The 60,948-nt window shown below is 45.4% G+C and overlaps 1 protein-coding gene across 2 annotated transcripts; it reads left to right on the top strand.

The window, feature by feature from the left end:
• The first annotated feature begins 357 nt into the window (after window positions 1-357).
• Window positions 358-24,679, top strand: FAS (Fas cell surface death receptor). Of its 2 annotated transcripts, none has more exons than XM_046027857.1 (9): window positions 358-893; window positions 12,420-12,585; window positions 17,067-17,204; window positions 18,247-18,355; window positions 21,599-21,657; window positions 21,811-21,879; window positions 23,068-23,129; window positions 23,554-23,578; window positions 24,379-24,679. In XM_046027857.1, exons 1-9 carry the CDS (start codon window positions 864-866, stop codon window positions 24,663-24,665), a joined length of 945 nt encoding a protein of 314 aa, XP_045883813.1. In that variant the 5' UTR covers window positions 358-863; the 3' UTR covers window positions 24,666-24,679. The 2 variants fall into 2 exon arrangements, with proteins under 2 accessions (XP_045883813.1, XP_045883811.1); XM_046027855.1 differs by lacking the exon at window positions 358-893 and adding an exon at window positions 9,352-9,561.
• Window positions 24,680-60,948: the final 36,269 nt, after the last annotated feature.

The following is a 60,948-nucleotide window of genomic DNA, read 5'->3' as shown; positions in this document are numbered from 1 at the left end:
CCATCTGAACCGATAGGTCTATTTTTCCAAAACAACGGCGGCGTAGAGCTGCCTTAACCCAAGTACTAAAGAATTACTTTTTTTTTAATGCGAAAATTGGCCAGGAAATAATGAGTAACAAAGGAGGAGGAGTCATCGTGAACATTTCATGCGGCTGGAGCTGCGGGATGGGTCCTAACTCGTCAGTTAGCTTTGTCCCCCTCTTGAGTGATACAGGTGAAGGGATCCCCCTCTTCAGAATCCCCTGAGTGCCGTATCTGAACCTTTCCCGGGATGAATGTCACTTGGTACAGGGGTTCGGGGCTCCCGCGAGCCTCTGGGTGCAGCCACAGCTCGCGAGCTGAGAGAGGCCGGTCTTCCCGGGACGCTCCCAGCGGGCCCAGGCTCCGGCGGGAGGGGCGTCCCGCAACTGTTCCCAGGGTGTCCGAAGGTCAGCCAGCTGCTCCCGGGGTCCTCACCTGAACCCCGCCCGCCAGCCGCCCGCGGAAACGCCTCCGTACGGGGAATGCCCGTTTGTGCAACGAAGCCTGGCCGCCCCCCCCCCCCCCCGCGCCCCGGTTGCCCGGCTGCGCGGTCCCAGGGCGCACCTTCCACCGCTCCCCCCGCCCCAGGCGCTCCTGGGCCGGGCTTCCCCCTGCGTCCCGGCCCCGGGGCCCACCCGCGGAGCCCGCGCAGGTGCCGGGAGACTTCCGGGGAGCGGGGAGAGAGGCCGGGGCGGGCCGGGGCGGGCCGCGCGGGGAGCTCACTCCCGGGTCGGCGGGACTCGGGGAGGGGCCACGCGGGTGGCACTCCTCCCGGGGCAAGTGGCAGGCGGCGTTCGCAGACGCAGAGGCGCTGGCCCTCCGGCGGAGCGCTCCGCAGCCATGTGGGGGACCTGGGTCGTCCCGTGTCTGGTGAGTCGGCGCCCGCTTGGCACCGGCGGGCGCAGCGCCTGGGGCGGCGGGCGGGCGGCGGGCCGGCCGCGGTCTGCACGGCTTCTCCCTGCCCGCGGAGTCGGAGCGGCTCCCTCCGGGCGCCCCTCCCCGGGGACCTCCGTGCGGGCGCGGACAGGGCCGGGAGAGGAGGGGGGGTCTTCCGGGGCCGCGCGGCGTGTCCGGCCGCACGGCGGCTCCGGGGCAGGGGGTGTCCGCGGCCGGGGCGGGAGGGGGTGCACCGACCCCCGCGGGGACCCAGCCGCGCGCTCGGCGGCCGCTCCCCAGCACACGCTTTGCACTCGCTCTCAGGTCTAGGGAAGAAAGCGGCCCCCGGGCGGTGGGGAAAACTTGAGGCTTGAGGCCAAACCCTTTCTTTCTCGAAAAAGTGATGTGGGGGCTGACTGCGTCTCCGGAGGCTTGTTTACCTTCTTACCACCCCTCAGAAAAAGAAACTGTTCTTGTTTCCCTTCCGGGAATACTTCTCCTTAAGACTGTAAGTCACGGTCTCAGGTTTGTCTCTCTTCTCCTCCTCTCCCCTCTTCTCTCCTCCCCTCCTCTCCCGTCCGGTCCCGTCCTGTCCTCGCCCTTCCTCTTCTTCTTGCAGTCTTCCTCGCTTGCACCCCCTTGGTGGCTTCTGTTCCCAGGACGCGGGGGAATCCGGGCCCCGGGGCTCCAGCGGCGGTACCTGCTCCCGGCGCGCACGCCCCCGCGCGCCTGCACTTACCCTGGAAGCCTGGGCCGCAGCCCCCACTTTGGGAGAGTCCCTAGCGCACGGCTGCCGGCTTGGTGGCCAATCCAAGAGACTCGGGTCATCTGCGAGCCGAAACCCCCGAAAGTCCGAGGATTTTCATTTTATTGGGACTGACACCAAGTTCCGAGCACCGTGATGGAACCGTGTATCAATGCCGCGTCACAGCAGCGGCAGGGTGAGGGAGATGGCTTCTTCATCTCCATTTCACAGATGGCTAAATGGAGGCCAGAAAGCTCCAGTAGATGAGCCAAGGTCATACAGCTAATGTAAGTGGCAGAGCTGGGACTGGGTTAGGACCTACTTCCAAAGTCCTGGCCAGTTTGTTGGTGGCACCGGGTTTCCAGACTACACCAAAAGTTGAAAGGAAAAAGGTAGTGTCTGGAACCATCTTATGACTGGGGCCGGGGTTGGGGGGGGGGGGGCGCAAAACAAAACAAAACTTCACCGGCTCTTTTGGAAGTAATGTGCAATATTTGGGTTCCTTTAGAAACTCTTAGAGAAAATTTAGTTTTCAAAATCGAACTATTTGTACAGCTCTAACTATGCTCTTTTTTTTTTTTTTTTTTCTGCCTGTAACCACTGCATTATTGCAGTGTTGGTTGCTTTGGGAAATCTCTCTTAGTTCTTGGGACAGCAGTACTAGTAAATGCAGCAAAATTATCGAAGCCCAGAGGGAGTTACACTTGTTTAACCTAGCATCTTTGTAGAGAGTGTATTTAAAGCAACAAGGACACTTTATTTTTCTGAACCAATGCACACACACGTGTGTGTATATATTTATTATATACACTTATTATAACATCTATAATAAGTTAAATATTTGTGTATTATGTTTACATATAATATATGGCCTAGGAGATTAAGAAATTTAAGATTGATTAAATAAAATTTATAAATGCAGACAAATAACTGTTCTGAAAAAATCTGACATAACCCTGTCACTTAGATAGCCACTGTCTACATTTTATAATGTATATTCCATTTTGCCCCTCCAAACATGACTCTTCAGTTTAGTTACACAGAATCCTGCCTTGCACCTGCCACTTGCCCAGTAGCATACCTATATTCTTAAAGAAAGTTCCAGGCTGTCTGTCGTGTCATCTGGTGTGTCTCTGGCAAACACTTGCTTTTGTGCCTTTGCACTTAGCAGTGCTTACTTAGTAATAGCAAGAAGATTCAAGTGTGGGTGGGACTGCCAATTACATGGAACTCAGAAGCGGATTTTGTTTGACCACATGAATGGCTATGCATACATGGAAAGGAGCTGCCTCATTCTCTCTTGTCCTCTTGGTTGCCCTGGTGCCCTTGTCACTGTTGCTGCCTATCCTCTCTTATCTCTGTGGTTCTCTTCTTTCTGCCCCCTTGGCGGTCCTTTTCTCTCTCCTCCTCTAGTTTCTAGCTGTTGTGTCTGTGATGCCTACAAGAAATAAGTATGAAATCCCCAAGCAATTCACAGATGTCTAAAGGAGACTCTGAAAAAGAGTCAGGCCTAATATAGACATTTGTATAAGAAATAGCTGCGGGCATTGCTTCCTTCCTTCCTTCCTTTCTTTCTTTTCTTTCTAGCACATAGCTCTGATAGGATTTTATTTGTATTGTCGAGGTCTGTGGTGAGGCAGTCAGTTACTACATACTCAATTTCTTCTACATTTCTAAGAACAGTTGTCTTCAAACTATAGGCAAGGGAAAGGGGAGGGCATTTAAAAAGAAACCAGTGTATTTATAAAAAATTCTATGAAAAATTTTCAGTGGAAAAATAAAGAACAGCTAATTTCTAATTAAATCATTTTCCTTAATCCGGCCTCAGAAACATAAAATGGGTTTTTTTCTTAAAATGAGTTTTACTTACATCACAAATGACTTGAAAAGTTTTTAGACTGAAACAAAAATATGAAATGTAATTTAAAGCAATGACAACCTGGAGGGAAAAATGCCAATTTATGAATGAGGCAAGATGGGGAGGCAGAGGGGCGCCTGAGTGACTCAGTGGGTTAAAGCCTCTGCCTTCGGCTCAGGTCATGATCTCAGGGTCCTGGGATCGAGCCCCACATCGGGCTCTCTGCTCAGCAGGGAGCCTGCTTACCCCTCTCTCTCTGCCTGCCTCCCTGCCTACTTGTTATCTCTGTCTGTCAAATAAATAAACAAAATTAAAAAAAAAAAAGATGGGGAGGCAGAAATGAAATTGACACACGGAGCCCAGCAGAGCCGCTGTGAGACCAAAGGAAGCCTCCTCTTGTTCATCTCTGACGTGCAGTTACCACCCCTAGTGGCAAAATTAGAGTTTAATTTAGAAAAAGAGGTTTTATTTCTCGTCCTAAGTTTAGAGGGGGAGGATGAAAAAGTGAGAGGCAAAGGGGGCCCAGGATTTGGATGTAAGACTCTTTGGGACACCAGGCAAGTAATTTACTTGTAAGTAGCTCTTGCAGTGGAAAGGAACCCCTCTGAAGGGTTCTAAAATGCTAAAGGAAAACCAGGTGACTATAATACAACAGGCAGTGGGAGAAAATAGCCAACGGTTTAAGAGATGTTTAAAAACCTGAATAAGGAAATCCCCCACTTGAAAACCCCTGGTGAGCAAAGTGCCTTTTGGTAAATTATCTTGGGTCCCAAAAGTCCCTCACTGAGCACATGTTTTGTAATAGGTACTGAAGACTTTTACCTTAGGATGAAAAATAATAGAAGGGCACACTTAAAAAGTGGATCCAGAAATAAAAAGCAAGTCCAAACTGAATTTTGGACAGCGAATCTCTTTCTTCTCTTTAAATAGATAGGTAGAGAGAAACTGACAAGATGATGTGAAATAAAAAATAATTCTTGAAAAAAGTAAAGTCCTTCCTTATTTTATCACTTAAAACAAGGATTTTGTTATTTACTTATGGCCTCTTAGTTTTGTCTACACCTGTCCATAATTGCATGTTTATTCAGTGCTGTTTGTAGTCTGCTTTCTGTCACTCTTCGGGACACAATTTTTATCTTATAATTTTTATTGGATGCATTTACAGGGAGGGCATTTATTCAATGAACTAGAATTTCTAGAATTCTTATTTTTTATTATTTTATTTCTTTTCTTTGTAATCTATTATTTTATTTTTTTTTAAGATTTTATTTATTTATTTGACAGACAGAGATCACAAGCAGGCAGAGAGGCAGGGAGAGAGAGGGGGAAGCAGGCTCCCCGCTGAGCAGAGAGCGCACAGGGCTTGGGCTCAATCCCAGGATCCTGGGGTCATGACCCGAGCCGAAGGCAGAGACTTTAACCCACTGAGCCACCCAAGTGCCCCGTAATCTATTATTTTAAAGAATAATAGATTAGAATAGAATAATAATTAGAAATGGTTTCTAATTGTACTGGAATCTGCCTACATATATCTTACTAACAAAAAAAAAAAAAGCTATTTGTAGAACCAATTGTCAGTATCTTAGTCCATAGTCTTCTATTCTTTTTGCTATCTATGTGTTTCTATTCACAAAAGTAAGAAAACAGCATTTAATCATCTAGAAAGCCCTTTTCATTTCCATTTTGCTTTAAAAAGAGAAATAAAGCACCTTAAGCTTCTTAAGCAGCTGGATTCCTCCCACCAATTATTTCTCTTGAACTCAGTCTTAAACAGGAACAAATAATTGAATCTACTAGCCAACCTCTATTTTCTTTGACTTGAGATATAAGTAGTAAAGCTCTAATTAGAAAGGAACTGATCATTGCAGTGAAATCTCCACCTTCACCAGGAGGAAATGAGCTGGTTCTCCCCTTTGATCTCTGCTCAATTCTTGTTTTGGTATGGACTTTGGTGCAACCAAGCCACTCCCACTGTGGGTGTTTAGAAACAGCGGTCTGTGTTAGACCACTGGCCCGAGTTCCACAAAGTGTAAGGATGATAATGAATTTACTGTGGACTTAGGCGTTTTAGAGCAAGGCCAGCCTTATAAATTAGCAGATCTGACTGCGGCTCCCCAAGCAGATGCGCTCAGCCCAGCGAGGACGGCGAGCCGACTGGAGGTTTCGTTCAGTTGCAAACTGGACTAGACTTGTAAAGAATAAACCTGACCACAGAGTCATTCATAACAGACTGTCCTTTGGTCAAGTCATGCAAGAGTCCAGATGTACTCACTTCTGTGTTCTGGAGGCCATAAAAATATAAGATGTGAGAAACATCGATACTTTTGATTTTGGAGGGCAGAGGTCTTGGAAGAGGGAGAAAATACGTACTCAGAGCATGTGGGTTACACTCTTGCCCCTTGCTGATGACTGAGTTTAGTGTTTAGCCATCCTCACAAGAGAATCCTTGGCCCAAGTAGACTGTTTTTTGGATGGGTGTCTTAACAGATTTAGGCCTGATTTCAAACCCTGAGCAGACACTGCCCTAAACTATGGGTTTTTTGTTTCATTTTGTTTTGTTTTTAGCCTGCATGGTATTGACACATACAGTAAATATATATGTAATACTATTTTTAATATTGATTGCCACCTAAATGTTGGAGGATTTGGGTCTCTCTTGAAAAATGGAAAACCTAGGACCACTGGCCACATGGCCCCCACTCCCCTGCCCTTTGGTCCAGGTGGCCCTCTCCATTTTGACAAGGCTCTCCTCCCCTGTTGCCTATGACACATGGACACCTCATTCCTGTGCTACTTCTTTGGTCCTTCCGGGGCAGTTAAGGACTCTAGGCTCTCGTTTAGGACTCGGGGGGCCTCCCATTATCTGTTTCCTGCACCAAAGATGACTTCAGGCCAATTTTTGAGAAGGTTCATTACTTCTCCATGAGAAGTCAACTTCTGATTTGCGAGTGCGGACCCCAGAGGCTGTTGGTCTGTTAACATCTTCGGCTTCTCAAATGTAAATATAGTGGTCTGCTGCCCTCAGATCTTCCTGGATCTGGGCTGTCTCCAGCTGTGCTGAGCATCCCCAGAATTGAGAACTTGCTGAAGATGATCTCAGAGACCCTGATTCCATGTCTGCGGTGGGACCTGCCCTACTTTTTTTTTTTTTTAATGCATCACCCCATGATTCTGTGGTCTACCACAGTTTTGAAGACTGTTTTTCTCACTCTAGCACTAAACTCAAAACCTAATCGCAGGTGGAATTTTATAGATTCCCTCATTTTCTTTTATGTATTGCTTGATAACTCAGAGGTCTAGCCAGTCCCTTATGCCACTGCCTCAGCTCTCTCTTTCTTTCCTGGTCTCCCCAGAAACTGGCCTTGAGAAAGAAAGAAGACACTCCAGGCATAAGCTTCCCATGCGTATTTTTACTTACATGTTTTGAAAAAATAAGAAGGAATAGATTCTTCACTCTTCTCTTTCATGTAGAATTTTTTTTTTTAATTTCTGTGTATTTCAGTGTTTCAGTGAAGGACCTACTACAGAAGCAGAAGGTCACTACTATTTCCTTGTATCCTACACCACTACATGAGGGACGCCTTTCATAGTTGGAAATGGCCTTTTTAGCATTTCTTTCTTCTCGCATGTTCTAAATAACTGAGCGTCCAAACAGCAAGCAAGCAGAGTTAGTCAGCTGAGTGTCATTTCTTGGGCCATTTATGTCCTCAGCAGCAGAGGACAGAGCTTGATCTTGAAAAAATTCACTGACTCTTCAGGCATCTGTTAGTCATTCTTGCCATTCTTGCATTTTTCACTGCCTCATATCTTCTTTTTTTTAACTTGCTGCTTTTAAAAAATTATTTTCCTGTTTGCTTCGAGCTTCACTAAGAACAGGGAAAAAAAAGTGCTTTTTTTTTTTTTTAAACTTCCTTTTCAAATCTTAGCTCATCTCTCAGGGCAATTGATTCTTGTAATCCAAAGGTATTCTCAATTTCTTCCAACAATTCGCTTAATTCAGGCCCTGAGATGTTACTGTATTTGAAACAGTCGTGTGAGATCTCCAGCGGTTGTGAGTCCTGGCAATGGGCGGACAGCTTGTCAACACAGGGTGAGGCACGGCGTGGGAGGTGGTCTTCAGTTTCTGGGTCTGGCTCTGCCGGCTTCATTTCTTGTATTGAGTGCCCTGGTTGGCTCTGAAAAATGGTCCATCCCTGATGCAGATAACTAATGAATGCCCAATTATTCTCTTATTCCTCATCCACTGACACGAGGGACAAACTCTCTTGTAGGCTTGTCACTGAGTTTCAAAGGGAATCAGTGCCAAGATTCTAGTCTAGGAAGACTTGGGGTTTCTATTTGTGCATTTCAGACCCCCACGCCTGCAAGAGACTGCAGTCCCAGCAGACATCGTGGCCTTTCTTAGAAACTCAGCACCCCGATTGGAGGAAAGGAAGTGTAAACCCCACTTCTTTCCCAGCTGCAGACCAGGGGTGCGAACTTTCTGCCTCCCTCCCATGCCAGCCAGGGCCCCAGCCTTGGGGGGCCCTGCTACAGCCTTCTTACACTAACTTCTGGTTCTCAGAGAGTTTCTGACAGACCCCCCTCCCCAATCCAAAATGTGCATTTGCTTTGAAGAGTCTTTTTTTTTTTTTTAAGACATTTTATTTATTTACTTGACAGAGAGAGAGAGCACAAGCAGGGGGAGAAGCAGGCAGAAGGAGAGGGAGAAGCAGGCTTCCTGATGAGCTGAGAGTCCAACATGGGGCTTGAACCCAGGACCCTGGGATCATGACCTGAGTGGAAGTCAGACGCTCAACCGACTGAGCCAGCCAGGTGCCCCTGAAGGTTCTTTGTATAATTAACACTCGGGCTTTTTGTCAACAATTATCTTTCTTTTCTTTTCTTTTTTTTTTTTTTTGAGATTTTATTTATTTATTTGACACAGAGAGAGATCACAAGTAGGCAGAGAGGCAGAGAGAGAGGAGGAAGCAGGCTCCCCACTGAGCAGAGAGCCCGATGCGGGACTCGATCCCAGGACCCTGGGATCATGACCTGAGCCGAAGGCAGCAGCTTTAACCCACTGAGCCACCCAGGCACCCCAACAATTATCTTTCTAAAAACAAATTGAGTTGTTGGTGCCCCTAAATGGAGTAGAAATAATTAGGAAGCTGATTTACAAACCTAAAACAGAGGCCAGGTCCCGGTCAGAGGTGCCGGCTTTTCCTCGGCCTCTCCTCACTGTGGATAATTGGACAGGTCATTTCCCGTACTCTGTGCTCAGCTTCCTCAACTGTAAAATAAGACAGTAAGAATTCCTCATGCAGAGGCTTCTTGAAACTACCGCAAGGAGACATATATTAAGGAATTTTGTTAACAGGCCCGTCATAGGTCCTGGGGGAACGGGAAAACCGCCCTCCAGGGACTGGAGCTCTCACTTCACATTTTTTCTTTCTTTCTTTTTAAATATTTTATTTATTTATTTATTTGACAGACAGAGATCACAAGTAGGCAGAGAGGCAGGCCGAGAGAGAGGGGGAAGCCGGCTCCCCGCTGAGCAGAAAACCCGATGCGGGGCTCAATCCCAGGACCCTGAGATCATGACCTGAGCCGAAGGCAGAGGCTTTAACCCACTGAGCCACCCAGGTGCCCCTCACTTCACATTTTCATGGGTGAGTCAGGAGAGAGAGAGAGGCACATTTTCTAGATTTGCAGAAAACATTAACTTCCTGTAGATAACGAAAGACCCAAGACAGCCCATTTTCTGAAATCTATCTTGCCACTGAACAGGTGCGTATGGTCCCCCTTGCTCTGACATTCCAGGAGGCCACGAGACTGCGGCATCTAGGGGTAAAGGTTGGCCATATAATCCTGCCATGGCTTCCATCGGCAAAAGCCTGACGACTTGTGTGGCTCAGGAGACGGAGATCTTTATTTATCTTCACACCTAGTTGCTAACGATGGTTTTGCTGAGGACGTGAGGTTCTCCGTCATTTTGATCAGGCTGAGTTCTTCCCGGTATGACCCGCCTGGACTGCCTTTCCCGAAAGCCAGCTCTTACCCACATTTCCTTCACCACGGTGAGCACACACCCTCTCATCCTGGGGCCTTCCCGGACCACGCTGTCTCACACAGCCCTGCCCCACCCTTCAAACTCTCCATGCCCCCCAAGCTTGCTTCATTGCTTTACACAGCACGGATCCCTCCCTGGCAGAGGCCCTGTTTCTCTGGTGATTCATCTCCCTGCATGTGATGCTTGATTTCACGTGTCCTCGTGACTCAGACGTGAGCTCGGACATCTGCTCCAACATTACCCTGGGTGTTTTGTGAAGGTGTTTTTTTGGTTTTGGTTTTGGTTTCTGCCACGGTCGTTTTTTGACGAGTTGACATTTCAGGTAGGAGACTCTGAGTAAAGCAGATCCCCTTCCCAGTGCAGGTGGGTTTCATCCAATCGGTCGACCGCCTAACAGCGTAGAGACTGTGGTCCCCTGAGGAAGAGGAAGTTCTGCCTCCAGATCACCTTTGGACTTGAACTGCAATTCTCCGTGACTTTCCAGCCTGGTGGCCTATGGGATCAGATTTGGGACTTGCTTTTGGTCTCTAGAGAACCCTAACATACCTCACTAACATATAAACCCTATGAGAGCAGAGTCTTTATCTGTTCACTGGGCTGTTTCCAGCTACGTGTCTGGTACCTAGTAGGTGTCCAACAAAGTACTCATTCAGTTCATTAATTTGATTAGTGGATTAGCGAATATTCCCAGCAGAATAAATAATCAAGGTTTCTCTGACTTTTTTCATCTTTAGGATGACAGAGATATAAAACTTTTTATTCTTCATTTGTTTCCCATTTGGTGATCATGTGACTTAGTTAATTCACATTTTCCAGGGCGTTCACTTAACCCATTTCTGGCCTTTTCAGCTCTTCTGAAAATAAGTTTTCTGAGCAGATCATTTTGTCCTTTGTGGGTTTCCTGCATTGTCACAGTCAAAACGCACTGACTGCCCGGACGGTTTGGGTTAAATCTTTGCATATTGCAAACTTGAGTTAATGCAATGATTAAAAAGCAATCACAGGCTCTTTGGAGCAGTGCTGGCCTCGCCTTGGGCAGCGGCTCCCACATGCTCTTTGAACCAGCTTTTTTTTTCCTACTTGAAGACAGTTTTTGATGCTGAACTAAGTAAGAAATGTTTCCAGAAATTCAGCTCTGTGACCCGGCCGTGATCAGACACGAGCCAAGCTGGGTGCTGATGTCTGCCCTTCGGGGCCAGTGGTGGTCCTGACTTTCAGCATTCCACCCCACGCTTCGCGTTCCTCAAATCCTGGACGGTTTTTGGATGGTGGATCTTGATTCCCACTGAGAAACTTCAAAACGAAAACAAAATGAGGGAGGGCACACATTCGCTTTAGACGGCTTGAGAAAGTTGACAGGACGTGGAGTTTTCCAGAAATAGCATCCACGTCACGATCCATAAATGTGAAATGTGCTGCTGTCCTGAACGCTTATCAGCTGAGCAAAGAATTGTGGACCAGCTTGTGATATTGTCTCAGGAATCCTGGATGGAATTAGAATACGAAGGAGGCTAGGGCCCCTGGGGCCATAGGACACACACACACACACACACACACACACACACACACACACACAGGATTGGGCATCAACTATCAACTTTCAGTGCTTTTCACTGGTCACTTTTGGCCTGCTCAATCCCTATCAATCGCTTCTAAATTTAAGCCTGTACCAGTTTCTTCAATTTCTGGTGAGACACCCAGAATCGAAAGAGGAGAGCACGTGATATCTCCCTGTGAACCTCCCTTCACAGCAGTGGGGCGGCTGACAGTAGGAAAGAACTGCTTCTACTCAGTCGGGTTGCTTAGGTTCAGTTTTCCATTATCGGTTGCAAACAGGACTCACTGGTCTCTTCCAACTGGGGAGAGTTTTTTTTTTTTTTTTTTTTTTAAGGTTATCCGCAAGTGCTTCCATACACCTTGGAGGGCTTATTTTTCTAAGGAATTCTAGCCTATAACTCATGAGATAATTCTGAGGCAATATCACTTAGACCAATGGACTTTTACCTCCAGAAGAAAGGAAGCCCAAATAGATTAAAGATCGGTTCTCCACTAAAAGAAGTTCATTTTTTTTTTCCTGAGCAAAAGTGAAGAAAATCCCATGAGATTCATTGTGTGGCTGGTGAACCAGACAGGATTTCATCAAAATTGTTTATTCTGTGGTTATGTATAAAGAGAGAAGAAATAGAACTCGCTATAACCTAAGGACCAGGCTTGGGAGAAATTATCACTTTTTATCCTCAAGACAGGAAGTGCCATCGTGACTTCCAGGTGGGACAACCGAGGCCACCTGGTTCTATAATTTGCCTAAAGTCAACCCGCTGACAGTAGGGCTGGGAATCATGCTGCCATCGTTTTGAAATTTCATGGTTTTTCCTACTTGACCCTGTTGTTCCTCACTAGAACTTCATGACGATAGCAATAATAATAATTAACCAATAACAATACCGTTTACTGGACATCTACTTATTATGTGCCAGAAATCGTGCTAAGAGCTTTCAGTGCATTGAATGAGCACAGAAAACTGTGAAGAGGAGATGATTTCCACTTTACAGATAAAGCAGTGGAGACTCAGAGAATTTAAGTGACTTCACGAACCACAGCGACAAGGCTGGTAGGTGAGAGCCAGGGTTCACTTTCGAGCCCACAGCCCTGGCTCCCACTATCCATGATGCTGTTTCCAGAATAGTTTGGACCCTCCTTTTCCAGAGATGTGCAAGTAGAAGGATGGAGCACCCCCCGCCCCGCCCCATGCATTTAGTCTCTGCAGCCTCAGACACAGCCCCATGGGGCAACTTACACCTGTTGTCCAAGTTGTCTAGTTGGGAAGGAAATCAATAACATTCTTCTCATGCTCTTCCTTAACAGATATTTACCTCCATCGCTGGACCATGGCCGAAAGCGGTCAGTGCTCAAGCAACTGCTGTCAACTCCAAGGCACTGAGATTTCGTAAGAACATTACCATAAGGGAGACGGGGTGCTCGGAAGGTCAGCATGGTGAGAAGACAGTCTGCTGTCAGCCATGTCCTCCCGGTATGTTGCACCCAGCAGCCCACAATTAGCTTGACAATCAGGGTGAGGAGAAGCAAACAGTGATAATGGAGAGAATGGTTTACAGTGCTTGGTTCTCCCGCATTGTAGCGGTACTGGGAAGATACACCACCGGGAAATTACTTTCCTGAGACTAGCTGAGTTCAGCTTTACCCTGCTTGTCGGGGGGGGGGGGGGGGGGGGGGATGGAATTTGCAAATGGCATGTGCCCCTGAAGGGAGAGGATTTCTCTCTTTAACTCCATTTTTGAGGAAGAAAAAAAAAGACTCCTTTGTGGGTATTAAAGCTTATCACAACAGAACTATGAAAATGTGTCATCGTAGCTGGGGCGCCCTGAAAGCGAGGGACCTCCCCCCCTTGCGAGCCGTGTCTAGCCATTCCCTTCTACCAGAAGGTCTCTGAAGCCTGCAAAATACATTTGCATTTTTGCAGCTGAAACTAGATGAGCTAGAAAAGCAATGGACAGAACCCAGCAAATTTTTAACACCAGAATTTTGAAATGCAAACCAATTTCAGATCGGAAATCCTTCAAACACTAGCCAATTAGAAGCTTTGCAACATGCAATGGCGCAAACCTTTTTTTCAACGTGGAGTAGAGCTGACTACCGTCTTCTATAGAGATGGCTCCCTCTCGGCTGCGTTGTGAAGTACGAGAGGAAGATGAAAGGAAAGAGCACGCAGGTTGCTGTGGATGAATAGAGCCGGGAGGGACTGTCCGTAGTAGGTTTGGTGGTGAGCGTGCCAGGCTTCTAGCATTCCCACAACTGAACAGGCTTAGACCCTCTTTATAAAGATTCTACCAGTCTCCCTTGGCCTCCTGTCCAGCTTTTAACAACCCTCACGGAAAATCTCCCTATAATCCAACCCATTTATACTTAAGCCTATTTGCATTTACTTTCTCCAAAAGGGAATTGACAATGGCTTTCTGGCCTTTTAATGTCTTGCCAAACATCATCTATCTGCTCTAGGACTTGAGGTCCTTTGTCCTATTTTTAAAACCTTAAAATGAAAATTCAAACAAAGATAATGTGCTTTGCCCTTCAGACTGTCAAGGATTTTTGTCTGTTTGCTTTTCTTCTGTTTGGCTTTGTTTTATTTTCCCCGGAAGAAGTGCTTTCAACCCTGGTGGGTCTGCTTTTGAGATAAGAACTCTCATAAAACCGTAATTGGAAGGTAAATTGCTACAGCTTTTTAAGAAAGAAATTCGGATATGTGGGTTGGAAACTTGGAAATGTTCATGCCTCCTGAAATAGTAATAAATGTACAGGGAGAATGTCTTTCAAAATAGTCAAGGGAAAATACTGTATGCGTGATGTTCCATTGTGATGCTCAGTGATGGGGGATTGGTTAAGCACATTTTGGAGTGTTCAAAAGTTGAATATCTCCATCGGTTATATCACATTTTCTCATATATTTCTGACATAATTCTCAATGTAGAAATTCCCTGAAGGATTTTTTTTTTTTTTTTTTTTGAGAGAAGGAGAGCAGAGATGGAGGGAGAGAGAGAATCCCAAGCAGGTTCCATGCCCAGCAGGGAGCCCACAGCAGGGCTCCATCTTACAACCCTGAGATCATGACCTGAGCCAAAACCAAGAATCAGACGCTTAATCGCCTGAGCCACCCCAGGTGCCCCCTGCAAGGGATTTCTTTCTTTCTTTTTTTTTTTTTTTTAAGATTTTATTTATTTATTTGACAGACAGAGATCACAAGTAGGCAGAGAGGCAGACAGAGAGAGAGGAGGAAGCAGGCTCCCCGCTGAGCAGAGAGCCCTATGCAGGACTCGATCCCAGGACCCTGAGATCATGACCTGAGCCAAAGGCAGAGGCTTAACCCACTGAGCCACCCAGGTGCCCCTGCAAGGGATTTCTAACTGATCTGCCTTCTGGATGAACTGACTCTCTCTTCTCCATCTCTAAGAATCCTGGGTGGTGTCCAGCGCAGGCTACTCCTCTTTCTGTTCTGTTTCCTCTTGTTGAAATGTAGGCGTATCGCTATTCAAATTGCTTCTGAGTCTTTATGCTCACTGGTGTTGTGATATTAACATGTAATTTAATTAACTAGTGTATAACCCAATGCTGGACAAATGCAGAGGAAAGACAGATTTTACTTCTGTATAAGCTCGTTTGAATGCTTGGAGGATTTCGTTCCAGGCGAGCAGCTAAAAGAATTGTTGATGAATGAGATGAGGTCAAAATCAATGGAAAAAAAAATCACAAAACCCTGGAAGGCCTGTCATACAAATTATTGGTATCTGTGAGGGTTTATTCCCATCAAAAAGAAAGGAAGAAAGGGAGGGAGGGAGAAGGGGAAGGAGGCAGGGAGGAATGAAGAGAAAGAAAAACAAGAAAGGAGGCGTTTTAAATGTCACCTACATGAGGAAGAATCTGGAATTCTTACTACCTTTTTTCTCAAGCCATGAGACTGGCCAATAATGACACATTATACTTCATAAATTAAAATATTTACGATATTTTTTTCAATAATGCCCTACGTGAACTGACAGCTTTAACTGATCAAAAAGTATCATCGCATTACCTTATCCAATCAGAAGGACTCTGTGGTACACCACATACTATACACGCACACACATGCTTATTACATGCACATGCATTCACATGTATGATGGGTATACACGTGTAGGGATGCGCCACAATGAGAACCATGAATCTCTCAGAGTGGTTGACATACAGCTTCTTTTTATACTTCCTGAACTTTTCCAAATTCTCCACATTGCGCATGGGTACTATTACACTCAGAAACAATGTATTCTAAAATCTTACTTTCACGAAAACAACCACCCATGGATGCCTGGGCGGCTTAGTCGGTTAAGCTGCAACTTGTGATTTTGGCTCAAGTCAGGAATTCAGGGTTGTGGGATCAAGTCCTGCCTGGGGCTCCGTGCTCAGCGAGGAGTCTGCTTGAGATTCTCTCTCTCCCTCTCTGCCCCTCCCCCCTCACTCTCTCTTTAAATAAAAAAAAATGAATTAAAAAGCAAAAGAAAACAACCATATATTTTGATAAATATTTGATACATTGAGGCTGCGCACTTTGGAGGGGAGGAAACCCTGTGTTAACTCTCATGCCATGGGCATTGTGCTGGACTTTGTTCTGCAAAGTAATTCATTAAAGGGGCCAGTTCATTTAGAAACTGGTATAATACCACTGGCAACCAACAAAACTGTACTCTGGCTCGGTGTCCTTAAACACTGCTATGATGTTATACAGCCCCAATGCTCAATGATGTTTGGTATTTGAATTTGGTTCTGGGTTTTCACAATTAACTTCGTGCTCTTGACACACTGTCGTTTTTGCTGAATACAATATCACACCTGTTTCCATTTCATCACTTGCTTGTGTCGTATTTTGTTTTCTCGGAAAGAATGCGACGAGGTTGTTAAGAAAGTCATGTACCCAGGAAAGAGTGTAAATTGTTTTTGCCCATGCCCACACATGTGTGGGCCAATTCTTTTTAATTAGTTACACCATGAATAATGAGAGCCACAAGACTGGCTTTCCTCTTTGATTTTCCTTCATATTTTCTGTCTCTTTCTTCTTCGTCCTCTGTCACCTAATCCAGTTTCCCCAAGGCACTTACCAGCGTTTGACATCATACACTGATCTGGGCATGACCGGTTGACATCATACACTGATCTGGGCATGACCGGTTGACATCATACACTGATCTGGGCATGACCGGTTGACATCATACACTGATCTGGGCATGACCGGTTGACATCATACACTGATCTGGGCATGACCTGCTTCTCTCCCGGCAACATGAAGCCCTTGGAGACCTAGGCTTTGTCTTCCTTCCTGTAGGATCTTTGGGCCCTAGAAAGTGCCTGACATATACTAGGCATTTAATAAACCAATAAATAATTAAATCAACCAATCAATCAATCAATTTAATAAATCAATGACTTTTCAGTAGAAAGCACTCTTGCCTGAGGCTTACGAACACCAATATGGTGACTCACTTTATTTGACAAGTGAAGCGAATGCAAATATTATTTACAATAGTGTGGATTACGATAAGCCATCTGATGATAAATGTTGGCATTTATGTTCACACCTTCCCATCAAAACATGCTCTGTCCCTTAAAGGCAAAGGAATAGAAAGAGGAATGAATACAAACCCCGGCCTCCTTGCAAACCAAGTTGCTAAACGCATTTCTTCCAGCACATATGGTCATTCTAACCCTTTAAAAAATATGTATTCCCTATTGCTAATCATCCTATGTCTGTAGGCATATTCTTTGAGTCACTCTCTCAGCTTTTGTCTTGGGAGACTTTCTGTCTGGAGACATGACTTCTACACCAGCCTTCTCTCCCACTATATTTCTGTATCATTAGTCTGACCGTCCTGACTCTTGTTTCCTTGCCATCCCCGTGTATCTCCCACACTATTGCCTGTCACTTGTGTTTCTCGTATTCCAACGTTTGCTGTGTTTTTTCTGGGGCAGGCACACGGAAGGAGGGTGACTGCGAATCTGCGGGGGGCGAGTCAAAATGTGTGGCCTGCCAGGAAGGGGAGGAGTACATGGAAGAGAAGCATTTTTCGGATAAATGCAGAAGATGTCGAATTTGTGACGGAGAGCACGGTAAGCGTCTTAAAAAGCGATGCAAAATACCGGTGTGATACTCCAAATAGAGCCATTTATAATACAGTCTGAAATGGGACTTACTCTGATGCTGGGTTGGCGTGGAGGAGAGGAGCTGGCTGGAGCGAAGCAGGACCGGGTACCGCGCTCATTGCCAGTCTAGACATTTCTGGGTCAAATCTAGGCATTTCTCTCAAGACGACTGAATATGAACCTGGTGAATAGGGTTCATCAGCTGTAATCAAAATTGGCGGAGATTTTTTTTTTTCTCACCTTGATCGGTGCTCTTGTTATAGCCAGCAAGAGCTCAGAAGCCTTCTGATACAAGGACAGAGCATTCCAAGCGGTAGGTGGGATGTCCCCCCCCCCCCCCTTTGGAGGTTGATTTTGTCCTGATAATTCCAACCAGGGACCTGAATTTTTATGCACATCCTCTATCATGAGAGCCCAGATTCAAATGTAACAGAAACACTCCCATTGTCATGTGATATCAAGAAATGTCTGGACATGAAACTTTTCTTTCCGCTCTGACTGGCTAGGTCCAGAGTAGGGTATGAAATTCTGCATTTTTTTAAAAAAAGATTTTATTCATTTGTTTGAGAGAGAGAGAGAGCAAGCATGAGTTGGGGGAGTGCAGAGGGAGAAAGAAAAGGAGACTCCCCGCTGAGTGGGGAGGCCAATGCAGGGCTCGATTCCAGAACCCTGAGATCACGATCCCAGGTGATGTCAGAGGCTTCAACAAGGTGCCACTGATATTCTGCATTTCTAAGAGGCTTCCGACTGAGGCCAAGGCTGCTGGTCCACAAGTCACGCCCTAAGCAGCCAGGCTCTAGAGGAATAGGGGAACTCTTTAAGCAGAAGTGGGGTTGTGTTGGCTGCTGGACTGTCTGTCCACTTAAAATTCTGCTGGGATCTCTGGTTTGGCATGTAAACGCTCCCTGCTTTGCAAAAGGTGTGCTGATGGAAGCGGGAGATCTCAAAACCTCTGGCAGCCCCTGTTCACCAGCTGCGAGAATTAATAGTCTGCAAACTGGTTTTCTAGGGTTGGAAGTGGAGAGAAACTGTACCCGGAGCCAGAACACCAAGTGCAGATGTAAACCAAACTTTTTTTGTAACGTCTCTGAGTGCGAACACTGTACCCCGTGCACCACGTAAGTTTTCATCTTTCTTTGATTACAGTGCTAGATAGACCTGGACAGACCACGTCTTCCCAGGAGGAAGCAATGCTGGTCAAGAGTCCAGAATTTGGGTTCTAGTCTTACTTTGCCTCCGAGCCACTAGATAACTAGACATCCAGTCTCCAAATATTTATCAAACACCTCCTATGTGCTTGAAACTGCACACTGCTGAAGCTAAAAAGTGTTACAAGCAAGCTCCATTCCTGGCATTAAGGGTCCCAGGCCAGAGGCAGAGAGAGTCAAGAAAAGCAATGGTTATGGGGTCAAGCACCAGAAAAGACATGTGCTCAGACTGTTACGAGTTCTACAGAGAACCTTCCAGCTCTGCCCGACGGGGCGGGTAAGGGTAGGACACATGATGGGAGTCTTGAGACAGGAAAGAAAGAATATTCCCAGGTGTGCCAACATGGACAGGACATTTCAGGCAGGAGAGGGGCATCTGTGGAAAGACAGACGGCCACTCCAGAGAGCAGAGTACCCGGCCGGAGGGTAGCGAGAAGCACCCAGGGCCAGACCACAAAGGGCCGTGCCTGTTATGTAAAAGAGCTTGGTTTGGACCCAAAGTTAGAAAACCTGATGGTACATCTCACTTTTCTTCTGATTAGTTGGGTGATTTTGAGCGGGTCATTGAACCTCTCTCTCTGAGCATCCAATCCCTTAGTCATGGGATGCAAACGGTATTCACTTCTCATTTCTGTGAAGCACGGACTGGGTGGTGTGTGCTGGAAAGTAGCTTTTGCTCTGTAAGATATTGTGTGGTACCAGTATAAACATTTAGGATTATATTCACGTGCCTCTCCTTAAACTTGTATTTTGCCTCGGGAAACGTTTAGGAGTTCACCTAGTTTACTTGAGAAGTAGGGACATGACAGCTTATGTCTTCTATTGACTAGAAATTTAAAATTACGTGGGGGCGCCTGGGTGGCTCAGTGGGTTAAAGCCTCTGCCTTCGGCTCAGGTCATGGTCTCAGGGTCCTGGGATCGAGCCCTGCGTCGGGCTCTCTGCTCAAGTGGGGAGTCTGCTTCCTCCTCTCTCTGCCTGCCTTTCTACCTACTTGTGATCTCTGTCTGTCAAATAAATAAATAAATAATAAAAAATAAAATAAAATTACGTGCAGTTCTCCTAGTCTTTCCCGTCTAACTCCCATGGCTGAGAGTGCCTCGTGATGACGGCAGAAGTGGTGCTGCAGGGGAGGGAGGGACGCGCTGAAATAATAATGCTTTGGCCCATCAACAACATGGGTTTGAACTATGTGGTCCACTTATGCGATTTCTTTCTATCTACAAGTACAATATAGCACTGTAAACATATTCTCTCCTCCTTAGGATTTTATTGTTTTTATTTTTTATTTTTTTAAAGAAAGAGAGAACACGAGCAGGGTGGGGAGGTATGGGCAGAATGAGAGGGAGAGAGACTCCCAGCGTAGGGCTCGATCTCCCAACCCTGAGATGGTGACCTAAGCCAATATCAAGGGTCAGGTGCTTCACTGACTGAGCCACTGAGGTGCCTCTTCCTGTGATTTTTAAGTAATGTTTTCTTTTCTCTAGCTTACTTCATTGAAAGAATACAGTCTAGAATGCATGTAATATACGAAATGTGTTAATCGACCGTTTATGTTATCAGTAAGTCTTTGAAAGAATACAGTCTAGAATGCATGTAATATATGAAATGTGTTAATCGACCGTTTATGTTATCAGTAAGTCTTCTGATCAGCAGTAGACTATTAGTAGTTAAGTTTTGAGGGAGTAAAAAATTATACGAGGATATTCAGCTATGCATTGGGGTGGTCAGTGCCCCAACCCCACATGAGTCAACTGTAATAATAATAATAATAATAGTTCTAAATACCTCATAATCTCAATTTAATTTTCTTCTCGCCATAACCCTCCTTGATATTGTAATGTAATCTCCTTGTTATTGATGAGAAAACAGGTTTAGGGTGGTTAAGCGACTTACCCAAGTGCACGGAGTTAAGGAATGGGCTGAACCAGGCTGTCATTCAATCTGGCAATCTGACCGTCTGAAGGAAATCCCAAGGATTTTCCTCTCAAGGGTCCTGATCATCACTTGTTGGTAAGAGGCGAAACCTCAGAGGGGTGCTGGGTAGGCTTTTTAAGCAGCATCACAGGCAAGGGCTGTTGTCCGGTCATTTTATTGTTCAGTGGGACTGTTTTGCAATAGTAGTTTATGATTTTAAGACAAATTTACGACCAATTTTATATTATTTTATTTTTTTAAAGATTTTATTTATTTGACAGAGATCACAAGTGGGCAGAGAGGCAGGCAGAGAGAGAGGAGGAAGCAGGCTCCCTGCTGAGCAGAGAGCCCCATGCGGGGCTCGATCCCAGGACCCTGGGATCATGAGATCATGACCTAAGCCGAAGGCAGAGGCTTTAATCCACTGAGCCACCCAGGCACCCCTACGACCAATTTTAAATCTTTGTCTATTTCATCCTTTCTCCTATTTGTCAGTATTTGATTACTTTCCTTTAACTCTTAGTATTTTTTTAAGATTTTATTTATTTAATTGAGAGAGAGAAAGCACAAGCAGTAGAAGGGGCTGAGGGAGAGGGAGAAGCAGACTCTCTGCTGAGTGCAGAGCCCAGTGTGGGACACAATCCCAGGACCCTGGATCATGACCAGAACTGAAGGCAGACGCTTAATTGACTAAGCCACCCAGGTGCCCCAACTCTTGGTATTTTAAAACAGTTACTCTTTTTTTTTTTTTAAACAGTTACTCTTTAGGATATTTTTCATCCAACATCCAAATTATGTTATGAATTTGTACCAGCTTTAGACGTTAATCTGTCAGTATTTGAGAGATGGTGTCTGCTGGAGATGCAAAGATGAATAAAATGGCCCTAGATTTAGAGTGTGTCATTGCAGATGATCGAGGAGTCAGTCCATCCGGCTTTTTGAATTTCCTCTGTGTTTTCTTAAAGACTTTATTTATTTTGAGACACACACACACACACACACACACACACACACACACACATGCATCCACGTGGCGGGGGAAGGGGTGCAGGCAGAGAGAGAGAGAGAGACTCTCAAGCAGACTTCATGCTGAGTGCAGGAGCCATATGTGGGGCTTGATCCCACGACCCTGAGATCATGACCTGAGCCGAAATCAAGAGTTGAATGCTTAAGCGACTGAGTCACCCAGATGTCCCTGTTAGTTTTTGTTTTCTTTTCTTTCTTTTTTTTTCTTTTAGGTGTGAACATGGAGTCCTTGAGAATTGCACACCAACCAGCAACACCAAATGTAAAGAAGGTTATTATTCCTTATTTATGACTATATCCTCCTTTCTCTCACCCCTACTGTAAAATACGAAGAAAAGCCAATCCCTTTTGATTCTTTGAGAGTACTCTGCTTAATCTTAAAGAGTGCTTATTTTCACATTCAGTGTTGTGTTTCTACCCACAGGATCCAGCTCCAGCTTTCTGTGGTTTTGTGTCCTAATCCCGATTCTAATGGGTGCGCTAATATGTTGGTGTAAGTTCTTACTTTGTTCAAACAACTGCAGATCGAAATAACTTGGAAAGTAGTGATTCACAAGAATTCCCCTCTGTCTCCTCCCCATAAGAAAGCTCCTCCCAGGTAGGCAGCTCTGGGATATTGTTAAATTCCCATCACTAAATGCACCCCTGAGAGCTGATAAGAACAAGACGATGTCATCCCTTGGCAACTGTTTTTGAGCAATCATTATGGAGCTCAGAATGGATATTCCCATTTTCTGTATGAACAAGGGTAGGTTTTCACCCCGGCAGCAGCAGAGCTGGTCAAGGATCAGAAGGAATCCTTGCCTGCTCATAGAGATGGCCCTACAGAGAGCACGAGAAGCAAGGATCTTCCTGGGAAAGACTGCAGGGAACACTTGCTGAATTCGCCCTCTCTGTGCCTCCTCGCCCTTGTTCAGTCAGACTCCATGGTTTTTGCCTTTTTACTGTTATTTCTCCACCTTACCTTAAAATACTGTGGCAATAGGGTTTATGCTAGGGTTACTTAGGAAAGTCAACAGGTCAGCCCAAATGGAGCATAACCGTGATGAAAAATCCCCGGAGATCACTCAGAAAACACAGAGGGGTGCCAAGTCTTAATTACTCGGAGGCATCCAATTTTCCTTCTTTGTTGGAACCCCTCACTGTTTCTGCAGACCAGGTGAGGATAAAGAAGTCACCTTGCCTTCAGAAACTAAAAATACACACTCGGTGCTTCAACATGGTCTCTGTGCTCAGAGACGTGTCCACTCCTTTTCTTTGATTTCATACTGACTTCAAGGCACACATGCACTGTGTATACTATAGGGATTTGTGGGTGTATGCACTTGAATTTCTGAACCTTCAGTGCCAACTTTCCATATCCTGGGGCTTCTGAGTCCTGCCGCGGGCACCTCCCCCAACTGCCCCCAGTTCTATTCCGGTGACAGGGAGTAGTGTTGACCCTAGGGTAAGTCAAAAGCCAGCATGTGACCATTGGATGGCTCAATTACAATGGGACGTATCTCTAGAAGATGTGACCTCGTGGGGTTCAGGACAAGGCTGCTTCTTGGGGTGTTGGCCACTTGAAGTTTCACCGAGTTTCTCCTTCCTTCTCCCACTTCTCTTAGTGTGAGAGTCTGTTCTCCCAGGCTTGCTATGAGGCTGAGACCGGAGTCTGACAGAAATGTCTTTGATTTTCCAGGGAGGTTGAGAAGGCACCGGAATAAAAAGACGGAAGACCTGGAATATAGACCTTCAATTACTGTAGGTATCGCAACAAGCATCTGCTTTCTTAAGAAAATGGAGAAAGTAGTAATTCGGCTTCTTATTTGCTCCTTGTTTTAAGACCTGCATTTCGTGTGAGTGCGTATGCACGGGTTAGAGGGGCGACAAGAACGGATGAAGATTTGGTGCCCCATTTATAGGAACACGAACAGCATGAGAATTAGTTAACAAAGAGTATGAGAGAGCTAAGTGAATGTTCCTTAGTTTCTGGCAAGGCTGGAACTTTGCAGAATAATAAATTGAATAGGAAGAGCATCCTTAATCACGTCACGTAGCTAATTTTATACATCAAGCTACTGATTGTACTTCCTTTAGTTTTAAGGGAGAATTTGATAATTACATGTCATAAATAAATTTTTATTTATCTTGCTCCTTCCCTCTATTTTTTTGGTCTCCCCCCCAGGAAATGATGCCAATAAAGTATGCAGGTAAGGCTTCTATCATTGTATTTCCCAGGGATGGCTTCCTTGGGAGTTAACAGGCCAATTTCAGAGTAAAATAATGTTTCTAATTTCAGTGACACGGGGGGTTTTGCTGTTCCTTGAGCTCATAGTTCACTGTGCTCACTGTCAAGGGTGTATCAGACAGTGTGTTTGAATGTATAACTAATACCCATAGTTAAGAATAAATCAGGTAGCAATGAAACGCTATAGTCTGAGGCTTAAGAGAATTTTCCTTCCTTCACAAACAGATATATTATAGAACTCCGGCTTAAATTGATTTTCCTAAACCAAATAAACTGATCTGTAGACTTGGTTATTACTGGTATATTCCTGGCCCTGGTGTCTTCCACGATTCAATGCAGTTCTGCTCCTCTCTGCCTGTGAGTCAGAGAGAAGATCATGAAGTCTTTGCCTGCCTTTTAGGTTTGTGGGTCACGGATCATCAGATCCATAAAGAACATTGGAGGGGATCTTTTCCAACCCTCTTATTTTATAGACAAGAAAAGAAGATAGAGCTATGTCGTAGATCTTGCCCATGTCATGGTTCAAATTCCTGGTGACCTAGGAGGGGTTAGGGTTAGAACCTGATGGGGAGGGAGGGAGGGTTCTCTTTTCATTTTCCCCGACCAGTCTTACAATCTCTTGGACTTAACCAGTATTCTTACTTAATATCGCTTCTCGGCCTTTTGGCTAAGATCAAGTGTAGAAGAGAAATAAACATGGTTTTCAGAATTAGAATTTCATTTAGAAAAACAAATCTTCAGAGACTGTCTTCTCTTTTTCAGACGTCGACCTGAGTACATATATAACTAATATTGCTGAACAGATGAAAATAACTGAAGTCAGAGAATTTGTCCGGAAGAACGGTATCAACGAAGCCAAGATAGATGAGATTAAGAACGATAACCTCCAAGACACAGCAGAACAAAAAGTCCAGCTGCTGCGTAATTGGTACCAACTCCATGGGAGGAAAGATGCTTATTACAATTTACTCAGAGGCCTCAGAAAAGCCCATCTTTGTGAACTAGCAGAGAGAATTCAAGAAATGATCCAGAAGGACAGTACTAGCTAACTTGGAAATGGAAACTTGAAACTATGAAAAGAAAAGATAAAGCTTGGCCGAAAGCGAGAAGAATGTAGTATAACTCAGTCCTGAGCATATACAAGTCGACAGAAAGAAAAATTAGGGTTTTCGTAAGTTCTTACTAGCTGTGGACTGTGAACATTGCTTGGCATTTTATAGCGTGTGCGTTTCATTTGGTAGATTTGTAGAGCTAGTATGTTTACAAGTTCTGAGGGTCTCAGGATTCTGACCTCAAGGATGTTGGGAAGACAGAAATCATTCAAAGTAAATGCAGCGTCACATGAAGAGTACAGTTGTGTGCAAAGGACAGAAGACTAGGAACACACTCTGGTATCTAAGGGGAGGGTGTGGGTCTGACCGGCATCGGTGTACGTGAATACAAATGTCCACCAGCAGATTGACTCCATTCCATAAATCAATAGGAGCTGTGACTTTGGTTGCCATGTCTCAATCCTTGGAAAGCCTACTCGGTTTCTGCATTAGCTCTCCAGCTCCACAACGACTCTAGAGACGGTACTATTTTTGTGAATTTTGCAACTCCAGAGGAGAGGATCTGAGACAAGTTTGCGTGCACCTCTGAATAAAGAATTTGATAAGGGTCTATCTCAAAGATCTTTGCACAAATTATTGGCATTTCAGTGTGAAATATTTCAGTTTTGAATTCACTCACGAAATGCAGACTGACTTCTAATGCTTGAGTATTTTCTACTCAAATGCCCTTTTACCGGATCGAGATAATCTACTTATTTCTCAGGTGTCTGGACATTTTCATCAGGAAAGTATTCCTGGGGTGTTGTTGCCTCTCCGTTTTCTCTCTGATATGGATCTTGACTGTACATCCCCACACCCAAAAGTGCTGCGTGAGAAACACCTCATGATCCCCTAAAACCATGGCCGCCTGTAGAAACTGCTAGCCTGTTTTGGGGAGACTAACCGCTCTTCCAGAAAGTAGCTCTGTGACGTATCAGGAACCCACAAACCCACCAAAGTCTTAGTTTGTGCTGTTCCTCACAAAGTGCTCAGTCACTCCCCTTATGTCCTCTGACTACAAATGCCGCTCATACACAGCAAGGGTGAAATCATCTTCAGGTTTTAGGGATGGCCCTTGTGATTCCCGGTTGCTTCTGAGGCAAACAAACCCCTCTCCCCACTGCTCCTTCCTCACTTTTCCATTTAAACACTTCCAGAAATTTGTATTAAATATGGAGCTTAATAAATACTATTTATGTTTATATAGATGTAAATGGAAGCATGCTCCAAACTGACACAAACATTTAGAACTACCTAAGAACTTCTGTTGTTGGAAGATATTTTTTCCTTATGTTTGGAAATGTAAAATATTTAATTAAAATCACGTTTCAGACATTTATGATTATTATGTCTTTTCTGGTGGGGCCTTGCTTTTTGTTTTTGTTTCCCTGTTCTCTAACGACAGCTTAATATAAACTGTTTATGAATCTCGAATTCTCTCTTGGGTCTCTCAGAAAGTACCTCTTTTGTAAAGTCCTCTCAGTAGTTATGTAATCCCCTCCATTGGCTGTTCCTGCCAAGAACACCTCTCCCAAATGGCACATAATTACTTGTCGCGGCGGGATACATTACAAGAGGATTATATGTTGGACCGTGAATGTGCATAAGAAAGTCACTATTTCAAAGGGCAGGTTTTATTGGTAAGAAAGCTAAATGGGAATTTTGAAAAATGTTCTTTCCTGCATACTTTCCATTGTGACCACTGGACTACCTCTCTTTCTTTCTCTCTTCCTCTCTCTCTCTCTTTTAAAAGATTTTATTTATTTATTTGACAGACAGAGATCACAAGTAGGCAGAGCAGTAGGCAGAGAGTGGGGGGGAAGCAGGCTCCCTGATGAGCAGAGAGCCCCATTCAGGACTCGATCCCAGGACCCTGAGACCATGACCTGAGCCGAAAGCAGAGGCCCAACCCACTGAGCCACCCAGGCACTCCTCCCTCTTTTAATTTAAAATTTTAAAAAGATTTTATTTATTTATTTGAGAGAGAGAAAGAGCATTAGCAGGGGCAAGGGCAGAGGGAGAAGGACAATCTGGCCCCCTGCTGAGTGGGGAGCCTATCCTGGGGCTCGATCCCAGGACCCCGAGATCATGACCTGAGCTGAAGTCAGTTGCTTAACTGACTGAGCCACCCAGTTGCCCCAAATTTAATTTTAATAATAAATTCTATTTAACCTGTTATTCCTGAAGCATTCTCATTTGAAGGCGTAACCATTATAAAAGTACTAATGAGGTAGCTTGCACCCATTTTTTTCATACAAAAGCCTTCCAAATCTGGTGTGTGTCTTATTTATACAAAAAGGCACATCTCAGTTTGGACAAGTCAACCATTTCGAGGGTTCCATAGCTACCTATGGCTAGTGCTCTTGTATTAGATAGCTCATGTTATATCTCTGTGAGGGCTGGTTGAAAAGCCCTTGACCCCCTGGCTGGTCCAGCCCTGCTACCTCCTGGGTCTGTGTGTCAAGGTCTCTCCGTTTTTGTTTTGATTGACCTGAACGCTGAGGTCTCCCATCCCTATGGAATGAGGATTTTAGGAATTATGCTATTTACAGTGCCCAGTACTTGGTCTTTTCCCAGCTTTTGGAGACTTAACCCCTCCTGTGCACGCAGTGATTAGCCTAAGACTCCAAAGAACCATGGTACAGAACTCTGGAGCTCTTGTTTCTGCGTAGCTCCCTTTTTTCCAGCGCCCGATACCGTCAGGCCAGCCAGCAGCCTCCTGAGCTCCAGTCTCTGCTCCTCAACTCAAGGAGATGACTGTGTTCTGCTTTCGGTGTCCTCCAGGGGTGGAGAGTGCTCCTGGACAGAAATTCTGAGCTCTCAAAGGGCTCTCCCCATCAGACTTGGGGCCACCTGTTGTCCAGTTTTCTAGTTGTAGACAGACAGCAGAAGGGCAAGTCTGATCCTTATTAGCCTTCATGACCAGAAGCGGAAGCCTCCCTTTGCAAGGTGAAGTCCAGTTAGAGAGCATCACGTGTCCACTCAGTGAGTCCCAGCCAAGAGCTCTGGGTTCCTTTGGGAGAGAGGGGGAAGCGGGAAAGGTCCTTGGTGTTGGTGTGAGGGCTCTTTGTCCCAGGGTCTCAACCCAGCGTGACTGCTCACACGTCCACAATCACGGGAGCCATGTTTCCGAGTCTGACATGATCCCTCGGTTCCAAATCACCCTCATCCGGGTGAACCTGGTCTGGTCCTCTCTGGGGTGGGCATCCTGGGTACGAGTGTCAGTCACGTGCTGCAGAGAACAGGTCTTTTAGAAGGAGAGGTCAGATTGTAGGGCTAGCCTTGCTTACTGGGTGACTATCTGCCATGTGCGTGGAGTTCGCTCGTGTCTGATTGCATCAGATGCTTCTTTGCTGTTGAACCATCACGTTCTGTACAACTGTCTGGATAAGGCATATAGTCAACGCAATCTGGAGAATTTTCCACCCGCCCTGCCAAGTGGTGATTTGTCTGGTTATAGAAATTTATACTAGCGGATTTGCAGTTTTCCCTCAGCACTTGGAAAATACTAATCCACTGTCTTCTTACATCTATGGCTGCTGAAGAGATGTTTGCTGTGGGTCTAAATATCCCTCCTCCATAGGCAATCATTGTTTCTCTAACTCTGAGAACTTTCAAAGCTTCCCCTGCCCTGTCCTTGGCATTGTTCAGTCTCACTGTGACGAGCTTTGGTGAGGACTTACTTTCACGTGGGGGAAATCTTCCATGAGAGAGAGAGAGGTCTGAAATGTTTCATGATTTCTAGAAAATTCCTAGCTCTTTTCTCCTTCAGAAGGGTTTCTTCTGAAACTCCTACCATTATCTGCCAAAGTTTCTTGAGTTATTCTTCCTATCTCTCCATTTTTTTTTAAGATTTTTATTTATTTATTTGTCAGAGAGAGAGAGCGAGAGCGAGCACAGGCAGACAGAGTGGCAGGCAGAGACAGAGAGAGAAGCAGGCTCCCCGCCGAGCACGGAGTCTGATGTGGGACCCGATCCAGGACGCTGGGATCATGACCCGAGCCGAAGGCAGTCGTTTAACCAACTGAGCCACCCAGGCGTCCCTATCTCTCCATTTTTATTTTTACTTCTTAATACAGTTGTCTCTCTAGGTTGCATTTTGGGGAATTCCTCACTACTCTTTCCCAGTTAACTTTTTTTTTTTTTGTACTCAGTTATTCTAGAATATTCTACCCACTGAAGTATGTATTTTGTTGCCTCTGTTTTTTCATTCTGAATATTTCTGATGGTTTCACATTTCCCGTTGTACTTGTTCATTTCTGCTTTTCTTCACGGACCATGCGTTATAGTTGAGCAGATCTTAGCACACCATTCATGTCTTCGGGATCTTACACATCATCATTTCAAAGTCCTTTTCAGGAGTCCTTTGGTATTTCCACTTTAACTGTGCTGATATCCATGCTGGTCTTGTGGTTTGGCTTTTCCTGTGTGATTTTCCTCATGCATTTTTGAACTTTGTACATTCATCTTGAATGGCAGAACACCCCCCACCCCAGCCCTTTCCCTAGCCGCCCTCTTTCCTTGAATTATTGCAACACCTTCCTGAAGGGTCTCGCTTTCACTCTTGCCCTTACAAATCCATGCTCCAAACAGCAGCCACCACAATCCGATTATATCACTTCCCGGCTCAAAATCCTCCACGACTCCCATTGTTTCTCGAGTAGTCTACACTCGGGGTGCGATTACTATGCGATGTGGACAAGTGTGCCTTTCTAGCACCCTCCCTAACACCTTTCCCTCTCCAGTCTAAAGCCTCAACCAGGCCAGACCATCTATTGTTCCTCAGAGCTGCTGTTCATCTTTGCCTCTGGGTTTTTGCCTTTCTGCTTCTTTCCCATTTTGTCCCCCTACTTTCGGTTTACTCCTCAGGTCTCAGCTTTAAATGCCACCTGCTATGGAATTCCACTGGGACGCTGTCTGACCCCTGCGCCTCGGAGGTATTCGCAAATGATGCTCTCTAGACAGCCATTTGTCTCTTCCTTGCCAGCCCACAGGGCACCTGAGGGCAGAAATCACGATCGACACAGAGTAGGTATGCATTCAATCACTATTTTTGACTGACTCAGTGAAAGAAGGCATAAATATCTATCTAGTCAGTTGTGTTGGTTTATAACTGCATTTTGGTAGAAAAATTATATGAATGGCTGATCACTCACTCTATAGGGAGACATTTTTCTTAAAAAAATAAAAAAGATCATGTCATTATGTTATCACATGTATCCAAGGCCCTTCGAGATGCTTCCCTCCTCTTATGTCCTTCCAGCCTCATCTCCCACTGTCTGCACAACACCCCGCCAACGCCCCACCCCGTTCTCACAGCATCGCTCAGTTAACATCCTGTCCTATGCCCTGCCTCCGAGAAACGTCTCGCCAAATTCCTCCCCTACTCAAAGCTCCAGGGAAAATGCTAGCTCCACCAAGGGGAGGTCACCAACTCCCCTACAGCCTCACGTCTCCTAAAGTCACAGTGACTGCCTTCAGGACGTCCCCGGCCACCCCAGAAGGTGCCCCCAAATATCTGACTTGCTGCGATATGTATGCATCTGTCAGTCCTTTGGGACAGGAACAGACCCATCTAGTCGGGCTTACGAGAGCAGGCTCTGAAAACAGGGCATTTGGATCTCTGCCATTCCTGCGTTTGGGACCGGGCCCCCTTGGACAAGCCTGTTAACCTTCCTTGGCCCACGTGTCCTCACCTCTAGGAGGAGAAGCGGATCCACCACTCTGGAGTGAGCTTACCGCACCCGGAGTGCACAGACCGGTGTCCAGCACTGGTAAGTGCTGAACGGAGCTCTTCTATACGGACCTCAAGCTCCAGGGTTCCACGGGCCCCGCCAGCACCGGTGCATCAGTAAGGTCGCCACGGGGCCCCGACATGGACGCTCCAGGAGACCACACGCAAAGCTAGTGATGTTTGGCCGTGCCTTGGCTGTCACACAAAGCCAGGACTTGGCTGCCAGCCCTGGGATTCTTGGCACCACCGCTTTAGAGTAGAAAACACGTCTGCCGCAGAAGACTGCCAAGTGGCCACTGGGAGGCAGTCAAGGAATACGACCAGGGCAGTGGGTACTGGTAAAAGAAGGTGCCTCCCTTCTCATCCCAGCTCCCTGAGTCTGCAGCTAGGGCGACCGGACAGCAGAGCCCTCGGCGCGGGAGACCTGTGCTTGCCAACGAGCAAGTAGCAGCCGAGGATTTCTTGTCCTCTGTGGCATCCTCCCATGCCCACTGCCCTCTGTGGTGTCTGAGTGTACACCTCCCTCTCTCGATGGCAGGAACTTTTTTTAAAAAAAGTTTTATTTATTTAAATAATGTCTGCACCCAACATGGGGCTTGAACTCATGACCCCGACATCGAGAGTCACCAGCTCTTCCTTCCAAGCCAGACAGGTACCCCTAGATGGCAGGAACTTCAGACCTATCTCCAAAACCTGGCACCTGGGTCCTCCTCAGCTTGATCCCAGCCCGGCCGATCACATCTGAAAAGCCTCTCCAGCAAAGTTAAGAAACTCAGCTGTCTAGCACCAGATCGAATGTCTGCCCCTCCTGTGCACCTCTTCTTAGACCGCTTTGGAGGCAGGATTCTCTCTTCCATCTTTGAAGGTCAAAGTCACACTCTTTTGAGGCTTTGATGAAGGCCACGTGTCTGATGAAGCCCTCCCCGGGATGTCGGGCTCAAGATGCCTTTTTGATTCTGCCATTCTCAGAGCTTGGCCCCCCGCCGCTTATCGGGGCTGGTATGCTTCCTCCCCTTTTGTAGAGTGGACGGGAGACCACTGCGAAAAGAGCCCAGTACAGCGCCTGGCTCACGCCGGCATGGAATCTGCTTTTACCGTGATCACTCTCATTGAAACTGACACACAGTTACACAGCTTATCACCATAAAAGCAGGAGGGTAGTAGTTCTGTCTGGTCAATCTCCCACATGTGAGGATTTATGAAAAATTTGCTGCACAAATGACCACGCAAATTAGAGAACCAGTCAATCCCTAAAAAGCAAAAGTGTGGATTTTTTGTTTTCTTTTGTAATTATGATTGTGAAGTACAAGGCCGCAAATGCATTCATTGTTTTTTCCCCTTAATTTTGAAGCCAGTATAGTCACTTAGAAAATTCAAGTAATACAGGTAAGAGTAAGGAAGAAAGTGCAAGGTAACCTGATCCCACCAACCAGAGGTAACCACTCCCATGAATCTATGGATATCTACACACACACAGGGTTAAATAAAAGTGACTTACCGACTATGCTTACAGTCTGGTTGTTATTCAATGATGGGTTATGGATGCTGTTCCATATTAATAAATATAAAAATATCTTTTTAATATTTAAAAATATATAACACCCACTTGGGTGGCACAGCATTCTACCACTTTGAGGTATTGTGCTTTCTTAAGATACAAATGTTATCGTTTGCTTTGCTAAAATATGAGTGTTGCATAGCAATGTGAAGATATTTAGTTACTACGGGCATTCACACTTACGTTCCTATTTGACTTACTTAACCTTGAACTAAAAGCTTGGTGGGGGCGGGTTGCCACCGGGGGGGCTCAGTCGGTTAAGGGTCCAACTCTTGGTTTTAGCTCAGGTCATGATCTCAGGGTCCTGGGATTGAGCCCCACATCAGGCTCTGCGTTCAGTGGGGAGTCTGCTTGGGATGCTCTCTCTCTCTCTCTCTCTCCCTCTGCCCCCTCCCCTGCTTGTGTTCTCTCCCTATCTCTCCAATAAATAAATAATTTAAAAAAAAAGAAAGAAAGAAAAGAAAGAAAAAGACTCGACGGGAAAGTGCAAGGAGACAGAGCCCTAGAACATGGGCACTGTGGAGGCGGTACCCTGGGAGTGAGGGTGCTTTGTGGGGATCTCACAGTGCATCTCCTTTAGCTTCCCGGGACACTCATCGCTGCCACAGTAGGGCAGGACACAGGCTCTGGGCACCACGAAGAAGCCACGGCTTATGGTCTCCCTGGAAGCCAGCAAGAAAAGCCCAGAATTTATAAACGTGCAAAAAGTTAGCCTTTGCTTCATACCGCCACCCCTGGGCAGCTCAAAATGGATACAGAGATATTATTCTTACACCTAACGGTACCCACTCATTTTTAAACACACACACACACACACACACACACACACGCCCTGTTGTGCATGGTAGGTCCAGCTCAATCCTGTTTAGGACAGATCTGGTATGGAAAATGAGTCCCGTGCCTTGGGATTAGAAGTCCAGAACAAGAATCTTCTAGTAGTATAGACAAGCCTCAGCTAATCCTGGCTTCTCCTCTGAACTTTCACCTGGTTCAGACCCTCCTTGCCTTCCTACGCCACCTGTTCCTCTTCAGACCAATTTCCAGTCTCCCAGTAGAAGGAGATCCAGTCAGGGAGCAACCTAATTTCCCAGGACCCTGCAGGCGGATTGCTCTCGAGGACGCTATGGCCGACGCGCCAGCTCTCACCTGCAAAAATGGGACCTTTCCCTAGGCTCTGCTCTCCAAATAGTTGCCCTCCCCCACCCTTCCACCCCCCACCCCTGCTGATCAATGTGTAGAGCTGAGTGTAGACCGAGCTCGCTGTCCTCCTCAGAACATGATGCAGGAAGGAGAGTCTTGGGACTCACATATACAAAAGCATGAAACCGGAATCTTGATATTACAGGGGGGAAAAAAAAGTTAAAATGCACGAGATTGGTCACTTGCACACAGCCACTGCAGCTGGCATCCGGGAGAAAGTGGGGCCGAGGTGCTCTCCTTCAAAGGACACGTGGCCAGAATGGAGTGGGAGTCTGCTCAGGGGCAGCGGGCCTCCTGCTGCTTCCCCGTAGGCCCTTTGCCGGCTGTCGCCACCCACAGCTGGGGGCCGTTCTCGGCACCTACCCCCGGAGCAGAGCGGGTTATGACAAGAGGTGGAAAAACCCTGCCGCCCCCCTGGGAGATTCCCTCCCACAGAATGTGGTGGCCCGTGGGTTGGGCCCATCAATCTGGTCTCCTGCTTGGTCTTTTCACTCTGGCCCGGGGGGAAAATTATGAGTACACAGCCTTCTTGAGAGGAAAACAACTTCCCTATCCAGGCCACTTTCAAAAGCTGGAGATCCAGGGCCGAAGACTCCGAGATAAGCCCAGAGGGGAGGGACTTTCCCCCTAGAGGCTGGTTGCTGCTCATTTGCGGGCGCTTCCCCCATCTCCGGTGAGCTGGGGGCCTGCCCTGCGTGGTGGCCTAGACCTCCACGGGTTGTAGCCCCTGACCCCCTTCGATCTGTGCTTCTGCACATCCTTCCCTTTTGGGGGGCCCTCCCTCCCGATACAGAAGTCCCCACCAGGGGGTGTCCTGATTGATGCCAGGCCCTTAACGGGGTCTGGAAGGTGCACGCCACTGGCTCACCCTCCTGCCGGTTTCGGAAGCCGCCCATGGGCAGCTTGCTCTGGGCATGGAGACATCCCGCGAGGAGTGGGTAGGGTCTAGCGTGAGACCCCCGCAGGCGGTCACGGACAGGCAGCCAAAGCCCGCGTGCACCGCACAGCAGCTGCGCCCCAGGCTGGCCCTCCTTCAGCAGCTGGGGGCAGCCACCTGTCAAACTGCTTGGACACAGAGCCCTTCCTTGGTAGATGGCTGAGCCCTGTCTCCTCCTCCCTGCCCGCCATCGTTCTGTTATGCCAAATTTACAGATGAAGGAGAGGATGGTTTAAAAGTTGCATGAACTCATCCAAAGTTGCAATCATTAAGAGTCAGAATATTCTCAAGAAATCAGCAAGGAGTTGTGAAGCAAAATCGCCATCTTTCACGATCTTGCCAGGACTCCAAGTGTGTCTGACCTCTCCTCGCCCTTGAAGTTGGGGTTTTAGGGCAATAGGGCCTAGGCATCAACTTTGCGATCTCCAGCACCAAACAATCTCACAGAAACACAGCTTGGGACATGGGATCTGAGGGGGTAAGGATGAGGCTGTTGGGGCAGGATGGGCCTCGCTTGCATGCTCAGGGAGGGAGGGAGGGGGCAGTCTGTCAATGCTTCCCGCTCTCCTCCTGTGTGCCAGGCACCGTGTGAGGCTCTGGCTTACAAACACGGATACTTCCTGGGGGCTTCTGTCTAGGGGCAGACATGACTGAGAGGGAACCACAGTTAGATGGCCAAGTGCAACTTTGACAGATACTGTTGGAAGAAAAGGACGAAGGGCAGCAGGACAGGAGGGCGTGACCTCGAGTGTGAGGTCAGGAAAATGACCTTGGAAGTGAGATCTGGAGGAAGGAAGAGGATGTGAAAGGTTCCTGTGGCAGCAATGAGTAAGAGCAGTGGGAGGCAGAGGGGTGAGCAGGGCTGCTGAGCTCAGGGCTGGTGGAGGGCAAGGGCGGGGTGGGGGGGAGCAAGGGAGGTCCCTGCAGGTTTCAAGTTCACCATCTGAAGCCAGATAAGCACATGTGAAGATTTCCAGAAATGAGGACTGAGAATTTGCACAGCTGCCTGGGGTGGCTTAAGCAGATTTTGTGTTATCTTGGAGGTAAATTGTTTCGTTTACCTGGCCAGATAACCCTGGCTGCTTTGGGGATTGTCTGGATAGTTCTGTGGTCCACATGACAGCTCCCTATAGGGACTTCCGTGGAAGTTGCAGAGGTCTGTACGCTGGGAGTGGAGGGGGGCAGAGGGGCGCCTCATCTCCATGTTCTCCTGGAGGTGGGGGTTAGAGGTCCTCTTCCTTAACACTCAGATGACATGCTGGTTTTGTCAAAAAGATTTTGTAACGATGGTAAAAACAAAAACAAAAACAAAACAGACACAACAAACCCAAACCACTTCTGAACAAAATTTTTTTTAATGAAGACTAAGCTTCTAGAGATATAGAGTAGGGTATGTTGGCTCCAGAAAGTATTTCACTAGGATCCCTTGGATCTACTGATTTTTACATAGCCCTAAAGACCTTGCAGTGTCCTGCCCTGTATGAGTAAATTAACTTCAGCTAGGAGAAGAAAAGTTCTCGGTCACAAAACCAAAGCACAAAACACCAGTCAGCAGGTCTTCCAAATGAGTAAGGCCAGCTTAACCCAAATCCATCCATGAAAGGTGCACCAAGGTGAGCAAGAGGAAATGATCCCCTGCTCAATTTATTTATTTATTTTTCATTTTTTAAATTAATTTCTTTTCAGCGTAACAGAATTCATTGTTTTGGCACCACACCCAGTGCTCCATGCAAGTACGTGCCCTCCCTATTACCCACCACCTGTTCCCCCAACCTCCCACCCCCCCCCCACCCCTTCAAAACCCTCTGGTTGTTTTTCAGAGTCCATAGTCTCTTTATGGTTCATCTCCCCTTCCAATTTCCCTCAACTCCCTCTCCTCTCCATCTCCCCATGTCCTCCGTGTTATTTGTTATGCTCCACAAATAAGTGAGACCATATGATACTTGACTCTCTCTGCTTGACTTATTTCGCTCAGCATAATCTCTTCCAGTCCCGTCCATGTTGCTACAAAAGTTGGGTATTCATCCTTTCTGATGGAGGCATAATACTCCATCGTGTATATGGACCACATCTTCCTTATCCATTCGTCTGTTGAAGGGCATCTTGGTTCTTTCCGCAGTTTGGCGACCGTAGCCATTGCTGCAATAAACATTGGGGTACAGATGGCCCTTCTTTTCACTACATCTGTATCTTTGGGGTAAATACCCAGCAGTGCAATTGCAGGGTCATAGGGAAGCTCTATTCTTAATTTCTTCAGGAATCTCCACACTGTTCTCCAAAGTGGCTGCACTAACTTGCATTCCCACCAACAGTGTAAGAGGGTTTCCCTTTCTCCACATCCTCTCCAACACACGTTGTTTCCTGTCTTGCTAATTTTGGCCATTCTAACTGGTGTTAGGTGGTATCTCAATGTGGTTTTAATTTGAATCTCCCTGATGGCTAGTGATGATGAACATTTTTTCATGTGTCTGATAGCCATTTGTATGTCTTCATTGAAGAAGTGTCTGTTCATGTCTTCTGCCCATTTTTTGACATGATTATCTGTTTTGTGTGTGTTGAGTTTGAGAAGTTCTTCATAGATCCTGGATATCAGCCTTTTGTCTGTACTGTCATTTGCAAATATCTTCTCCCATTCCGTGGGTTGCCTCTTTGTTTTGTTGACTGTTTCTTTTGCTGTGCAGAAACTTTTGATCTTGACGAAGTCCCAAAAGTTCAGTCCCCTGCTCAATTAGAAAAAAAAAAAAAAAATCAATTCCCCCCCCTCCCCGCCCCGCCCCGTTCACGTCTCTCCAAAATGGCCACCAGATGGCACTGTTTCTCCAGTCCTAACTGGGCCTCTGTGGCCCAGTTATCCCAGAGATACCCAAATCTCAGGGATTTGTTAACCCTGTGGAAATATATCCCAGTGGTTTCATAGTTTGATTGCCCCCTCCCCCACCTTTTTTTTTTTTTTTTTTTTTTTTTGCCAGCGTGGGGCAAGTCAAAGATGAGATCTGAAATCAAGCAAATCCAGGTTCAAATTTTAGCCCTGCCACAAATTAACTGTATTGCCTTGGATTGAACATCTCTTGAGTTTCCCTTTTCTTATCTACAAAATGAAGACACATTTCACCTGCCCTTCTGATAATTATGTAGAATAAGTAGAAAATACATCTTAACTATTAATGTGCATAAGAATGACCCGAGGAACATTTTTAAATGCCTATTTGCAGGTTCCGCTCCTAGAGATATTTCAGTAAAGTCCAGGGTTGGGTCTGGGAATTCGCACACTACCAACTACTTTCAATAACTGTGATGCCGAAGGACCACAAGGCAAGGAACTGTCCTTTGAAAATAGGCTCCAATGGGAGGAGAAAGTCTAAGGCACAGAAGTTATTCTTAGCTTCCCTTATAATGGCATTTATGATTTTCTATTGTACTTAAAATTCCCACAAAGTCTCCACGGCACACAAATTAATGAATGAGGACAGAAATCTCTATTTTGTTTATTCTCCTAGGTTCATAGCCAGTATTTGAAATATTTCTCTGATGATTAACAGACCTGGGACAGCCTTCAGAGTAACTCTAGAAGTTTTACCCCATTTATTGGTGTGTTTGGGTCATAGGATTTGGCAGACCCAATAGAATTGTTTTGAGCTCTGCCTTTGGACCCCCACAGGTTCCTTCTTGCTTCCAAATAAATGACCGAGTGCCTACTGGTCATGGCTGAATCACGGCTTCACTCACCCTGCAGAAGCAGGCAAGAAGTTTAGCAAAGAAGTTGCACGAACCTGGCATGTTCTGTCCCTGTGGCTATGGAAGACCACCAGGACTTCGGACCAGTACCAGCAAGGTTTTCACAATTTCTAAGCAAAGACCCAGGCTCCCCCCCTCCTTGGAGGGTGCACCCCTACTGTACTATGGCCCCAGCAGAGAAGGTCTGATTCAAAGTGTGAAGAAGCTGGCGAGAGACGCAGTCTGGTCCCTTGGCCGCAGCCGGCGGAGAAACAGCTCGGGTTCTGTAACCAGAGCTCAAGGAGGTGACTCTTTCTACTCTCCTCTTAGGCAAGAGAGGACAGGACTGTTAGCAAAGGACTGTGTTCAGACTTCACACTGGTGGAGAAAAGAAGGGGCTCACACACAACTAGGGGATTTTGTTTCAACAGCTATTGACTGAACAACTACTATTTCTGAGCCAGCATCATTCCAGGCTTCCCACGAGAAGGTCAATGCAATAGCCCAGGACTCTGCCGGGGTAGAGCTGAGATTCCAGCACCAGGAAGCAAGAAGCAATCCGTGGGCTTGATTGCCCTTTGGAGGGCCCTTGAAGACCGTTTGTGGGATTGGCAGAACCCTGAATCTGGGCGGGAAGGGCACTCAGCGCGGCACGGTCTACACCCATCCTGCCCAGTCTGTGTTGTGTACGTTGTACTCTGCTCTGGGGCATTCTCTCCACTCCTCCTCCAGCTCTTGGCTTTTCCTGTGCATCATACCTTACTCATTTTTCCCCCGAGAAAGGATTTTCTTAACAACTTGGATTTGGAAAGTCCCTTCCTTCTCTCCACCACCTGTTGTTTTTAATTGAGGTGAAATTCACAACGCATAAAATGACCCGTTTTGAAATATACAACTCAGTGGCGCGGCGTACTCCGTATTGCGCGTTGTGCAACCAGCCACCTCCTTGTTCCAAAACATTTTGCTACTCCCAGGAAAACCCTGCACCAGTTCAGAAGCCCCTACTTCACTCTCCCTTCCCTCCAGCCTCTGGATACCACCACTCTGTTTTCTGCCTCTGAGGGTTTAAAACTATTCCATGTCATTCATACAACATGTGGTTTTATATGCTTATATGGTTTTTTCAAAGATTTTATTTACTTATTTGACACAGAGAGAGATCACACGTAGGCAGAACAGGAGGCAGAGAGAGAGAGGAAGCAGGCTTCCTGCTGAGCAGAGAGCCCAATGCAGGGCTCGATCCCAGGACCCTGAGATCATGACCTGAGCGGAAGGCAGAGGCCTAACCCACGGAGCCATTCAGGCGCTCCTGCTTGTATGGTTTTATAAATATGGTATATTCGCTCACTGAAGTGTACTGCTCAGGACTACAAACATTCCAGTGAAGGTGCAGGTTTTAATCCCATCACAGCCCAAAGAGCAGATTCAGTAGCGGCAAGTTACTGTCTGAGAGTAGCGATCTCAAAGGCTTTCCACTATCTTCAGCGTCAGAGGAGGGTACATATATAATGCTGTCAGACTTGTAGATCCCAGAGCTAGTTTGCTTTGGATAGAGATCCAGAAATCAGATGACAACAGGAATAGCTCCCTTCCTGGCAATGAGAGCCAGTGTTGGAATAGAGAAGTTTACTGAGATGGTCTCCCGTGGGGAATGGGATGGGGGGGAGGGTCTCAGGGGCCCAGGGGTTTGAGATGGTCTCCTGCTTCCGTGTATGGAGTCTTATCACTGGTCCATGCAAGTACCCTTTCTACTTTTATTTTCGCTGCTGCATTTTATTCTCCAACTTTGAGGCAGGTGTTATTACCCTATTTCATTTTGTTTAAAGATTTATTTATTTATCTGAGAAAGAGAGAGCACACGAGTGGGAAGAGAGACAGAGGGAGAGAGAGAATCTCAAGCAGACCTGGGCGCCCTATCCATACCATTTTAAGAAGAAATGGAGGTTCCAAGAAGACAAAATTTGTGCACATTCACACATCTTTCTGCTGACAATGCAGACTGAGTTTTTATACCTAGGAGAGATTCCTAAGTCATGAGCAATGTCATTTGTAGGAATGCTTAGTCACACCCTCACTGGAAGCCTACTGAGCTTTCACTGACAGCCAGCACGGCACGAGATCTGGCATTAGGTGAGCGGTGACTTACCAGGAGAAGGTTCCCAACTGGCACTTAGTATGGATGACCAGACCAGGCTCGGTTCAGCCAGAAACCTCTGCCTCCTATCTGTTTTCATCGATCGCGTGTGTGCGCACACATGTGTGCCGGTGTGTGACTCTCTACTCAGTCTCAAATCAACAAAACACAGTGGTTCCCAGTGAGAGCTAAAGCGGCCTTCTTTGTGTCCATGTGATTCTTTCATGATTGCCCTTGACACAGTGTTTGAGGTCGCTGCTGGCTGGCTTTAGAAGCACATATCCGTACACACACATACAGACCCTCAATATTAGTTGGCTAATTCTAGAACTATGTGTTGAGTAGGTATCCAGTGATATCCCTGGTACTCAAATTCTAGGGATACAATAATGAGTAGGACAGACACTTGAGTTTATCTCAGGGTGGAAATATATAGCAGGAAACATCTATGGTAATTAACTAAATAATGTATTCTTTAATAAGGAATATCAAGAAAAAGTACACGTACTATTTATTGGTATAACAGAGAACTTCATCTAGAATGAGATGGGGGTAAGAGATCAGGAAAGGCTTCTCCAGAAAATGACATCCAACCTGTGTCCTTCCATATGTAAATGTATCTCTACGTAGATATGAACAGATATTCATGAAAACTCAAAGATGACTGTCTCCGGGGAGTGGGCATTGGAATTATGTGCGATTATTCTTTTTTCTTCCATAAAGAGTACATTTTATTTTATTGAAGATTTTCTTTGTTTTTGTGAAAGAGAGAAGAGAGCAGGAGTGGAGGGGGAGGGGCAGAGGGAGAAGAGTGACTCCCACCTGAGGATGCAGGGCTGGATCCCAGGACCCTGAGATCATGACCTGAGCCGAAGGCAGACGGTTAACCAACTGGCGTCCCCACAAAAGGTATATTTTAAAGGCGGTTCCTATGCAAATGATGGTACATACACATTTGTCGAGAGCTATAGTCAAGAAGAATCAAGTCATATCATTGCCGGCTTAAACCATGCTGATTTTGTGCCTCTGGAGCTATTTGATGTTCACAGAGGAACTTAGGAAATATCAAGTTTCACTCCTCTGAGAAACCGATTGCAAAATATCCACTACCGACTCGAAAGTGGACAGTGTCTGCTGGGCACAACCTGAAGCCATCACATGAGGCTAGTTTTCCTGCACCACCGGGGAGCTGGCCTCTTCTATGAAGTACCCACACTGGCCAGAGCACCCCTCCTGCGTGGGGATGCAAGGGACGATACTGGCTAGAGTTTCCACTGCTTGGAAGCTTGCTAGCTGGTGGGCAAGACGAACCAGGTGCCTAGAATCCCATTCTGGGGGCACGTGGTCTGAATCCTCTTATTTCTGCAAATGGCCCAGAATTTAACCTTGGTGGAAGTGAGCGTGTAAGAATCACGTGGCAGGGTACATTTAAATTTTAGAGGACGGTTCTCGTGCCCAGAGCGTGTAACACAGAGGCTCAGTGCAAAAATCTGAGCCCCTGGGACGCCTGGGTGGCTCAGTGGGTTAAGCCTCTGCCTTCTGCTCAGGTCATGATCTCAGGGTCCTGGGATGGAGCCCTGCATCGGGCTCTCTACTCAGCAGGGAGCCTGCTTCTCCCTCTCTCTCTGCCTGCCTCTCTGCCTACTTGTGATCTCTGTCTGTCAAATAAATAAATAAAATCTTTAAAAAAAAAAATCTGAGCCCCTAACATAGTTCTCCAGGAATGAGTTGAGGAATCTCTCCCCTTCCCTCTGCCCCTTGCCTCCCCACACACTCGCATTCTCTCTTTCTCTCTCTCTCTCTTTCAAATAGATAAATAAATCTTTTAAAATCCGTGTTGAAAATGGATTAAGCGTCACCTCCTTGGACAGCTGACGCTGCTGTGCACCTTCCTAAGTGGCACGTCCTCATCCGGGGACTTTACCGACATCATTTCATTCCCACAAAAACCTATAAACTAAGTATTGTACAAACAATGAAACTGAGGCTCAGAGAAATTAAATATCCTCCCCTCTCCCGAAAACCCCTGTACAATTCACCCATTTAAAATGTATAGTCCATTTTTTCCCAGTATATTCACAGAGTCGTGCAGCTATTACCCATAATCTAAATTTGGAACATTTTTGTCACCTTCCCCCAAAACCCATACTCACAAGCAGTGAGTCCCCAGTTCCTCCCCATCAGCCCAAGGGAACCACTAATCAATTTCCTGCCTGTATTCGGGACATTGTACACCAGTGTAATCATGTACTATCTTGCCTCTCTCCACTGGCTGTTTTCACCTGGTACATTATTGTCAAGGTTCATCATGTTGTATCATGTATCAGAACTGTGTATCAGAACTTCCTTTTTCTTTTTTTTAAAGAGCTTATTTATTTACTCGACAGAGATCACAAGTAGGCAGAGAGGCAGGCAGAGAGAGAGGCAGAAGCAGGCTCCCCACCGAGCAAGGAGCCCAATGCGGGGCTCGATCCCAGGACCCTGAGATCATGACCTGAGCAGAAGGCAGAGGCTTAACCCACTGAGCCACCCAGGCACCCCCAGAACTTCCTTTTTATGGATGCATGATAGTGCACTGTGTGGATATATCCCTTTATTTATCAGTTGATGAACACTTGGGTTGTTTACACTCTGTGGTGATTATGAATAACACTGCAACAAACACACTTATGCTAGTTTTCTGCAGATAAATATTTTCATTTCTTTATCTCAGGTATATACCTAGGAGTAAGCAGAACTGCTGGATTATGTGGTAACTATCTCTATGTTTCACATTTCAATAAACTGCCAAACTCGTCTGCATAGCACTTTACAGCAAAGAGCGCAGTCCCAATCACCCCACATTATCCCTAACACTTGTTACTGTCTGTCATTTTGATTAGAGCCAGCCTAAGTGAATATGAAGTGGTATCTCACTGTGGTTTTGATTTGCAATTCCTTAATGACTAAGAATGTTGAAAATGCTTTTATGAGTGCATTGGCTGTTTGTACATCTCCTTTGAAGAGATTTCTATGCAAATCCACCACCATTTTTCATCTGCTTGTCTTTTTATTATTGAATTATAAGAGCTCTTTACATACTGTGGCTGTGAGTTACTTATCAGGTAAGCGATCTCCAATATTTCTCCCATTCTGTGGGCTGTCTTTTCACTTTCTTTTTTTTTTTTTAAGATTTTTATTTATTTATTTGTCAGAGAGAGAGCAGAAGCATGGAGAGCTACAGGCAGAACAGGCAAAGGAGGCATGGGGAGAAGCAGGCTCCCCACTGAGCAAGGATCCCGATGTAGGACTCGATCCCAGGACCCTGGGATCATGACCCAAGCTGAAGGCAGATGCTTAACCAACTGAGCCACGCAGGCATCCCTATTTTTTCCACTTTCTTGACAACATTTGCAGCATAAAAGTTATTAATTTAAAGCAGTTCACTTTGTCTGTTTCCTTCTCTTGTCATTTGTGCTTTCAATATTTTATCTAAGAACCCATTGTTTAATCCACGGTCCCAAAGACTTGTTTCTATGCTTTCCTCTAAGGATCTCACAGTTTTATATCTTGCACGTAGGTCTGTGTTCTATTTTGAGTTAATTTTGGGATATCGCATGAGATAGGAGTCCAATTTGATGTATTTGCACATAGAGATCCAGTGGTCTCAGTACAATTTGTGGAGACAATGATTCCTTCTTCTTTGACTTGTCCTGACACCTTTGTCAAAAAATCAACTGATGATAAACGCAAGGGTGTACATACGGACTCTTAATTCTATTCCATCGATCTATATATCTATCCTATGCAAGTACCACACAATCTTCATCACAGTAAGTTTTGAAACAAGAAAGTATGCATACTCAACATTGTTCTTCTTCTTTAAAGATTACTTTAGCTATTGGGGGTCTTTTGTATTTCTGCATAAATGTTAGTATCAGTTTGTCAATTTCTGGGGGGAAAAAAGCTATGCAACTGCAAAGCAAATTTATACTTTATCTTCCTTTTCTTGGTTGATATTAGACTCAGAATATAGAGCTTATTGGCAGACAGATATATTATTCAAGCTGCTGTGTTACTGAATAATGTATCCATAGTTGATTTTCACCGTAGTATCATTGCAACAAAAACCTCACTGTACCAATCAAAGATGGAAAAAACAAAATATCTGTAACATTATGGATTTCCAAAGCTATTGGAATCTAATACCTTACTTAGTGCTCTACTTCAAAGAGTTTTCTACCATCTTGGTGACTGATCACTGCATGGGAGTTAAGGTGACTGCTAGAGTCTAACATTTGTGATAAGAAAGCTAGATGTTTTATTTTTAAAATTTAAATAGGTTGTTTCTAACTGGTGGAGATGAGTTTTCCAGTCTGCTTTCAGTGAACACGTCTTCATAAATAACACATTCAGGTGAGAAGAGTTTTCCTACCAATAAAAAAAAATCAAGGTGTCCATAACTGAGTCTTTTTTTTCCTTTTAAACTATATTTTTCAGCAACCAAAGGTGTCCAGGGTCCTGTGATTTTGTATAATTACACAACAGATAAGTTGAGAAAGAAGAATTGCATATGTAATATTGCTTCCTACTAATGGAGCATCTCATTTCTTAAATTCATTTGAGCAGTACCAACTGAATACATACCATGCGGTAGAGAATCGCGGGGGCATGGGGGTAGGGGGAGGAGCAAAGCAGACAGGGACTCACCCCACGAAGCCAACAGTCAGGTGGGTGAGACCTTCCTCCAAGCCCGCTGATTTCATGCTGTGACTTGGAAGTTCTTCCCAAATTTCACTGCAATCCTAGCAGTGTGACTGTTGCCAGCACACGGAACCTCACATGTAAGACGGATATCAGCCGTGAGGATTGGATGGTGTGAATGATGTGGAGGCCAAGAAAAACAAGGCAGTACCCACTTCAAGTCTAGCCTTGACATAAGTATAGCCATCTTGGCCCCGACAGCCATCTTAGGTCTCCGGGACTGGTAAATAACCCCTGGCTCCAGGAAGACTGACTGGAGCAAACACAATGATCAGTCAGGAATAGGATGGCTTATCGTTGTAATGACTCATGTCAGGAATAACATGGCTTGACGTTATAATAGATCATGTCAGAAAGAAAAAGGGAAAAACAGGAACATAGGGCTAGTAGTCGTGACCCACTCACCTACTGACACCCCGGCTCTGCCTTTAAAAACTCTGACTGTAATCTGGTTCAGGGTCCAAGTCCCTACTCTGCTGTGTCGGGTATACTTGGGCCCAAGCTTAAGCTTGCTGAATAAACCCTCGTGTGTTTACATCGGTGTTGGCTCCTTGGTGGTCTCTCGGACGTGAAAACTCGGGCATAACAAATGAAGCAGCTGGATTTTACACATCCTTTCAGACTCCTTCATCTCCACTATCTCCGGGACCCGAGCTATCAGTCCAGATCCCTAAACTCTGCATGTGTCCTCCCTTCATGTCCCAAAGCCAACCCTTAGCTTGCCCTGAGCGTGCTCGTTCAGCTCTGACTGAGCACCTACACACTGGGGAGTTTCCAGTTCTGGTCACCATTTCCAGCAAGGACCAGCACATACGAGGTGTAAGGGCCAATTTAGCCAGAGCGATTCCATCCGGTTAAACAGTGATTTTGTTGTTTATGCAGTAAAACTTAAACTGACCCTGCCCCCACCCCGCCCTCAGGGAACTTACTTAAAAGCAAGTCCGGGAAACCAGTCCCAGGTAACAAAGCCTAAATACAAGGGCGGGTCAGGCCAGGTGGAGACATCCGATCAGTGGGTGCGCATACTGTCTCCCTAGTTACCAAGGAGTGTGGGTCCCACCTTTTGGGCGCCAATTTTGACCAAGGTGATAGTTCTAATAGCTACTGTGGGGTGAATTGTAATTCAATTGGCCACCCGTGTGTGACCTAGCATGACTGTGCAGCTTTCTGTACAGCAATCTCATTGGCCACCTGTGCGTGGCCAGGCCCAACCACATGGCCTTTGCCCTTAAAAGCTAGTCTGTAAGGCAGAGAGAGTTCGCCTCTTTGTAAGAGACGGCCCCGACCAGTCAGTTTGATTCTTGATGCTTGGCACAAAATAAAGCTTTGCTTGACCTCTGCTTTGTATCAGTCTCACTCCTTTGATCACAGACCCATTATTGGGGGACCTAACACCAGGTGTGAGATCTAGCATCCCAGGGGGTCCCTGGAAGGGCTGCACCGAGGTACTCAGAAGTCCAGAGGGCATTATCTCCTTGTGGGGAGAAATCTGACCATTGGGAAACATCAGTCAAGAGGAATCTGGGTGGAGAAATTCTCTCTCCTTCCTCTTTCCTCAAGGGATAGTTTTCCTGGCCCCTCCAAAGGAGAAACCCAAGTAGATATGCCTGCTGAGTAGACTTCCATGTCTCTCGAATCTCTCGGCGATTTGTCATGGAGCAGGGAGTGGTAGACAGCATCATTTGTAGTGACTTTACCTCCTTCCTTGCCAAGAGTTTACAGACACACTTCAGCAAAATTCAGGAAGAAATTTTTTTGCCGTTACTGCCTTTCTTGGTCTAAGCCTTTTCTCATGTAAGTTTGGGTTAAGAAATGGTTAAGACCAGGGACAGAAGCAGTGATAAATTAACCGAAAACTCACCCTTTGAGCCACCGCCCAACGTTCCTGGACAGTCTTTCTAGATTAGGCTCTCTGGGAAGCAGCAAATGGTTAATACAACAAAGGAACACCGCCTGTTCTACCCTGCTAAGGAATGCTTTCAGCAGCAAAGTTCAAGCATCCTCCCCTTTCTCTTCTATTTTCCACATCCTTTCTATCACCTATGCTGGTCCCAGGATTTACTCATGTGTTTTTAACCACTTCCATGCTCTTTGTCCCATTATCAACTCCGTTGGACTCCAGCCACCACTGCTCTAGACAAAAATCCTCAGAAATTCTGGTCAACCAGCCTCCGGGGTCACCCTACTTGAACCCATCCTCTAAATTGCCCCCAGATCAGTCTGTCTAAAATATAAAACAGATTGATTTGTCCTCTGCTCACAAAACCTCAAGAACTTCTCACTGCCTTGAGGGAGAGCCTTCAGGTTAGACCCATCCTATGACCGTCCACCCCTCCCCCAGCAGCAGAGAATTACAAAACTGTATGATAAAGATTGAGGAAGGACAGAGGAAGGGAGAGACAGCCTTGCACTCAGGCTGAGAAGGGACCCATCGGCAGGGAGCTTTTGATATTGGACCAGTGTCTTTTCTGAAATCTACAAAGAACTTATCAAACTCAACACCCAAAGAACAGATAATCCAATCAAGAAATAGGCAGAAGATAGGAGCAGACATTTCTGCAAAGAAGATAACCAAATGGCCAACGGATATATGAAAAAGTGCTCATTATCACTCAGCATCAGGGAAATACAAATCAAAACCACAGTGAGATACCACCTCACACCAGAATGGTGTCAGAATGGCTAAAAGTAACAAGTCGGGAAACAACAGATGTTGGCAAGGAGGATGCAGAGAAAGGGGAACCGTCCTACACTGTTGGTGGGAATGCAGGCTGGTGCAACCACTCTGGAAAACAGTATGGAGATTCCTCAAAAAGTTGAAAATAGAGCTACCCTACAAGATCCAGCAATCACACTACTGGGTATTCACCCTAAAGATACAAATGTAATGATCCGAAGGAGCACGTGCACCCGAATGTTTATAGCAGCAATGTCCACAATGGCCAAACAATGGAAAGAACCTAGATGTCCATAGACAGATGAATGGATAAAAAAGATGTGGTCCATAGATACATTGGAATACTATGCAGCCATCAAAAATGAAATCTTGCCATTTGCAAAGACATATGGAACTAGAGGGTATTATGTCAAGCAAAATAAGTCAGTTGGAGAAAGACAATTATCATATGATCTGACTGCTATGAGGAATTTGAGAAACAAGGCAGAGGCTCATAGGGGAAAGGAGGGAAAAATGAAAGAAGATGAAACCAGAGAGGAAGACAAACCATAAGAGACTCTCAACCTCATGAAACAAACTGAGGGTGACAGGAGGGGAGGGGAGTGGAGGGATGGGGTAACTGTGTGATGGACATCCGGGAGGGCATGTGTTGTAATGAACACTGGGTATTATATAAAACAGATGAATCACAGACCTGTACCCCTGAAGCAAATAATCATTACATGTCAATTTAAAAAAAAACCGTAACCCTTTTTTACTAAAAAAATAAATAAACAGGGGCTCCTGAGTGGCTTAGTGGGTTAGGCCTCTGCCTTCGGTTTGGGTCATGGTCTCCAGGTCCTGGGATCGAGCCTGGCATTGGGGGGTCTCTTCTCAGTGGGGGGGGGGCTTGCTTCTCCCTCTCTCTGTCTGCCTCTCTGGCTACTTGTTGTCTCTCCTGTCAAATAAACAAATAAAATATTTAAAAAAGAAAGAAAGAGTCCAAGCCATGGACACTTTGACTGTTCTTTCTCCCCATAAGGATGTTCCCTCCTGTAGGTCACCAGAGTGCCCACCCCTCACCCCTCCCTGTGTGAGCCCCCGGGGTGGACTGGCCATGTGACTCCCTCCTCTCCTCCGGACAGAATGATACTTTCCTGCACCTTTGAATTGTCGTCAGCCTTGCCTCCGGACTTCTTTGTCCAGAGAAGTGTCAGCGGAAACGTGTACCTCTTCCAAGTAGGGCCTTTAAGAGCCCCACGGGTTCCTTCACTGCCTCGTCCACCCCAGTTGACTATGAGAGCATCAGGGTGCAGACAGAGGCTGCTTTTCCTGTCCGAGTCCAGCGCAGAGACGGTGGACCCGAGCGGCGGTGGCCCCACAGCCGACAAGCGACAGGACTGAGAAGTCAACCTCTGCTCTTGCAAGTCTCCGCGGCTTGGGGGCTGATGTGTCCGGGCTGGGACCCAGTCTCGGCTAATCCATACCTTCCTTTACGGAGTGTTTCACCCTGAAACGAGTGGCTGAAAAGGACAACAAGCATTTCGTTCGTTTACAGGGGTGCAGCAGCAGCAGGACCCGCAGAGGCGGGGCGGGAGGGGCTCATCTCCGCTGCGGGAGCAGAAACCCGCGCGGTTCTATGGCTGAGGCCTGGAACGGAAGACCGCTCGCTCTGGAACAGAAGATCGCTCACTCGCTCACATGCCTGCGGCTCGAGGCTGCTCGTCACCCCATCTCTGCTGGACTGTGACCACAGCACCAACATGCAGAGTTTTCGTTCGGCTCCTCGCCATCCTCCCAGCCTGGTGGCCGGGTCTCTACCACAGGCACCCAAAAGGAGCACGCTGAGGGTCTACCAGCTTTTCTCCGCCCGGCCTTGAAAGTCTTACAGAGTCATTTCTATATCGCTTCAAACACATGCGTGCGCGCGCACACACACACACTGACACACTGACTCACACACACACACTGACACACTGACACACTCACACACACACACACACACTGGATTATCCAGGGCGCTCCAGAGAGACAGGATTCCTGTAACAGCAGTATTTCTTCTGAGCAACGGACACCTGACTTCAATCCGAAAGAGCGCTGTACCTGACCCACTGCAGACTCAGAACGACAGCATAGATGCCTGCCGGCCTGCCCTGCCTGCCCTTCCTGCCCTGCTGATCTCAGACATGCCAGCCTCACCCCTGCACCAGCCAATTCCTTAAACCTCTTTCAGACTCAGCTTGGGACTCTCTCTCTCTCCCCCATCCCTTCTCACCATGCTTCCCCCTCTCTCCCTCTCTTTCTCTTTCTTAAAATAATAAATAAATCTTTTTAAAAAATGTAATCCACTCATGAGGTATTAAGGAAAAGTGGCTATTATACAAAAAAAAATTCATAAGGTTATAATGTGCATTTAAGATACTCTGATTATAAAGAAAATAAATCAAATCCATTTCATGGGAAAGAATTGAATTCTCACAGAACATTGAGATAAAGGGAAAGAAATAATTAGGGAAAGGTAAAAGCAGATGACACATATTGGTCATTAAAATGACTGTAGAATTGTAAAGAATATACTCTGACATAAAATAGCTTTATTTAATCCAATCAGCTAATAAAACACCCTTAGTAGGAGTCGGAGTATCATCTAATCACCTCATGGGACATACCTGAAAGAGGTTAAGGAAGATAGGAACCCAGAGGACAGGATTGAAAAAACCAACAGCTTGTGATGAATATTAACTTGGAATCTTCCATTATCTTCGTGATTCTCCAAACAGAGGTGCATGTGGGTGTGCGGGAAGTCCAGCATTTCTGTGTCTGCGGCTCCGAAAGACTGACCTTGGAATTACGTAGCCCTCAGCTCTGCATGCTGGCTCCAACTTTTAACCGAGAGTTAGCTGTATTAAAGTCTTCAACTGCCAGCCCAGAAACCGCAGCCTGTTGACACGGTAACTTCAGTTCCCTGGAAGGTAACCTCCACTCATCTTCTAGGTAACCTCATCTTAACAGAGTAACTCGTTTCTTTCCTTTCTTCCTTCCTTCCTTCATTCCTCCCTTCCTCCCTTGCTCTCTTCCTCCCTCTCCTCCTCCCTTCTTCCCTTCCTTTGTTGATAGATCCTGCCTTAGGCTTTTTTATAAAATGCCCCAGGAGGACCCAGCCCCATGCCGACAGCGGCCCGAGGTCACTCCAGTCCTTCCTAGTCTCATCAGCAGACAGAGGCCTCTATGCAGGAGCCTTGGCAGAGGCCTGGCACTTTCTTGATCTTGATCTTGCGCTGGAAGTGGGCCAGAGCTAAAGGGCAGCTTGGGTCTTGGTTTGAGCCCTGGACCCAGATTTTGACCTGCAGAGCCCGAAACTCCTGGGATGGGGGCATGAGCATCACGAGCATGTTGCCCAAGCTTAGGGTAGGCGACGTCGGCGAGTTGAATGAGCCTGTGGCTGACACCCTCTGCATGGTGGGCTTGACCTCTATGGGCTTTGTGAACCCCCTAGTCTCGGCACGCACACACTCATGGTCGTGGCGTTGTTGGCCTCAATCTTCTTCAGACCCTTCTTCTGTGGCCCTTAATGGTTAGTATAAATGGTTTTCAACCCAGTAAAATTAATACTAAAGTATAAATAGAATATGAAGATTTACCATGTGTGAATTAGGCTTAAGAATAAGTTTTGTCATCCGTGGACTATCCTCCCAGTATTTGAATTTAAAAGTGTTTGCAGAGATGGTCATATTATATAAAATTATATGACCTCCAGGAACCAATAAAGGGCTCCCCATGGCCAAAGCTGGAACAGCTTGAGCAACAAAATAACAGAGCATTGGATTAGAACCCGAAGTGTAAAACAAATATCCACAAGTCCATACTGATTCAACGAATGATTGAGTAAAAATAACTAGAGGAGAAGAGACAACTCCTCCCTGCAGAAAAATTCCAAGTGATTGATGTAGCTGCTCGCTCCTTCTTATGTGTGAGCTGCGCATGGTAAGTTCCTTCCAAAGGGGAGGGTGTGGAAGTACAGCGGGGAAACTGGACAAACACTACCTCGGCCAAGTGATCAAAGTCAACATCAAAGTCATTAAGCATGTTGATAGTATGTAACTTGGACACATGACGTGATCAAAAGGCACTTTACCTTCCCCAAATTCATAACCCTGGTCTAATCCGGAGGCAGCATCAGAAGAATCCCACGTGAGAGCTGTCCTGCGAAACACCTCACTAGCTGTCCTCGAAACTGTGACAAGTCATCAACACACAAGGAAGTCCTGATAAACTGCCATAGCCAAGAGGAGCCAATGGAAACCCATGACTGAATGCGGGATGGCGTTCTGGGCGGGATCTTAGAACAGAATAGGGACAGTAGGTGAAAATTAATGAAATATGAATAAAACATGGAATTCAGTTAATACTAATATGTGATAATTATATAAATATAATTTAATTTAATATAAATATAAATATATATATTTATATATATAATATATATTATATATAAATATAAATTAATTTAAAAATATAAATACTAATATGTGATAATAATAATACTAATATGTGATTATAATCATTAATTATAATATTATCATTATAATATAATATAATATAATATAATATAATCATTAATTATAACAAGTGTGCCATAGTGATTAATAATAGGAGAAACTGGGCGCTAGGTATATGAGAACTTCCTGTAGGATTTTCTCAATTTTTCTATAAATCTGTTTAAAAAAAAAAAAAAACAGTCTCTCTAAAAAAAATGTTTCAGGCGCCTGAGTGGCTCATTCGGTTAAGCGTCTCCCTTCGGCTCAGGTCATGATCATAGGGTTCTGGGATCGAGCCCCACATATGGCTCCCTGCCGGGCGAGGAGTCTGCTTCCCCCTCTGCCCCTCCCCACTGCTTGTGCTTGCTGTCTCTCTCCCAAACAAATAAATAAAATTTTTTAAAATATAAAATTAAAAAAAAAATAAAATATTTCACTGTCCTTCAAACACGAAACTCCCCAAAATGGAAACCTTTGAGGGTTGTCCCGGTCCAACTTCTCCAAAAAGAGAATGTGTGGGTGAAAAAATTTGAGAGAAATGCCCACATAGGCTGTGCCCCAAACTATTCTGCAGAGAGCCAGTCACCTCATTTCTTGAGTTTCTAACAGCTTTTCTGAACTTGAGATAGAAATGTCCCTTTGAAGATCTAAGCCTTATGTGTTGGAAGCCTTAGAGGAAAGTAAGGAAGAGAAGGATGGAAAAATAAGAAATTATATGATTTCTTCTTGTTCTCTGGCTGGTGTGTCTTACCTGTATAGCAACTTGTTTCTGCTAAACTGAAGTAGAGCTTTGCTTCTCCTTTTATATTAAGACAGTTTTGTAACCATCAGACCAAACTAATCTTATCCCCTTCTTCCCTCTTGCTGTGTTGGGTTTAGATTTTTCGGGGGTTTGCCTCACTGTTTCATGCTGGATTTTGGATTGTGATCTTGAGCGGTGTTCCTGGTGCCAAGACTTTACGAGTGCTGCAGCTGGGCAAAAAGTTTGTTTCTATTTTGAAAAATGTAAATGTAACACAAAACCCTGTATATTTTGCATATGTCATGATATAGATAATGTACGTATAACACAGCACTGCCCAGGACAATACAATAATAAAGCATTTACGTCCTTGCTCCACAAGTATAACAAATATCAGCCGTTTGTCATATGTGTCTTGGATATTTCAATAAAAGAAAAAAAGTTTAAAAATAAATGCCTGGCTGGGGACCCTATAAAAATACTCTTAACACAAAAATTCCATTCTAAGAATTTTTCACTGTATCTTGAATCAAGTAGGAAGTTAACGTGTAGAGCTCCAGGAAACAAGAAATGAACATTATAGTGCAAAGCTCCAAGAAATAAAAAAATTAATAGAAATCTGTACTCTTAAAAGGAGGGCCAACAGATCACACACACATTTCCCCTTACGGTTTCAGGAAGTAATTTACTACAAAAGAATAGGGAAACACTACAACACAGCCTTGGGGCTGTCTTTCCTGGAAAAATACAATTGTACACACACACACACACACACACACACACAGACACTTGTCCCAGTGTTTAGTCTTCCTGGAACTTCCCACATGACTGAGAAGTCAGATTTACTTTGCTTCTAATGCCTTTGGCTCTTACTATCTAAACACCACTACCTTATCATTTATTATCATATTCCTTTACGTAGATAGTGGAGGGGTCTATTTCGTAACTCTCCACAGTGAGGTACTGGGTTGGAATTTCTTTAATAAGAGTTCAGATGCCCTTATGACATTGGAGCCCCAGAGACCCCAGATTTGCGAAGTTGTGCACACTGTAATCTTCGATAAAGACACGTTGCTTGATTGAGTGAACTGGTATTTTAATGTATAATCAGTGGCTTGTTTACATTTTAAACTTCCCACATCAACTCAGAGCAAATGTCCTCTATTTTTGAAATCTTCACTATATTCTATTAATATTTAAAAGCCCAGAGGCGCCTGGGTTTTTCAGTCACTTAAGTGGCTGCCTTTGGCTCAGGTCATGATCCCGGGGTCCTGGGATTGAGCCCCACATCGGGCTCTCTGCTCAGCAGGGAGCCTGCTTCTCCCTCTCCCTCTGCCTGCTGCTCTGCCTACTTGTGATCTCTCTCTCTCTTTCTCTGCGTACAATAAATAAAACCTTTAAAAAATATTTTAAAAATATTTAAAAGTGCATCTTAAGTCCATAATTCTGGAAGAAGCCTTTTCTGGCCCTCCAAAACACAGACACTGATATTTCTAATCCATACAATTCCTTTGGGAATTCACCATGTACTTACATTGAAATGGCGCTATAACTTACATGCTCCTATTTGTGCATTTTGTAGCCATACTATGAGCAATTCGACAGCAGACATCCCAGGAAGCGTGCATCCTGAAGTCAGAGGCCAGCCACTGGCCTGCTATGGGACCTCGATGCAGTGTCGGCGGGGGGCGGGGGGAGAAGGTGTCCCATAAATATTTGCGGAACAAATAAATAACTTAAACCCTCCTATTCTCGGTTTCTTCATCTATGAACCAGCTGTAATTTATCTCACCTAGGGAAATAGTGGGAAGACCAAAACCAAAATGTATCAAATATAATCCTATATAATATAAAATGTTTATTTCAGGGCACCTCATCGGCATTTGCCAGCCTTTTCTTTGGCCACAGATCGAGTGGATTTCCTTCCTGGGGATCCCCAAGGTATCTTACTCTTTGCCTTTGAAGGGAAATAAACCTAAATCATTTTGAATTTCTTCCTTCACTGTGCCCCATGTACTTCCTTCATGATTCTTGCCATGAGGCATGGTTTTTGGTGTGCCCATCACGGCTTGCTGGTGTTCTCCCCTAGACATTCAAGCATGTCCCTGTCATGTTTACTGGTGTGACTCACACTCACCGCTCACCTCGCTGTGAGCCTGACAACCTGTTTGCACCCTCTTCTGAGAATTACCACCTCGGAGCCATGACATATAGGACGCACTCCTGGGTCACTTGTGGGAGTCACCCTCAAGACAAAAGGAGGCAATCTCTGCCCCCCACAGGCACTTGTAATGGTGACTTCTTCCTCTCCCCCCTCCCCCCACCCAGAGATGTTGAAGGGACACTGGCAGCGGGTAGGTGGGAAATTCCTCCCTCCCCGGGAACTGGAAAGTGACTGGCTCCTTGGGGGCATCTATTAACTCCTTCAGGACGGAAGGCATTTCTAAAGGACCTTCTTTAGCAGGAGTTTTCTAATATTTGAGCACATAGGAATATTCGAGTGCATAAAAGTCTGTTGCAAATGCCGATTTCCCAAGCCCTTTTGCCGGGAGACTGATTTGTTAGGGGCAGTGCTCAGGAATCTGCATTTTAATGCTCTTCCCTCCCCATTCCGTTGTTGCTGATGATCCTCTGGCCTCAATTCAGGAAGAATCGTTAGGCGACCAGAGTCCTTTTCCCCAAACTGGTCCTCACCTTCCTGGGCCGGATCAGTCTGAGAGCCACATGGAAGACTAACGGGGCCAGTAGGATGACCCCTTCGTGGCTTGGCTGGTTCTCTGGCAACACTGATTCTAACAGAACAAGAGGCAAACAATAGATTTCGTCATTCAGATCCCTGGGAGTTTACAAGATGGGCTCGGGACTCAAATATTCTGTCCAGTTCTGCATGGCACGCTATTCGAGTGGTGTCCCAAGATCTGTCCCAGAGAAAAGAAGATCCAGATGGTGAAGGATTTAGAAAGCACGACCCACATGGGAGGTGCTGAAAGACCGGAAGGCTCTGGGGCCACGGGGAGGGGGACAGTTAGCTGTCACATTTCCCATACAGCTTGCGTGGGCGGAGGGGTACTCAACCTGTGTGGTTCCGGAAAACAAAATGTGTTTACCCCAGCAGCCCGTCCCCACCCTGGATCCACAGCTCAATGATTTGTCACAAACATCACTGGTCACAAAGACATCAATCTATAGAAAAAAATAAATTAAAATGATGATCAAAATTTGATTGAATCTTTGAAGGTGAGAATAATCCTTTCCTCTCTAGCAATTCCAAATTGCCCTTGTCCTTTCCTCCTTCTGTCTCCAGGTCTGTGCTCACACCGTTTTCACTCTCTGGAGTGTCTTCCCTCCTACTTCTCCACCCGGTCACCTCCCATTTATTCTCTAAGTTAGACACCTCCTCCAGAAAGCCGTCCCTGATTTCCAGGCAGAGTTAATTCTCTATGGCATTCTTGCAGTTCTACATGTCTTGGGAGGGAGGCATTAGCTGTCCTTTTGTTCTGGATGATCTTTCCCAAGAGACACATACAGAAAGAAGCCTTGGAAGATAGATACAATGTCTCCATCTGAAGAACTTTCTGCTTACTGTGTAGTAGAAAAAACTCAGGGTCCCTGAGCGGGAGGGACCTTGACTGTGAGGCAAGCCCCTCCTCGTGCAGCACCCACATCCCAGATCCCTTTGTGTCACCCTGGTGGGAACCACTGGACAAGGGGAAGTAATACAAACATGACATTCACATTTGTGTCATGAGTAATAGAGTGATAGAGTTCTTTATTTGACCCAGAAGTCTGGTCTTTATCTTTGACCCAGAAGTCTTCTGGGAGCTTCCACAAAACTGTCAGACTAATGTGTTAGCTTGCAAGGAGAGCAAAATCTCAGACCCCTCATGGTTCTTGGTAAGTGGTCCCCCAGCTGACAGCTTTTACCATAGTAGTCTTCATCTCCTGTTTTGAAATAACCAGTATATATTATGATAACTTCAAGGAAAATGACTGTTTCCTTACTCAGCTTTGCCTTTCCAGGATCTGGTGCGTGGCAAGTGCTCTCCTTAGAGAAGGGTTTACTCCTTCAGGACAAGTGAAGCTTCACAATCTTGTATACATAAGGTTACTTACTTGCTTCCAAGTGTGAAGTGACTCTATTTAGCAAATACCGCAAACCATTAGCGGTGGGAAGAGTCAAAGTGGTTTTGCTAGTGTTGTGTGCCGTATGTGAATCAGTGAAAGTTTGTAAATTTAAAAATGCATAGTTAGAAGAATTTGGTTGACTTCAGCTGAACTGAGCACCCAGTAAGTTGCGCTGAATTAAATTATTATTGTTTGCAATTTCTCCCTCTAAATGTACTTGTTGAAAGTAAAAAAAAAAAAAAAAAAAAAAAAAAAATCCTGGAGGGGAGAAGAGTAGGACAGGTAAAAGTGAGGATGAAGCCATGAAGACATCAAAGGCAATTTAAGGACTTGTATTTAGGGCTGGGAGAAAGGTCCCTCAGGATGTGAGAAACACTGTCATCCAGGAAAGGTGCCCATTGGGGCTTCCCCGGCAATATTTTCCAACTAACTTTTACTTCTAGATGTTTCATAACAGTCTTTATCATCAACTTCCCATGTCTTCTCCAATTTGGCACGGTGAGCCACGAGAACACGTGACCCAGGAGCAGAGGTACACTTCCCCCAACACACATCCCCAGTGAATAGCAACCAACCAACATTCTTTCCTGCTTAACCAGGAGTCTGTTTCCCCACCTAGTTCTCTAGTTTCCCATTACCAATGAAGGCAAGTTGATACATGCATTAAATCTACACGCCACTGCAGACAAATCCTTCTGGAATAATTTTTTGGAATGAGCTATCGCTAAGTGATAAATCTCCCGTGAAGATTAGCCCTGAATGGATGAGATTTATTTATTCTAGAAAGAGAGAGAGCACTTGAGCTGGAGGAGGGGCAGAGGAAGAGAGAGAATCCTCAAGCAGACTCTCCACCGAGCATGGAGCCCGAACCAGAGTTCAGTCCCACAACCCTGGGATCATGAGCAACCCATGGGACCTGAGCAGAAATCAAGAGGCAGATGCCTCACCAACCAAGCCACCCAGGAGCCCCAGACAGTGACTTCTAAAATCAAGAATCAAACTCCCACAGAGGTGAGAAGCAGTTTCCATGCAAAGCCAGACTTACTTCACCACAGCTGCCCTCCATCTCTTTGGCTCATCCATTCCCGTTGCCCTCCTCACTGCTTTTTCCTCACAGAGGAAAGGGAAGGCAAAAAGAAGGGAGGGGGTAGGGGAAGGATGTTCCTATAATCTGAGAAACTCCCTAGAGAAGAACTTACTGGAAAGTAATGTTTCCTAACAACCCCCCGTGGCACAGTGTATATCGCTTCTGACGCTTCTGAGCATCTTGGGGGAAATGCATTGTATATTCCTGGGGAAACTCTTAGATGGGTTGACCACCATTGGGTGTTAGTGAGGATAGGAGAAACGGGGGGAGCTGGGGTGTTTTCCAGATGCCCTCGCTGGCCTTGCAGACATGCTGTTCATACCCATCTGGAGGGACACGGGGATGGGCTGCATCTTGGACACCATACTGTCTGCTCCCAGAACCTCATAGGTGGGTGACCTTAAGGAAGGAGGCGGGCCTCCGGGTCATTTGTCTTCCCTGGCATCCTGCTGGTACACAAGGAATGGCCATGTAAGATTGGAAGATGACATCCTTCTTATAAGGACACCTGGCCTGAGGAAACCCAATATGTTCAGAGAATCTTGGCAGTCAGACATAAAAGCAAATATCAATTTCCAAGAATGGTTGCTCCAGTATGACTCAGATTAGAGAAAAGTCTGAAAAAAGCCTGAATTACCTATAATAGGGGCTTCATTACATAGTTGATTTGATGTCAGTACATTGGGATAATACTACTTAGTTATTTTAAAAATCACCTTTAAATGCAAATGTATTCAAGTGAGAAAACAGCTCCCTGAAATATTACGAGACAACAAAAGATACGAAAGAAGGTATACGACATCTCCATTTTACGGCATTCATGGGTAATAGTTAGATGGTTAAGATCATGAATGAATTATTGACTTTTCTCTCCTATTTTTTATAATTAAAAGATTTTTATACATTAAGTAATGATTATTGGTGCAGCCAGAAAAATTGTATGTTAATAAAATAGTGATAAAATTTTTTGAAAGGTCTCTCGGGAAGGATGGAGTTGCCTTTTTTGAGAAATGAAAGGAAGTTTGAAAGAAAGCAGAAAGCCTACTAAAACAGGTCCTAACATCATGTTAGTGGGCAATAAGATGAGATATTGTGAATCATAAAAATTTCCCTTCCCCTCAAATTGATCTATAAATATAGTGCCAAGCTAATTAAATTTCAGGCATGTTTGTGTGCATGTGTACGTGTAGAAATTAAAACAATGTCTCTCTAATTTCTGTGAGCAATGCAAAGATCCAAGAATAAGCAAGAGGATATTGCAGAGGAAAAACAAACCTGAAGGTCTTATTGCACTACGAGATATGAAGATTTTATAGAGCAGTTAAAGCAAAATCAGCATGATAATAGACAAATGGATGGAATGAACAGAATGGAGAACCAGACACAGACCCGCTCATAGATGGTCCCTTGATTATTGCTGCGCCACGGGGCAGGAGAAGGACAGTCTTCATAAATGCTGCTGAGTCAAGTGGATTTCCATATGAACAAAAACGAGTTCCCACTCTCACTTCTTGCTGTAAACCAGATTGATTACAGATGCACAGACAGATAGTATGACAAAACAATAAAGCTTCTAAGTTAAAATATAAAAGAATGCTTTTATGACTTTGAAACAAGCAACGATTTCCTAAATGAGAGCCACTAAAAAGCACTAAGCATGGAAGAGATACATTAGACTGCATTATAATTAAGAATATCAGTTTACTGGGGTGCCTGGGTGGCTCAGTCGGTCAGGCGTCAGACTCTTAGTTTCAGCTCAGGTCATGATCTCAGGGTCTTGGGACTTAGCCCCGCGTTGGGCTCCATGCCCTGTGGGGAGTCTGCTTGAGGATTTCCCTCCCTTTCCCTCTGCCACTCCCCTCCACTCCCTCTCTCTCTCAAATGAATACATAAATCTTTAAAAAAAAAAAAATCAGTTCACCAAAAGGTATCACTAAAGCAGTGAAAAGGCGAGCTACAGAAAGGGCAGAAATATTTGCAAATCCGATGTCCTAAAAGCATTCGTGTGCACAACATATATTTGTATTTATATATTTGTATATAAAGCTCATAGAAACAAAAAGAAAAAAGTCAGATAACAATAGAAAAACATGAGCAAAAGACATGAAGAAACACGTTTCAAACAGAGGTATTGAGATGACGAGTCATCACAGGAGAAGGTGCTCAACTTTGTAAGCGGTTAGGGAAATGCTAAGTAGAAACAATTAAAACACGCTTTCCCAATTACACGCGTGACTGAAATGAAAGAGATAAGCCGTTCCATGAGTTGGTGATATGGTGGCTCAACAGGAAGTCCCTACACTCGTGGTGAGGGTATACTCGAGTTCTTTAGCATACTGTTGAGTGATATCTAGTAAAACTGGACAGGAGCATTCTCTATGACTCCGAGCCTTCTTTTGAGAAAATACACCCAGAAGACACACATACAGACAGTCACCATCAAATACAGACAAAAACGCGCATGACAGAATTGTTCATGATAGCCTCACACTGAAACCAACTCAAATGTACATCGGGAGTAGAAGGAACATATAAATTACAGTGTTTGCATACAACGTAAGTAAAACAATGCTCTACGCCACAATGTAGGTGATTTTCAGAAACACAATACTGAATCAAAAGAAGACAGTATATAAAAGTCTTATAATTTCATTTCTGTAAAGTTAAAAAAAAAAAAAGAAAAAGAAAACAAGACAAAGCAATCTCTCTGTGATACATCAGGATAGCGGTTAGCTCTAGAAGGGACATGCCTGGTAAGGGGCATGAGGATGTTGGTAATGTTTTATTTTTTGACTCCAGTGGTGGTTACATGGTATGTCCACTTGTGGGGAAAAAAAAAATCAATGAGCCAAACACTTGTATATGTGTTACACTTTAATAAAATGTATATTTTAAGAAAAGTTGCTAAAGAAACCATTTGTGTGTTATATCAAGTAGTCTGGTGAAAGGGTTGAATTGAATATACTTTTTTTTTTTTTTAATATTAAAGGTAAACTTAGTTTCCAGAAAATCTAACTTGGCCTTCATCTTCTATGTGTGTGGAAGTCTTGAAGCCCAGGCAGGACATACATTC

This window comes from Meles meles, chromosome 13, assembly GCF_922984935.1.
Source record: "Meles meles chromosome 13, mMelMel3.1 paternal haplotype, whole genome shotgun sequence".
Taxonomy (NCBI): Eukaryota; Metazoa; Chordata; class Mammalia; order Carnivora; family Mustelidae; genus Meles; species Meles meles.
Note: the sequence above shows the minus strand (reverse complement) of the source record. Positions and strands in the feature narration are given on the sequence as shown.

Excerpts from the sequence above, each read along its gene's own strand:
- FAS (XM_046027855.1), top strand. The coding sequence starts at position 9,502 with ATGACCCGCCTGGACTGCCTTTCCCGAAAGCCAGCTCTTACCCACATT. Across the intron at positions 21,658-21,810 it reads CAACACCAAATGTAAAGAAG|GATCCAGCTCCAGCTTTCTG; the intron begins GTTATTATTCCT and ends TTCTACCCACAG. Across the intron at positions 23,579-24,378 it reads GATGCCAATAAAGTATGCAG|ACGTCGACCTGAGTACATAT; the intron begins GTAAGGCTTCTA and ends TCTCTTTTTCAG.